Source organism: Coptis chinensis, chromosome 7 (assembly GCF_015680905.1).
Source record: "Coptis chinensis isolate HL-2020 chromosome 7, ASM1568090v1, whole genome shotgun sequence".
Taxonomy (NCBI): domain Eukaryota; kingdom Viridiplantae; phylum Streptophyta; class Magnoliopsida; order Ranunculales; family Ranunculaceae; genus Coptis; species Coptis chinensis.
This window is the reverse complement of record NC_141462.1, coordinates 35447713-35519801: the sequence shown is the minus strand read 5'-3', so window position 1 is coordinate 35519801 and position 72089 is coordinate 35447713. Positions and strand designations below refer to the sequence as shown.

Here is a 72089-nt window from a genome sequence, read left to right as displayed (position 1 = left end):
GTTCATTTCTAAGAGGGTTTCACTTTAATCCAGTTCTTGTTTGATTTAGTAAGATGATTGTGGCGTTGGGAGAGGAGTCACCTTTTGGGGAGTTGTAGGTGGTCAATTGCTACAAGTCACTACATACTCCTGCCATCACAGGTATCTCATCTACACAGGTACACATCTTTCACTGATTTCAAAGACAAAGATCAGAATTTTGTTGGCGTCTTTCAACGGTATGTACCTGAGTTGTGGTTCGGCTGGATTATGATTGTTCTTGGAGTTCTTTTTTGCTTTTGGACAAGTTTTTGTGTAAGAGGTTTCTGGTTCATAGGTCGTCTGACCAACTCCATAGCTATGATGATGACTATGAATTGTCGCAGGATGGATACCAATTCGACGATTCAAATAATAAAGGATCTCGTTTGTGAACATCAGCCAGATGTATTGTGTTTTTCAGAGACAAAGACGGATGAGAGGAGAATGGAAGTGGTAAGGAAAGAGCTGAAGTATCAAGGTAATTTCATTTTACCAGCAGAAGGTACTAGAGGAGGGCTTACTATACTATGGAAGGAAGGCATGCATACAATTGGAAGTGCTGGCGCAACTCAAAATCATATCACAAGTAAAGTTACCAACTTTGGTTATGATGGTGATTGGTATTTTACTCTTGTATTTGGTGAGCCTGCTTCATGTAGAAGAAAGAAAGTTTGGGATGAAATCAGGGATTTTGCTCCATGTATCCCTGGTCCTTGGATGTTATTCGGGGACTTCAATGTTATTTCTAGCTTGAATGAGAAATCTGGTGGTCATAGTGTCTTGAATAAAAGTATGCATGATTTTAATGATTTTATAAGTGACTTGGGATTGATTGACTTAGGTTTTAGGGGTCCTAACTTTATCTGGTCTAATAATAGGTCTTTTAATAATCATATTTTTGAAAGACTTGATCGTGCACTTGCTTTTGGTTCTTGGTTTGCTACTTTCCCCAGGCTAGTGTAAAAATAATTCCCAATGTGTCTTCAAATCATTATTTGATTGGCTTTAATTATTTGTTTGAGTAATGTGGAACCATCATATCCCCTAATAAACCTTTAAGGTTTTGTGAGATGTGGTTGAGATATGAGACTTGTAAAGAGGTTATTCAAAATGCATGGTGCTTTGTAGACAGGAAAGATTATTGGAGGGATGGTGTCACAAAGAATATGAGAGTTACAAGAGATAAGCTACAAGACTAGAACAAGAAAATCTTTGGGAATGTTTTTTTCAGAAATTAGAAGAGTCAAGAAGTAGTTAGAAAAAATAATGACTGGAGAAATAAACGAGTGGAAATATAATAAGATAATGGAACTAAGAGCAAGGCAAGGCCCAAGGAACTATATTAACTATAAAAGATAGTTTATGGAGGCAAAAGTCGAGAAATAATTGGATAAAAGACTACGTTAGAAACACAAAATATTTTCATTTGTCTACAATATATAGAATAAGGAAAAATAACTTAACATAAGTAAATTGAAAGATGATGAAGGTGTATGGAAATAGGGGAGAGAGAATGTCGGGGAGACAATCAATGAGTTCTTTTCAGAACTTTTCACTACAAGTAAACCCTGAACCCAACAATGAAATTCTCAATTTGTTTAAACTATAATTACAATAGAGAGAATAATATCTTAATTGCAACACTTTCTGCTGGTGAGATTTGGGATGTTGTAAAGAAGATGGGAGCCCTAAAAGCACCTGGTCCAGATGGATTTCAGGGTGTTTTTTTTCCAGAGCTGTTGGGAGATAGTTGGAGAGATTGCTATTGATACTGTGAAGAATTTTTTTATGTTTGGAATTCTTGAACCCAATTTAAATGAAACATTTATATCTCTCATACCAAAAATACCCAATCCATATCACATAGTTAAGTTTCGACCTATTAGTCTCTATAACTTCGTTTACAAGATTATTTCTAAACTTCTTGCTAACATACTCAAAACACATCTTCATAAGATTGTTGATAAGCGCTCAAAACTATAGTTTAAACTAGGGGTGGGCAATGGGCCGGGTCGGGCTAGTCCGGCCCTAAACATTTAAAGCCCTTCAAATATTAGGGCCGGGTCGGCCCGGCCCTAAAGTCAGCATAGGGTCGGGTCGGGCCAGGTCACAAGTCTAAACCTCAAGCCCTTACCCTACCCTAAGCCCTCTTTAAAGGCTTTAGGGCCGGGCCTATATATTTTCTTTTTTTTTTACTACATGGGTTTAAAACTCATTTATATTACAAAATGTACAATAATCTACAAACTCAAAGTCCAACCAATCTAGTAATAATCTGTATAAGTCCAAAAATTTAAAATCGCCAAGATCCACAATCTAATGAACTCAAGTACATCGAGAGTTCGAATTTGTTCTTCCTTGTACTCAAACCTCACTAAAATTACATTTTAAATTGAAATACATAGACAAATAATTATATTATCATTTTAAATGAAGAAGTAATAGATATAAAAAGAAACATAATAGTTTTTGTTAGGGTCATGGAAGTTGTTAAACTATTTGTAATATCATAAATTATTTCTATAATAGATTCAAACAAATATAATATTACCTTTCTTCTAATTTAAAAGTGATTCAAGCTTTGTATATGGAAATGAAAATATTGGCTTTTGAACAAGTGATGGAGAAAGGTTTGAGATTACAAATGTCATTTTTCTGACAAAGGTTGTTTTTTGGTTTCTATGTTACAAATGTCTGCTCTGTATTTTGCTTTAATGGTGTGGAAGGAAATCTTTAGTTTTAGACTTGGCTTGGATGTGAATAAAAATATAATTTATAAGAAATAAGTGAGAAAAGAAATTGAGAATAATAAGTTATGGACTTTGACTTGATGATCAAAGGAATAAAGTCTTATTTTTTATTAGGCTAGTGCTCATTGTTCTTCATGGCTGTTAAGTTGACAAGTTTTTGTTATATAAGACAAGTTATTGGAAGTACCCTTGGGTGTAAGTGATAAATTACAAAGAACAATGTTATTTTAATTGAAAATATTTAACAAAGAGTTGGACAATTATGGTATGTGTATTTATAGTGAAAGTGTGAAACAGGGCCGGTTAGGGCTTGGTTAGGGTCGGGCTAATGAGGGATGAATTAGGGTCGGGCCTATGTTTTAGAATCTTAGCCCTAGCCCCCGCCCTCTAGAAGGCATTAGTAGCCAAAGACAAGACTACCCTAAACTCTGTGAGGGCTTTAGTTGTGAGGGCTTTATAGGGCTTAGGGTCGGGTCGGTCAGGGCCGGGTTAGGGTCATTAGGGCCAAATTCCCACCCCTGGTTTAAACCCCCTTAATAGTATTCTACTTAGGCCAATTATGTTATTAATAACATGAGTTTATTACTATTTACTTGTTTTTATGTATTTCAAGTTTTGGAGTTGAATAAGTGTTGAAATGATGTCAATTGAGCACGAAAAGAAGCTAAATTGATTGCAAGGTGAGAATCATGAAGAAAGGCCAAGATTTATGAAGAAAAAGTCCTCAAAAGCCCAAGTCAAGTGACTCAAGTGAAAGTCAACTCGAAATAGAAAACTGCTGAAAAGTCAACATAACTTAAAATGGGCATATCTTTGGATTTAGAGCTCTGATTGAGGCCTATTTTATATCCAAATAACTTTCTCTGAAATAGCTTTCTAATGGTTCAAGCCTCGACCCATTTGGAGCAGTACAAGTCATCGAAGTGGGTGCACCAGTAAAACACTACAGATTTGGCTTAAGTTAAATTCTATGTATTGGACCCTAGTGTGATTTTAAAACCCATGAGCCTATAGAGAAATAGAATTTCGAGCACGACATGTAAAACCCTACTTGTTCTCTATAAAAGTAGAGGTTAACTTCAAGTCTAAGTATCAATTAATTAGTTTACTTTTTAGGGTTAGAATTAGAGTTTATATCCTCCATTAAAATACTTTCAAGTTATTATTCAATTCAATTTCTTCTTTGCATTATGTCTTCTTCTTATTCTTTTATTCATGATAGTCCCATGAATCAAAGCTAAATCTCCATTAGAGAGGGTTTGAATGAAGTTTTGATGAGGACTTGATATATTAATGTAGAGTAGTTGTTATAGAGGTTCAAGCCTAGATTTCTCTATTTAGAAATAAGTAAAATTAATTTAGACTAGAAGATAGTTAATTCGCCATGAGAATGGGAACAAACTTCCTCTCATTCTAATTAGACTAGAGATATCATAAGTAATTAGGAAACATTAAAGGCCTAACCTTTATGTTTGAACCTTGTGTGAAAAATAAAGATTAGGGTTTTGCAACAATTTTATGTTAGCATGTTAGGAAAACATCAAAGTGGATTTCAATCTCTCTCTAATTTTCTCTATTTGATTCACATATTTTATTTCTTAGATAAAATAGTTTAAGTTTTAATCAATAGCATAATCATAGTTTAATTCATCTCTCAACATATTATTACTCCTACCTTGTTCCTCTTGATTTAAATAGTTGAATTCTAATTAGTCTTGTTAATTTAAGAGTGGATATGAACTTTTACTAGATCTATATTACTTGATAGTATAGATAGAGAGAGAGAGAGAGAGTAGAGTATTGATTTAATAACGTGTTTATTAGATTAGGTATTAGTGTTTATGCATTAATATTGTGCTTACCAAATTCGTGGTTATCAAATAGCGCCGCTGCCATCTTAAATATATTAAGACAAGGATTTTATTGTTTGCATCAAAGGGACAATCCCCCATTCTCAACCCACCCACCCTTTTAATTTTTCATTATTGTTTTTCGTGTTTTTGTTACTTTTTAACTTGATATTCTTACTGTTGATTTTTTTCAGACAGCCGGTTGGGGCATACGACTAATGAAAAGTTGTCCAGACGTCTGTGAAAATCATCCTTGAAAGTATATATTAGAAAAAAGTCAGCTGAAATTTAAAATGTTTCAACATCCAAGTATCCAACAATCATAAGAAAAACGTTTTGAGATAATTTCTTTTGAGAAATTCGTTTACCACTAGGTTTGATCAAAACATATGTATTGATATTAGAGATTCGTTTACTCTTAATAAGCGGTCACCTATAAATTTGAAAGATTTAAAAGAAATTGAAATAAAAGTCTCTTCATATATATAAATATATATATATTGGAACAAGGATATTTTTTCCACTGCCTAACAGTCTAACTTTCACTAGGTTCACGTACTTCAACATATTGCAGATTTTGGACCGCAACAAGAATTGGTACATTGACGATCATATCGTAATTTGGAACAAACCTTTTAATTTTTCAAAATGTTGCCTAGAGTTACTGGCTGGTTCTTCAAAATATGGATAAAAGGGTTGTACTTAAAGGCAATATGGATAAAAGGGAACGTAAGGTGTAGATAATTTGACTATTACCGCTTATGAATGAATGATAACCTATTGCCTTATTGGTCCTATAGTCTGGGGTAAATTCTCCCATCGGGCCATTGTCGTATTGGGATAATGTCATTTTGTTCCTAATCTGGCAGCAACTCAGTGTAAAAAGTTATTTACATTATTCCACTAACTGCTGACAAAATGTATTGTGTTACAATTTGTCTCCGAATTGGAAATACATTGAAATTATCATGGGCGAATTAGAAATTTACCCAAAAAATTAAGAATGATCCATATTGGTGAAAAGAAATACAACGTGCATTCCAATATATATACTTCGACCAGTTTGCATAACAGATGTCATCCTACTACAACACACTTAGACTTGGCAATAAACAATGTTGGGTGCTTTTTATGAATTGTTAAGTGTACTCTTAATCATAGATTCATAGGTTTTGACATGAAATTGGTAGTGTGGTGCGTGGGTGGTTGAGTGATGTGTCCTATGCTTTTGAAAGCGTGAAGCTATTTTTCCCCTCCAAGGCTCCAATAATAGGGCGTGTGGACAATGTGAACATAGAAAAGAATAAAGGGAGTATAAGCTAACTGAGGGTGTGAGTTGACTCCACCTAGTTGGTTGCATGATTCTGTAACTCCTCTGTTTAAAGTTTAAGTATGAATGAAAGTTTCCGATAAAAAAAAAAAACAGAGGGTGTGAATTGAAACCATGGCTTCTAAATTGAAGTCAAAAATGGACAGAGTACGTGCTTATCTACTTTTGATTTATAACTTTGTTTCTTTGAAATTGCATGGACACGAGTCAACTCCACTACAACCACTATCACCACCATTATCACTACTGGTCTACTTTACTCCATGAGGAGAACCTACTAGAAAAAAGTAGCCAATGGTCAGAGACTTAAACCTATAAATATGTGGTCGTCTTTGATGTTTAGTTGCATTGCTTTCTTACAAAATTCATAGGGAATAATACAGTTAAAACATTTGAATTGTGAACATGGCGAGCTCAAGAGTGTTAGCCTTTGCATTGTTGGTATTGATACTTGTTGACCTTTCCCTTGCTGCTAGGCCTATTGGCAAAACTTTGGGTAATGGTGGAGGTGGAGGTGGAGGTGGAGGAGGGGGTGGAGGAGGCGGCAAAGGTGGTGGTTCCGGATATGGGTCTGGAAGCGGGTCTGGATATGGCTCTGGAATAGCTGGTGGTGGCCGAGGTGGTGGTGGTGGTGGGGGGGGAGGAGGTGGTGGCGGTGGATCCAGATCCGGATCAGGGTCAGGATCAGGATACGGGTCTGGGTATGGTTCAGGGAGTGGTAAGGGTGGTGGTGGCGGTGGAGGCGGCGGCGGCGGCGGCGGAGGTGGGGGTGGGGGTGGGGGTTCAGGCCAAGGCTCAGGATATGGAAGTGGTTCAGGTTATGGATCCGGCTATGGTGGTGGGAATGATGGTGACGGTGAACCATGAGTCAGTAGTATCTATGTTGAGTCAGTATTTATGTAGTCCGTATTGTTGTAATAATCTACACCGAATAAGCTTATCACCAATATTTTATACTACGATTGTATATAGATTGAAAATGTAACAATAAACATTGGCTTCTCTGTGCTTTACTTGCATATATATTCAGGTATCAGTTAAATTACTGACTGAATGATTTTGAAAATATTGATTTGAAACAGAACAAGTGTTCCTGCTTACATTTTAAAATCCTTGGGACTGAAAAAGCAAACTTTCATCTGGCATATACAGGTAAGAAATTGCTAATTGGAGACAATGCAAGGCATATATCAATGACAAAACAATTGAACGTCATCATTACTTAAGAACCTTCACTCCAGAAACTATCGTGAGGTTGCAAGTGTGAACTCTCTCTCCCCCAGAAAACGTTTGAGGTGCTTGTGAATTGACCAGAGACAATTAACTTGTGTTGTGTTAGAAAATGTTAATAATCGATGTATGTGTGTCTGCAAATAAAATGGATCTCCTTTGCACATTGGAGCAAACAGTCTCCTGAGCACCTTAATCGAGAACCAAGTTCCACTACATGCAGAGTTTTGTAGCAAGATTAAAGATTGACAACACTTACGAGCTATTATAGTAGACTGACAGTTCAAAATAGAGTAAGGATTGACAACGCTTTGAACTTATTGTAGTAAGACTTCTCAGTAAATCCAGATTCAAACGCAACAAAATTTGAGAATACCAGAGGAAGAGCAGAAGAAACTCTTGCTACATAGTTATGCTATAATGATCAATTCCACCTTATGCAGTTAACGGTGCTAACTAAGCACTGGAGCCTGGTGGTGAGCCTAGGGGCTAGGTAATGGGCTTAGATGACACTAGGTGTGTGCCTAAAAGGTCTTACGCGTGAGGCGCTTGGGGCGAGCCTTTCACTGTGTTCCTGCGTAGTGTCCACACTGCAAGAGCTTGTATCAATCAGAAATGAAGAATATGTTCTGAAGATATACCAGCTTCTTTTCCAATGCAGTGGTCTTTTGAAATTGTTTCATCGAAAAAGCCTTTACCTCATCTAGTTCTTGCCTTAACTACAACAAGACATCAAAAAAAATTACCATCACCATAATGAGCAATCAGTCAACTGAGAAAGGAAAAAAAAAAGTAATATTTGGCGAATCAAATGTATCAAGAGTATCCACAATCTTAATACCTGATTTATTATGGACTGGGTATCGGATGAATTAAAGAAGACATCTTCAAACTTGTCAAGCGCTGAAGGTTGTGCTGGAGCAGGTCCATTCGCTGAATATGCGTTGCCCGTCCAGCAAAGAAAAGCATCTTCAATGTATTCCTTGTGATTCAACTTTTCCCTGTGAAAAACCAGTTCTTGCAGCTTGCAGTGAATGCATTCCTCTTCATGTTCTATTGATTCTTTATCTGATTGGGTTTTTGATATCTGCTTTACTTCCAGGTTTTCTTCAACCCAGTTGCCTTCACTTCTTTTATTCGGATCAGAGTTTTCTTTAAAAAGAGAGGCCCATGTGCCTGTAGAACCACGCAATTCAGCTGGTGTTCTAAATTTCATTTTGGAAAATTCAGTTTCGTGTCTGCTATCAAAATTAGGAACCACTGCATTAAGAGGTCTCAGCATAGGTGCCATAGGATCAGAGTTGTCTTTGGAAAGGGAAACCAATTTGGGTGTAGAATGGGGCAATTCAGCTGGAAATTTAAATTTCTTATTGAAGTGTTGATCTTCATGTCGTTTGTGTGGACTAGGAACCGCTTCTTGAAGAGGTTTCACAGTACGTGCTTTAAAGGACAAGGCAGTAGAGGAGCTAGTTATGGCTGAGATTTCAAACAGTGAAACTAGTTGGGCAGTCTGTGTGAGGTTAAGCTCAAAACGGAAATGGCCCTTCTGGCCTTCCTTGTAGTAGTTCTTACTTAGAATTTGGCTGTACTGCTCCTCGGACAGGAACTGGCACTGCTTCCTAATACGAACACGTACCTTGGCAAGGCAAATATTATAAAGTAAGAAAACAGCAATCCTTTCTTCACGGGAAAACAGTATACATGGACAGAGAGCTAAGGAAGGCTAGGGAAACTTCCACTTTGATACCTGCGCAGGATATGGAGTTCTATCAGAACCATTTTCCGTCCATCCATATGGGTTTATATCCATCCTGCCATGGCTAGCAGCCTCATAAATGCCATGCAAATTTCTATCACTATAGTTGAATAAGAATAATGGCAACCCTGGCTCAATATTTTTTACATATGAAAAATGTATAGCCGGTAACCCTGCAAAACAAAAATTGAAAAGTTGACAAAGACTCGAAATGCTTGAGCCAAACAACAGAACAATTTCAAAAATTAAATAAGACAAAGCTTTCTTTCTTTTTTGTAACTAATAAGACAAAGTGTTTCAATGTAACCAAATACAAAAGACGGAAGAATTTGAAAAAAAAAAAAAAAAAATGTTCTGGAAGGAATATACTCGTATTTGCGCATTCTAATGGTAACTATGCTGAACTTGGATAAATAGACACGAAGAAAAATGATTTCCAAATTATTTCTAATAATCTAATAATGATATTGTCATATAATATCGATTTTGTCTCAAATTATCATATTGTAAAACATACAAGGCAGACAATTAGCTACATTATTTCCGAACAAAATTAGCAAATAATTGGTGACATCTCAAATACTCAATAACTTTGATGTCAGCCAGCTGTATCTGAAAGTATATTTCTAAGTTCAGTCAATGAAGTGTATATATTAGTAACCATCAGAAATTGCAAAACAAATTTCATGAAAAGATAGAAAATGGTACTATTTGGAACGATCTAGCAAATAGCGATTCTAGGCCAAGGAGAGGGCAGAGGCTGGCCACCACCTAGCGCCTAGGCACCTCCTAGTGTTCTAAAATCATACATGATTTAGTAGAGTCAGCAGGCAAATCAAGTTCCATAACAGATTATTGATGTCAATAAAAGCATATAATCCCAATCTTTTCAACGTATACAACTGAGATCTTCACAAAATCACTTGTAATAACACTGAAAGACCACTTGCAAAGTAAACAGTTGCCATGAGAAAGTAAATCGGTCACAAAATAAAGTTGCAGAAGACTTCAGATAAAAAAGCACAGCATACGGAGAATTTAATGAAGACTACGAGATATTCCTTCAAGCCTCTCACATTAAGATAATTTATATATATCAAAAGGTATGAGCATCTCCTAAAAGGATGTTCCAATTATGGATTTGTTTTCAACTAAGAGAACAGAGAAATCTTCATAACATCTGGCTCCCTGGCAACTAATCTCCATTAAGAAAGTTGTATTCTATCTAGACATTCCAATGAATCTGAATACAACCTTAGTTACTGTATCTGTTGTTAAAATAAATTGCAAGATAATGGAGTATATAGCACTATCCGATTATTTTCTATGAAGAATGTCCTTGGCTTTTGTAATCTCAGACCGTATTAAAATTCAACTTATGGGAGTTGTCCTTATACTTGTTACATTTATGACTTTTTCAGTATCACTGTTATAATGCATATATATAAGTCCGGTTAGAAGAAGGATAAAAAGAGATAAAGGGGTGTAGAGACCAAGTAGGAATGTTGTCAGTTGTCACTACCATAATACGAAATTAAACAAAGATACTAACCGAAGATCTGGTTTGTAAGGCACTCATTGATAGTGTAGTGCGTACAGCCGAAGATAACGCCACCAAGATCCTTCTTCTTCAAATTCCATGCAGGTGCACTGCTATTAACAGTAGGTGGATGTTTAATCGCTTCACCCAAGGTATGTGTCTCTGTTTTCCTTCCAGCTCCCATTCTGTTATTAAACTAAAAGCAATATATAGCACAACATCTTTAATAATCGCATTAACAAGGATGACAACTACCACACAAAATATTAGTACAACACCAAAGAAATAATATAAATTCAAACACAGATGAAAATTTCCAGAAAGCTTATACTCTTTACTGTTAATGTAATGCATTGTACTGAATAATAGGGTTTCGAGAAATTTAAAGTATTGATCACAATCACTCCAAAGTCATGTTCATAGAAAACAAATCAATCTAACATATTTTAATTAGATTCGCCCATCATATTTCATGTAAATTTATACAAACCAACAAACAGAAAAAAATAAAGAAATATAAACCTGTATTTTCAAAAGAAAATTTGCATTCATTATTAGATACATAAAAATATGTCAACTATTCAAATCACAAATGCATCACTACTAATAAACATCTAAATCTTTTTAGAAGAAACAAATATAAATCACATATCATAATCATCATCAATGAATAACTTACAAAAACAATAATGTATTTAGATATATCTTACAATCATATCATATCATAATCATTATTAGATATCATGCATTTAATCAATGAGAACAAAGAAAAAAACTAATAAATAGAGCACAGCATGTAATGATCAAATAATGGTCAGTCTAAAGTCTAAACTAAACTCGTGATGAAAAGAGAAATGAAGTGCATGAATAAAAAAAAATGTAAACGAGAAGAGTAAAAAGAGACTTCTCACTCTAAGCAACAGGTGATCTTCCAGAAAGAGAGAGAGAAATGAGTAGCAGCCTAACGGACGACTGCGTTCTAAATTTTAAAGTACAACTGACTGGCAGACTGACAGTTTGAAAGTTGAATAGCCGCACGTGTAGTGGGATCTAATCAAATAATCTAGTATGGTCTTTAGTTAGATAGACTCGGTGGAGGAACATGCATGTTACTCAAGACTCAAGTCATATAATCTACAGTAGGTTGTTGTTGGACACTTGGACTTATGTGTGTCCAAGGCAACATCACTTTTTTCTCTTTTATACATGTGCAATTAATTACAAGCATGTTCTGAAAGTAAAATGTAAGGTGAACATTAGTCAAGTATGCAGAGTCGATATTAGCATTGTTCCACGTTGATTCAATAAATTACAAGCAAATTCTTTCTAAATGATATATGATGCCACCTCTCCGGGCTCTCACTATTTTCCCTTGCCTTGTACAGTTGTACCTCTACCTGTTTATTTTAATTTCCATACTCATCCATCTTTATATATATATACCTTGTGAGAGCACAGTACAATACACATTTCATCTAAACCAATCAAAATGAAACTCATCATGGCAAGACAAGTTGGAACCAGCCTCCTTCTTCTGTATATGTTGATAATTCCAGGTTTAGTATACATTTGCTCACCCATTTTTTCTTGTTTTAAGTTAAATCAACACCTACAGATCATGTTATTAATAAATTTTGTTAGTTCATATGATCATGTGATGTTATAGCATTATTTTGCATGAAATTTTCATCTATATAGACTTTAAAATTGCATGCTATGATGCCATAACTAATTGATTCAGCAGTCAGCAGTTGTGAACAACAAAAATTTCGTACCAGCAATGTATGTGCTTCTGTCCATAAGGTTTTGCTGATGTAGTGGTGATCACGTAATTTGAATTTCAGGACAATCAACCCTCAGACTCTGGTATTATAACAACTGCAGTGGCTCAGTGTGGCATGGTGTTGGGGATTACACCAATACCAATCGGTTCCCCCACTACACAGATAACTTGTATGAACACACTTCAACTCCAGATAAATCTCAAATATCACAAACTACCTATACTAACATGCCCAACTCGCTAAAACAACTATTAACAAATGATAATAATGTAAAAAAGTTAGAAAAGCAACAAACCACAACACAAAGATTTACCGTGGTTCGCCAATGATGCCTACTTCCACAAGAGCCGGTTCTTAATAAAGTAGGAAGGAAGATTACAATCTCTCCTTACGGTCTCTCACCTTACTAGATCACTCTTATCTCTTTCTGTGGTTGTCTCTCTCAGAAAGGTTATCTCTCTTTTGTTTTAGTGCGGATTCCAATCCTTCCGACTTTGTTTGGTTCGTAGGGTTAGTTTTTCCAAAACCTTGATTTTGGTTTTATCTCCAAAACCAAATTCGCTGCATCTAGCAAGGCCCACAAAATTTATGCGAGCGCTGGCGCTCGCCTTTTGAGCGAAGTCGCTACCAAGACTGAGATCGAGCGCTGGGCCACTTTGAGCTGGTCGCCTCTATGTTATTGGAGCTCGAAGCGAAGTCGCGCTTCTATCGAGAAATCGACTCGGTTTCTCTCCTCATGTGAGGGATAACTCCAACAATCTCCCCTCCCTTAACGGTGAGGGGCTACCTCCATGCAATTGCCAAATCAACGAGGGAGTGTCGCGCCATTCCGCAATAGCACAACAAACATCAAACTTACCTTCGGTAAGACTTTGGTCATCATATCCCACCCGTTCTTTGTCGGTATGGATCTTCTCGATACACAAATGCTTGTCTTCGAAAGTACTTCTCTAATCCAATGATAACGCATATGTATGTGCTTGGATCTAGAATGAAAACTCGGATTCTTGCTCAAGTGGATGGGCGCCTCGACCGTCACATAGAACTACAAAATGAAGAACCTCTTCATCCATAGCAACTCTTTTACAACACTCGGTGGTGCAATATACTTGGCCAGAAGTGGAGAGGGCAACACACTTTTGCAACTTAGATTGCCGGAAACCGCTCCCCGCAAAAGTAACCCCGGATAACCGGAGGTGGACTTCATCGAGTCAACATCACCGCCATGTCCGCATCGGTGTAGCCTTCAAGTAAGGGCTTACTTCCACCAAAGCACAAACATGATTTGGAAGTGCCTTTGAGATATCTCAATATCCACTTAACACCTTCCCAATGTTCTTTACCCGATTTGATGTAAATCGCTTACCACCCAAATGGCGAAAAGCAATATCCGGCCTAGTACACACCATGGCATACATCAAACCGCCCATCGTTCTGGATGCATAAGGAATCTTTTCCATCCGACTCGCTCATGCTCACCCTTAGGACACATCTCTTTTTGGTCATGCTGAAAACCGGGCCACCAAGCGGATTAACCGATCGGGTCAGGCTTTTGATCCATGTTGAATCTCTTCAACACCTTTCTCAATGTAGCTTTCTGAGAAAGCCACAACTTTCCACTCTTTTCGCATCACGAGTGATCCGTGATCCCAAGTATCTGCTTTGCTTGACCCAAATCCTTCATCTCAAAGGACTTACTCAAGTCTTTCTTCAAATTTTGATATCTTGTTGATGTTTGGGGCCAACTATCAACATATCATCCACATACAAAGAATAGCACTATGAAATCCCCATATGGAAATCTCTCGAACAAACGCGACAATGATCGGAAGCGGACTTCTTTGTATCCTTGCTTCACCATAAAGGAGTCAAACTTTATGTACCATCGCGTCTCGGTGCTTGCTTCAACCCATACAAGCTCTTTATTAGCTTGCATACTAGGTGCTCCTTGCCTTTGACCTCAAACCCTCTCGTTGGTCCATGTAGACATCTTCTTCAAGGTCTCCATGAAGAAAAGCCGCCTCTTAACATCTAGCTGCTTTCAACCTCTAGGTTCATACTTGCGGCCATACCCAATACCACCCGGGATAGAAGTCATCTTCACTACTGAGAGAGAAAATCTCATCAAAGTCAATCCCTTTCCTTTGACCGAATCCCCTTCACAACAAGGCGAGCTTTGTGCCTTGGGTGAGGATTGTTCTCCTCATGCTTGACTTTGTATATCCACTTATTCTTGAGAACTTTTCTCCCCTGTGGGTTTCTCAACTAACTCATAAGTGTGATTCTTATGCAAAGAATCCATCTCGCCATGCATGGCCTTCAACCACTTTTCTTTGTGCGTACCTTCAAGTGCCTCTTGATAGTACATAGGTTCTCCACCATCCGATAGTAGCACGCATTTATGTGGTGGATACTGAAGCTAGTCTCTCTGTCGGACCTCCTTGCCCCATTTTGCCGGTGCCTCGTGAGGATGCACTTCGCTGCTCTCGGTGGTGGTTCATGCATCTCATCTCGCATCTTCTATACCAATAGGTTCTATCCCATCATGAGCAATAGATTCTCATCATGAGCTTCAAACTCATGGTTCTCTGCATTCTCAATGCCTTTCGCGACGTTCCACGGTAGGAACTTCGGTTCTCAATCAACAAGATCATTGGTGAAAGCCACGAAGCTTCTCACCCTCCTCAAAGTCCGCTATGGTTTGGTCTTCTAAGAACACAACATCTCGACCGGATTACCTTCTTGTTAATCGGATCATAGAGTTTGTAACCAAACTTTTCATCTCCATAACCCGGAAAAATGCACCGATTGGCTTTGTCATCAAGCTTGATCTCTCATCCTTCGGAATATGCACAAATGCCCCGCACCCAAATACCCTCAAGTATCCATAATCAACAACATCTGCCGACCATACTCTCTCGGATAATCACTATTCGAGGCTTTGCCGGTGACAAAGTTGATCACATGCACTACGGTCAGACGCATTGCTTCTAGCTTCTAGGTAGCTTAGAGTGAGATAGCATGCATCTTATCCCTCTACAATGGTGCGGTTCATTCTCTCGCTATTCCATTCTCATTGCGGTGTCTTGGGAACGGTCCGCTCATGACTTAATCCCATGACTCGCAATACTCTTCAAATGGCCCAATGTACTTTCCCCCATTATCCGGCTTAATACACTTCAACAACTTCCCAGTCTCTCTTTCCACCATGCCGTGGAATTTCTCAAACACGCCAAGTACTTCATCCTTGGTCTTCGGACTATAGGCCATATATCTTTCTTGACGATCATCAATGAATGTCAAGAAGTACGACGGCTCCCCGGTGGGACTTCACTCTCATAGGACCACATAAGTCCAGTGTGCACTAAGGACGTTGTCCTTTTCGTGGAGACGGAATCTTTGGAAAGACACCTCGTGTTGCTTTCCTACCAAACAATGAGTACATGTACTTAAATGTGTACCTTTAATGTCCGGCATGGCCTTTTGCTTAGCAAGAACTTCCATCCCTTTTATGCCCATGTGACCACGATCTCTTGTGCCACGTTCGGATGAAGTTTCTTCTTCACAAGATTAAACTTCGCTTTACACAAACTTTGTGGTTTTTTGTAAAGAGAGCAAGTTTTCTTTCCTTCCGCCGCTACAATGGAACCTCCGGGTCGGGTTTCCATACCCCGTTACCAAACGAGTTTACAAAGCCATCATCATCTAATTTCCCAATTTTAAATTAGGCTTAGCCGTATGTCGGGGACATGTCTTACATCCTTGAGTGTCAAGGTGTAGCCGACATTGGTTTGTACATGAACATCTCCAATGCCTATAATCTTCGAGACGCCATCGTTACCCATTCTCACTTCACCATATTCACCACAACCGTAGGTAGTGAAGAATCCCCGCGGCGCGATGTGACGGATAGGATGCTCCCAGATCTATCACCCACTCAGATATCGACATGAGGTACTAAGACAAAGACACACCACAATCGACCACAATTCCCACTAGGGTCGCCGAGCTGTGTTTCCGTTCTCCGCACCATGTCTTCATGTACACGGTTATTCTTCTCATCCCTCTTGATTCGCACTCATATCCTGAAGTGGCCTTTGGTGGCACAATAGTAACATTGCCTCTCCGCCTTTAGGAGTTCTAGCTTCACCCCTAGATTTATACGCCATCACCTCTAGAGCGAGATGGTTTTCGCCCGACCTCTCCCCGTTTCTCGCGTGAAAAGGACCTCGAAGTTAGAAGAGCGCTTCTTGCACTCCTTCTAGTCTCCTCATTCAACAAAGACGTGGTAGCCATCTCCATGGTAACAATTCCATCCTTGGTCGCTCCATGTAGAAACCGCTAATGTCTCCCAACTTTCGGGTAGAGAGCCTAATAGAAACAAAGCCTCAACTTCGTCTCCCAAATTGATCTTCATCAAATGCATCCGATTGATGATATTCTCAGACTTCATTAAGATCTTTCGGACATTGAAGAACCTTCTTGGTACTTCGTGGTTGCGCAAACTTCTTAACGACTAGCACTTTGTTTCCACCCCGACTTCCTCTCATAAAGGTCTTCGAAGTTTCTTCCATGACCAAGGTCGTAGTCTTGGGCCACATGGTGAAAGACATTAATGCCGTCAATCCACCGTCGAATGTATCCAATCGCTTTTACGTCAAGCTTTTTCCACTCAAATTTCATCATCTTTTCTCGGTTTTACTCCCTCATTCTCAATGGGAAGTGCCAAGTCCTTGCAAGATAGCAAGTCTTCCATCTTGGCTTTCCGGATGGTGTAGTTCTTCCTATTCGGACTCATCATAACGAAAGTGTTCACGGAATGGTCCATCTCTACAAGTTATTTAACCTCAAATCTTCTCGTGAATTTGGCCAAACACCTTCCCGACAAAGATTCGGATAACACCCCAGCTATTCTAACCAAGGCTCGATACCACTTGTTGGGGATTACACCAATACCAATCGGTTCCCCACTACACGGATAACTTGTATGAACACACTTCAACTCCGGATAAATCTCAAATATCACAAACTACCTATACTAACATGCCCAACTCGCTAAACAACTATTAACAAATGATAATAATGTAAAGCAAGAAAAGCAACAAACCACAACACAAAGATTTACCGTGGTTCGCCAATGATGCCTACTTCCACAAGAGCCGGTTCTTAATAAAGTAGGAAGGAAGATTACAATCTCTCCTTACGGTCTCTCACCTTACTAGATCTCTTTATCTCTTTACTGAGGTTGTCTCTCTCAGAAAAGGTTATCTCTTTTGTTTTAGTCCGGATTCCAATCCTTCCGAATTTGTTTGGTTCTTTTAGGTTAGTTTTTTTCCAAAACCTTGATTTTTGGTTTTATCTCCAAAACCAAATTCGCTGGGATCTTTGTAGCAAGGCCCACAAAATTTATATGAAAGCGCTGGCGCTTCCTTTGAGCGAAGTCGCTACCGAAGACTGGAGATCTGGCGCTCACCACTTTGAGCTGGTCGCCCTATGTTCTTCGAGCTCGAATACGAAGTCGCTTCTATCAGGAGCTGGCTGCCTCGACTTGCGATGCCGAATTGCCGTTTGTCCGCTCGGTTTCTCTCCTCATGTGAGGGATAACTCCAACACATGGTGCCAACCCAGCCATAGGGGAACAAATGGTAGAATTTGCACCAGGAACGAATGGATACTTCGAGGCACCAGCTCAATGGACGGGATCAATGTGGTTTAGAACTGGATGCAGTCTTCAAAGCCTACAATTTATATGTGAAACAGGTGACTGTGGGGACGACCATGAAGTGCCATGCGATGGTGGCCAACCTGTGTACCCAGTAACACTTGTTAATCTCGCGATCAATGGGCTGTCAGTTAGATATGAAGTGAGCTTGATTCATGGTTTTAATGTACCGGTGACCATTCAGTCAGATGGCGCTTGTTCGTCGCCCATTGGGTGTTCCCATGACCTGAACAAAGAGTGTCCAACGAAATTGATGGCCAAGAACTCAAAGGGGATCACAGTTGCATGTAGGAATGCTTGTGATGCACTGAAAGATCCATCATATTGCTGCACTGGGGCCACTGGGGCATGCCAACCTAACAAGTATTCAGAGGTTTTCAAGAAGTTCTGTCCTCTTGCCCATGTCTACCCAAGAGAAGATAATCCTCCTATTTACGAGTGTTCAGCTTCTAAAAACTACACAATAGTTATGTGCCCTGCACCATAATGAAAGGGCTTAGCTTGAGGCCCTCATACTCACAAGATTATGTATATGTATAACATATCAGATGCCAGATTACATGAATTATAATGCACTTTTATATGGTTTCGATCTGTTATAAATAAATTGATAGAAATTTCGATCAGCTTATAAATGATGGTTATCTTTTTCATTATATTGTCACGTTCTACAAGTCTGTATCATAGACTCATAGCTTGTTGATGATGCAAAGTTATCCAAAAGAGAGAGAGAGAGAGAGAGGTGTTAGTGTCTGCAGGGGATTAGTTCAATCTGAGCCGGCCTGTTAGGCGTGCGCCTTCATTGTTAAGGATAATTTTAGTGATTGAAAATAGATAGTTTTCAATGACAAATTAACCATTTAAGGGTACTTGTATTGAAGTCAAAAGCGAAAGAGTTACATCTAGAACAAAAGAATACAAAGAATGCTGAAAATAGAAGGCATGCTATGGTCATGCCCTCATTACAACTGAATCAAAAGTGGGGAACCTGTAGTAGGTGAAATCTTGGCTTTCTATCCTGCTGGCGAAGTCAGGTTTGTAATTCCACCATTGTTTGCATCCTTTGGGAGGGGCTGCTTTTTTCCTTGCACACGCTTCCGCACAGAAGTTAGCCTCTCTCCATATAGAAGTGCATGTTAATCCAGTCTGCCTTGTTCTTGATCTTGTATCATGCTTGTTTGAGTTTCAGTGCACTTCATCGTTTTGAAAACTTTGACTGCAGATCTTGAGCTAGTCCGACTCTGTCCACATTCTCCTCCAGCCTAGTTCAATTGCCTTCTCACGGCCATGCAGGTCGGATTGCACAGCATTCTGGGATGTAGAATTAGTTAAAGACCAATTCCCCAATCAGAGTACCTACTATATTGCCTGAACGATCTCTGAATGGTGGTCGTTGGCTTCTTACAAAAGACTAGATTACGTACGTTGGCATAGCCATTTTACAATTTTGGCTAATTATGTTATTACTTGGTCCCTTGCATAGTTCAGCTCAGTCCAAACTCTTTACGTGGATGACATGTTGATAGATATATAAGAGTTTCTTAAGTAAATTATTTCTTTTTTTATTGTATTAATATCATCTTTGATAGTGAATTATGTACCGGAAGCACTTGCAGAAGCACAACCAAAGTGCAGCGTAGGGTAATGGAGCAGGTGAAAGTCATCATCTTGGTGGTAAAACCGCTTTTCCTAAGAATTATAGAGGATGAGCAAATGCTAATAAGTTCTTAAAAACAGTCGAATGATATCTTCCCGACTTTGCTTCTGCCTTGGCTCTTATGCCCGTGTCTACCCAAGATAAGATGACCCTCCTATTTTTGAATGTTCATATTGTAAAAACTACACCATATTTATGTGCACTGCAGTCCTGCACCAAGACCACAGGGCTAGCTTGAGGCCCTCATACTGAAGATTTTTAGATTATATACATGTAATAGACTTTTGTATGGTTCTAATATAAAATCATATGAAAGAAATTTCAGATTATTGTAAATGAGATCAGGGATAATCTCAGTATATGCAATAATATTATTCGTTATTCTATACCAACATAGACCAAATTAAAATTGGTGTGCTTAATACAAAAGAACAGATGAGTGCAGATTTTGTAAGTGGATGCAATTTGGATCAGTAATAAGAGTTCCACCAGTGAAGTTTTAGTTTTTGCTTGGATTCTGGTCATCTTTGATAGTGAATAATGTGCTGGAACAACTTAGATGAACTTCCACGTTATACCAAAGCCAACGACAAAAAGATGCAGAAATGCAGTGTTCCACTGTTCCACATTACCCGTCCAAAATAAGAGCACTGAACGCGTACCAAGAAGTTAGGCTCCTCTAGGTATTAGACAAATAGGGTTAGAGTATATATGGTCATTGCATGTTAATAATTAATATCACAAAGTCAAGTCATATCTGCAAACAAGCTTTCCGCAACCCACAAATTGTTGGAAAGCAATTCGCAACTGTTAAAGCCACAATGGATAAAAACACCAAGCTTGAAGGTCTTTCTTTGAACCATTTCTCAATTTGTGATGCTTGAAGGTCTTATTCTGGAAGTATCTGCTCACTGTCTACATCACCTTCTTCCTCAACTTTGGGCTTTGATGGACCTTGGCCTGCACCAGGAGGTTGCTTCTTCAGTTCTTGATTCCACTCACAATATCATCGATCTCCAGAAGCATACAGGAAGCCTCTTTGGCTGTTTTAAAAGTTTGTGCCTTGACATTATATGCATCCCAGATCTGAAAATTACCATTAACATACCGTACTCATTATAACAGATTTTAACCTGTGCGTGTGTGTGAAAGAGAGAATAAGATGTGCTGTCATACGCTATTTTCTTTCATATCTGTGATGGCACCAGTGCTACCATCAATACCAATCCATGGGTTCTCGCCATTAGCATGCTGCAACAAGTAGATTAACATTACAGCAGGGATTAAGGATTCATAATCTGGCACATCATTATGCACTCAAGAGTTAAGACCCAAGTTCATATGGAAAAAAGGTGCAAACTCCTACCTGTCCTTGCGAAGCAGTCATAGTTCGGATGACATTGACTCCACAATTTTGTGCGAGAGTCCGTGGTATTGCTTCAAATGCTATTGCTGCAGCTTCATATGGCCATTGTTGGATGAATCAAAGAAAAAGTTATTAGAGGAAATGGGAAAATAAAATTTTAAACATTTCAGTCCTGAGTCAAATCAAACAAGGGAGGCAGAACAAAGCATCTTCATAAGTGAGGTGAACTATACTATAGCTTTGTAACAATACCCTCCGCAATGAACAAGAACCAGCTAAGCGGAAGCAAGTTTTGCAATATGCAAGGGGGGCCATTTATGTTTCATCTTCAGAGTTAACATATACAATGTTTTGATACTTTTGGAAGTAAAAATCAATTGCTCAACTCCTGGTCGCAAACTCTCCAAACACACATTTAGTAAGTACATCAAACTAAATAGATAAAATCCATGTCAAACATTACTCTTCACCTTTTCAATTCCTTCAATAGCTGAACTTTTCTGCTTCAATGTTGCGGATACAGTCAACTCGGATGCACCTCCACCAGGAACAAGCTTTGGATACTTAATAATGTTTCGTGCTACTGACATCGCATCCTGTTTAACAAGTTTATCTTCTCTGAGTGATCAAATACAGTAATAAAAAGTTTTCTTTTTTTTAAAAAAAATCAATAGAACTTATGAAGGAAGGTACCTGAAGGTTTATTTCAACTTCATTCAGGAGGTCCTTGCTAGCCCCTCTTAAAAGAACAGTACAAGCTTTTGGGTCTTTGCACTCCACGATGAAGGGAAAGAACTCGTCTCCAATCTTCCTTACCTCGAAGAGTCCTGCTGTAGTCCCAATATCAGATTCCTGAAGCTCCTCAGGTCTGTTCACAAAAACTGCGCCACAGGCCTTAGCAATCCTGTTGTTATCAGTCTTCCTTAGCCTCCTGATAGCACTTACTCCAGCCTTGCTTAGGAAATGGCAGGCTAGATCACTAAGTTCCTTCTCTGTGATTACTAAGTCAGACTTGAACGTCAGGATCTGGGCACAAATGTTCTCAATGTACTCTTCTTCCATCGTAAGCATAACTCCCCTGGTGCACCACTTCCAAACATCAGAACAGGAATGTGCATAGACAACCAAACATATGATTAATCGGCTTGAAACATGACAGCTGGCAGTCAGTAGCTGATTATTGGTTTGAGTAAGAACAAATATAAATACAAGTCAGATCATGTCTCCCCCCTCCCTCTGGGCACTTATTTAACATCCTCAAAATTTTCCCAATAGCTTTTTACCCTATGAATAGCCAAAACTAGATAGCCATTCATTGCAAACTGTAAACATCTAAAGCCTGCATATCGACAGAATCATATCTTTATTTTAATTCATTTATTTCGAAGAAATTATGAGGCATTTATATCAACAATTTGACCCCCGGTCCAGTAGGGAATATAGATATTAAAATAGTAATGCAACTTTAAACAGTAGCCTCCTCAACAACACCTAGAGGCACACTGCAAAACAATTTCAATCTGCTACACAATAAAGGTTATAGACAAAATAGACTTACCAATCCTCTTCCTTCACCAACTCCGCATTTGTCTGATTTTCACCTTTTCTGTACTCAAGAGGGCAATCAAGAAGTATAACGCGTGGATTCACAATCTTTCGCCTCATTTTTCCAGGGGCAACAACATCTTTGTTGAACATAACTCCTTTCAAAACCCTAGAATCTTCTAATTGGTCACCAGGAACCTTTTCCACCTTTATGTATTTTTTTATGTCCACCTCCCGTACTCCTTGCCCAAGGTCTACACCCACAGTCTTAGTAGCTTCAATTGCTAAATCCTGCAAAATGCAATATAATAGCAAGGAACATATCTAAGAAAACATTATCATTGAAAGGGAAGGAAATATTAAAATAGCAAGACCTATTATCGAGTATAATAACAAATCTGCAAAAAAAATGATATACAAGTAATTTACCGCAATTAAATCTCCAAATTGACTAGTGAACTTAGTGCCAATGCAACTTTGAACCAGTCCCAACATCATGGAAACTGCCAAACCAGAACATCAGTATTACTTTTAGAAAATACATATACAGAAGCAGAGTCAAGGACAGAATCTCATAAACCCTGGTTTGTAGTAGGAAAAGAATGAATCCAACAAACCAAATACGCCAAAACTAAAAACTTTTTTTTTTTTTTTTTAAAATGACAAGCAAAAGCTTGCTTCTAAAGAGTAGAAACTTACGATCATTTACATCAATTGAAACAGCAATTTTGTCAAGCACACTAAGAGCATCCTCAAGTGTCGGTTGTAAGCTGCAAAAGCAGTAACAATGTAAGATAGATATCTTCTTAAATTAAAAGGTGAAGATTTCCTTAAGCATTACACATTACCTCGACAAATAACTGTACGGTGATAACTCTTGTTGATAAAAGCTTCGGCTACATGGAGCATCTCACCAGCTTTTTCAAATGGATATGAAAAAAGAAGAATCAGTGATCTTTAGCAGAATGTGAATAATTCATATTTCTGTAACCTAAAATAATCATAATATTACTAATAATATGAGTAATAATAATAATAAATTATTATATGCTACCACAATCACATGAGTCCACCTTCCCAATCACATGAATAATTTTACCAACAACTCCCCATTGTAAATATATATGAGATGAAAATAACTTAAATAATAAGATGAAAATAACTAAAGACTTCCAGCACATTATGAGGGTGCAAACACGAGATCCCTTACAAAGCCCAATGAAATAATATTAATCATTTTAAACCCAAGATAATTATAATGATATTAAACAAATCTCCTATATATAACAATATAGGACCATTTAATTGATGGATTGGAATCGCTCTTCATGCACATCCTGCAACTACAAAGACTAAATAGATATGTAGAACAACCAACATACCAAGTATAATTACGGATGTAGTACCATCTCCTACTTCTTCATCTTGTGTTCTGCTTAGCTAGTTAGTTCAATCATGGACTGCAATATTGAGCATTATATTAGAAAACAAGAAACAAAACTTTGCATGACTAAACAAACTATACATCTCTAACTGTACAAGACAACAATAAATTGCAGGAAGGATGGAAAGAATAAGAGGATGGGGCATAAAGATGTAATTACCTTGGCAGCTGGGTGGGCAACGTCCAACTCACGAAGTATTGCATTTCCATCGTTTGTCACAATGATAGCTAGTAAAAAGTAAAAAGTAAAAAGTAAAAACAAAAAGAAAGGAATGGCATGTAAGAATGCAATAAAGAGAGGTGTAGCATCGAACTGCGAAAATTTCTTTTTTAAGTGCTTCCACTACTTGAACCACACATATAAGAAGTCACGGATGCCGAATATTGCTTGCATCACTCCAGGACAGCCAACAAATTTACATAGTCAACAAATTGAACATACCTCCAGCAGCATCTTCAGCATGGAACGAGGACCCAAAGTAGTTCTTCGGATGATGTCAGCTACAGCCTGGAAAGCAAAGAAGAAAATGGTATATCAACTGAAGTAGTCTGATACTTATTTACATTTTGGCAAAAAAACAAGTCTCTCCTTTCAAAATTTAGAAATTCCACCAATAGAATCCTCAAAATGTTTGAAATGCATTGCATATGAATTCTTCTTTCTTAACATACAACTAAGATTCAAACTTCTTTCACAACTATGATTCCGACATAAAGCCACAATTAAATTCTCCCACAAGCCAACAAGATTATTATTATTATTATTTTTAAACATCCAAAGAAGAAAAGATTACTCCAGGAAAATAGAGCAATCACAAGTATACAAAAATCGGATGCCACCTTTGATGCTTGAATATTTGCATGCTGCACTTTACTCCCAGATTCCCGCTTCTGAGATTCATCTGCTCAAGCAATTTCATTATAAGAGCATCTAGGTGGTGGCAGTATACTCTTCAAATTTGAAGAAATTTTTAAGAGAATCTGGTCTAGGAGTTTAAAAAAAAAACCGTTTACCCATCATCCGGTCTTCACCCGCGACCCAAAAACAGACCCGCCCCGCTCCGCACCGTTTTTACGAGGTCGGGCTATGGGTATAGGTTCTATGCTCAAACCCGACCCGTCAAGCTGCCCGACCCGTACCGTGTCAAAAGTCGTTGACCCAACCCCGTTGACCCGCATAATTTCAAAACTCTAACTCTAATATTTTTGTATTTTGTTTATATTTTCTTTTAACTTTTGTAAAAATTTGGGAGATATGAACACAAACTTATGAGTTCAACATCAATTTCAAATATTCAAGTTTGAACATTGGACAAATATCAAAAGTTCAAATTCAACTTTCGAATTTTTGAGAAGATGAATCATTCATCCTTGTATTAATTTCTAATTCTTTTAGTTTATATTTTATTGTTTTGTACTATATATTCTTGCTCTCATCTTCATTTTATCACTTTATGGAAAATAATCAATTTACAAATAAATCGTGAGAAAGAAGTTTCAAATTTGCGAGATATGGTTTTGGATTCAAGTTCAAGTTTTTTATTTTTGTTTATTTTTATTAATTGATTCCATTTTTTTCTATATTGTGAATTGGAAATATATTACTTGCAAAATTAAAAAGTTTTTTTTACGTGAAATTGGGATAAAATGATAATTTCCACCTGACCCAGATGACCCGCCCCGTAAGCTGACCCAACAAGCCGGGTGATGGTACTAAAACATGACACTTCAACCCGCCCTGTCGGAGACCACTGGATTTGTATTTCCTAGACCCTCTCCGCCCCGCCCCATCACTATTTGACCCGTGGTTGACCCGCCCCGCCCCGTATTACACTCCTAATCTGGTCGCAAATTTCGACCAACTCTAGGTGGTCGTAAATATTTGATTGTAGACCCCACTAAACCGTACAACTTGATAATTGCATCACAGAAATGCTTCAACGCCTGGTTTCAGTTTGCTCGAAAATGTACAATTGATCGTCAAGTTGATCAGCCACCGTACCATAACCAAGAATACGCAAAGCTGCAGCCACCTTAATCAGATGATCTATATCAGGTTTACCAACATTGTTAAATTTAGGCTGAAAGTACTTAAAATGAGTCTGAATATTGTTGAAGATATGAAGAAATAAATATTTTTTCATACGAAAGTGCCGTTTGAAATCCTCCTTCGGAAAAATAGGACGATCGACAAAGTAGTTAGCCTTCAAGATTTCCAAAGTCAGGGCATAGTTTCTATGTTTCACTTTTTGACCCTTCTTTGAACCACCATGTAGTGCCTTCAGAGCATGTATTTGTGCTTGTGCAAGTACAACCAAGTGGTGCTTCATAAGGGAAATGGTGTTAACAAATTCTTCATCAAGACTATCTACCGAGTCTTTCGCTGGAAAAGATGAAGAAGAATATGACAATGAAGATGAAGATGAAGATCGAAGGGGAAAAATCTCATACACTTCATGATCCATTTTTTGGCAATGTGTGTGTGTTGTTGTTAAAGATTGATGTGAAATAGTTGAGTTGTTTGATAAAAATGTTTGAGTTGAGTGTATGTAAAATGAATAAAGAGATGAGTGTAGATATATGATGTAGAATTCCGGCCGTTTTTTTGCCCATTGGAGCATGCAACATTAGCAATGGCGCACGACATTAGGAGTGTCGCTCAACAGTACGACTGGCGCAGCATTGGTCAAAGTCAAAAAAAAAATTGAAGCGACACTACCAATGTCGCTCCGCATCCGCATCCAAATTGTCAATTTTGCGAACAAGCAGGTGGTGCGATCGGATTTGAGGCCACCTAGAGATGAAATTCCGATAAATTTCAAAGTTTTCCTTCAAATTTGAAGAATTTGACATGTTATACTACCACCTAAAGATGCTCTAAGTTGAAAGAAATAAAAGTATTATCTAACACTAGTTATATAGAGTTTCGCTCACATTTCACAACTAAGACTATAACACGATCTCTGTGTCACAAAGTATAACGTATTACGGACAGAGAGAGAGAGTGTGTGACTACAATTGTTTGCCAAATTTTTCCTCACAAAATTCTGTATCAAATACGGAATTTTGGTTTGAGTTGGCCAACTCAAACACAAACACTAGCTACATTCATTCATTAACTTTGATAATCATGGATTACTAAATAAAACAACTGTTTGCTCAAACATCACTACCAGTTTATAATTCATTTTCCAACTTAATATACTACTAGTACACATACCAGCATTACATAGTTGTTTGTGCTTTGTATACACCATTTACATGAACATATATAAATAAACAAAAACTGCACAACATTTGAATCTTGAAACCAACTATAGTAAATGTGATGTCTAAGAACACTTTCTCTCAAATGTTCTAAGATCACACAATCTTAATGAACAGAATGAATGAATGAACAGAATAAAAGAAGAAGATGAATTGAATCTATGTTTTATTGATTTGCGATAACAGTTTACAATTTCTCTCTCTCTCTAGTTCTCTTTTCTCTTTCTAATGGTTTTTCCTAATCATCAACTAATGAATCTTCTCTGGTTCTTCCAGTCTTTATATAGTATCCTGATTTAGCTTTGACCCATTCAATCCCTGACACGTGTCCCTTGTCCTCTTCCTCCTCTTTCCTGCTCAATACCTGCAAATGTTTAAACATAACCCCGAAATATACCGAAATATTCATCCTTATATCAATGTTTCAAGTTTTGAAATATCAATTATAATATCTTTAGGTATGATATTTACCCACTACATCGCCCCCTCTCAAAAATTTGAAATTTCACTCAAAAATTTAAATTTTTCGAGAAGCGGTTATATCAGTTTGGGCTTAAATATAAACTCGGTCCACATTGTCAGACAATTTTTTTAAAACAAACCGTTTATCTTTCCCACAACTTCCAAGTTTCTCTCATACGCTACGTACACCTTCTTCCAAAACGCGATTTTCTTTGCTGCACTCTTGCTTTCATATTCCTAGAAAGAAACTCAACTTTTGTAGGTATGTTTGTAATATCCTATGTTTTGTTAGTTTTGTTATACCATATTTTGTCATAACTCACACTAGTATTAACTCACACCCTTATAATTATCTCTAGGGTTTTTAAAGATTGTTGAAATTTGAATGTCGTAAGCTTGGCTATGTTCGTATTTACACTACTGTAAACAACACTATATAATGTTTGATAATGTTTAAAAGTTTATATCTTTACCATTTTAAGATTATTTACTTAGATATTGCTCATCGCACTGTTTTGCCTATCAGATATATCCATTGTTTATATCCGTATATCGAACTTTCTGATATAAGACTATTTATATCGCAATTTCTGATAACTATATTATTAATAATATGATATGTATATTAAATTTACCGTACTAAAAATATTTTTGTCCTCGCATCTTTGTTTATAGTCCTCCCAATGGCGAGTGAAGATATCCTCTCTGATGATATTATTAGTAGTGAAGGAACTCTTTCTGATGATAGACTTCGTAGTCATAATCGTGCCTCTACTTCTTCGAGGCCCTATCGACCCTAGACTTCTTGAGATTTATCTTATGTTGTAGAAGGGATTCCTTGTCATTCTTTTGAAACCACTGCCTCATAATCTGAGCATGAAACTGTTGAAGATGGTCAATGAAAACATGGACTCAGCCCTTTCTTCATCAAAAGACCCAATCTAGCGTTAGTTCAGACTGCTTATCAAATTCCCCCTTCTCTTTATCTGCAATACTATACTGGTACTCGGACTTTTACCAAATGTCAAAGTGGCACCAGACGAGCGATCATTGTCACTGTTGGTTAACTCACCACTGGATTGAGATTTCTTCTAACCAATCTCTATCGCGAAGTACTAAACCATATGAATATTTCCCCTGGTCAAGGAATGAGGAATTTCTGGAGGTTAATGTTTATCTGCAATTATTACAATAGCCACCTTCCCTCAGAAAAGTATGAAGTCGATAGGATCAGATTATCCGATATCCTCAGACACTATAAATTTGGTGAAAAACTTCCTGGATATTTTTACCCTATAAAACACAACAAATCAACCATCAAGGGTATTATCCGTAAAAACCGTAACAGCGACAAGGAATGGACCAAGTATCCCATCATTGTTTTGGGTGACTGGGAAAGTGTCGATCCTTGTCACAGCCCGAATTTCTAAACAATTAAAAAAAATAAATATTTGAAATATAAATATCTCAAACATTACTTGGTTCAATTGTCTAAAAACCCAGGCTAGAACGGGGTGGATACAACACATGTCAAAACCTAAAACCCACATCATAAACAATCTTAACCACAAATTCAATCTCCAAAAATTCTCTTTATTACTTTATACAAGTCTACCTTCTATAAAAAAATCATTAATATAACATTCTAAGAATAACAGGTCCCCAACATCGTATTCTCATGTCATATGAAAAGAAAACTACGTTATTACATCATTCCAATAAGAATCAGACCTAAAAGAAAACTAACGGACTGCTCCAGTCAAGAATCCCAAATCAAACGCCATGGTTCCACTGCCTTCCACCTATGTTCCCAAGAACACACCCACGTTGCCAAAACAAAGCAAACATGGGTTGAAAAATGGAATTTCTTTGGTATGAGTAGACTAATCACATATAACATTATCATACTTTAATTATCCAAACAATCACGTTATATCTTCCCATAACTTAACCATTCTCAGCTTGGAAGACAGGTAGTTCCGTCATTTCAACCGGCATAGTTTCTTCCCAAGCAAAACTTCCATTATATTAACTCATTCTAATAACTCGTTTTAATATCCAAACCATTGAATTAAAACTTACCGATATCTATGGCGTATAAGGTAGGGGATCAAGGCCCCTCAAGCACAAAATGTTATTAAGTCCTACCCTCCTGCAAAAGAAAGTTAGAACTTCTATATAACCTTTGTAGATATTATATTAGGCATTCAAAAGTAAACCCAAACACACTCGCACAATCCACTTAATTTCTTTTATTAATTAATCAATTACTTTTCTTATACACATATTTCACAGCCTATGTACCTTAGGTCATTCCTGCCACATTCAAGGAATACCCAACCCTACATTCCCGTACACTCAAGGAATACAACTAACCCGCAAGGCTTAATACCTTAGTTCCTCTCTAGGGTAGTCAAACAAACACGGTCATTCATTCATGGCACATTCATGAATACCGGGTCATTCATGACACATTCAATGAATACCCCTATATAACGCTAACGGGCCATTTATGGCACATTCAATAAATGCCCACCTAATATATGACATCAGCAGTCATAAAACAAAATTTCCAAAACTTGAGGTGGAGAGTTCTAAAAGAGTGCGGTAAATTTATTTACGCATTATTGAACTTTATTTTATATATCATTTTAGAGAACGAAATGAGTATCTTGATTCTCGATTTTTATTTACGCATTATTAATTTCAGGGATGTCTTAGTGTCATAACGTTGCATATCATAAAATACGGCAAAATCACATAGTAGTTAATACACATACACACGTATATATATAGGTCATAGCCTAAAGCCAAGTATGCTAATAGCCCTAGACCTATCCTAATAGACCGAATCATAATCCGAGGTAAAAGTAAACTTTTGGGTCAACTGGTCAAAGTCAACGTCGACCTGCCAAGGGTCAACAGCAGTCAACCAGTCCAAACTTATTTAACCCCAAAAGCCCACATCCTAAAGCCCAAAGTCTAATACAAAAATCCAAATTTGAAAATCTAAACTAAAACCCATAAGCCCACCCACAATTGGGCCCAAGCCCAAATCGTGAGTTACTGTTCATCTTCCTTCCTCACCAAAACCTCCACCAGCTCTAGCCACCACCGGCCAGCCATCACTCAAGATGAGTTGGTTATATCCAACCCACACTAGAATTTGGGTCGGCCCAAGCCCAACATCAAAAATGAATTTCGCTTGTTATCTTCTTCTTCCTCCACCAGCTCTAGCCACCACCGGCCAGCACAACCACCACTCGCCACCACTACTAAACCACACGGTTTTAATCCCTACTAAAAACCCAAACTACCTATACCACAAAATCGTGATTTCCTCTCTTCTCAAAATTCGCGTTTTTATCTGCCATTGATGCTCCTGTCAACATTCACAGCACTCAACACAATTCAACCACACCTAAACCACTCGGTTTCAATTCCCAATCAAAACCCAACCCTATTGTATTATCTACTTGATTTCCCCAACTCACAAAAACATCCGACGGCCATTAAAGCTCCTTCAGAGCTTCAACAGTATCGCTCGGCACCAAAGAGCAGTGTTCACTCAACACAAATCAACCCAACACCTTACTCGACATCCACCATGTTCAATTCATAACAAATTTCTAGGATTCTAATAAAAAAACAGTTGATTGTTCAATACGATGTCGACAAAAAAGTTCATTCTAAAGTTTGGCAGTATGTAAACTAAACAGAACGAACAAAAAGATAATGAGCAGTGGAATAAGTTTCGTAAAATGTTTAAATAGCAAACTAGAAACAAAACTATGAATTCAGTGAAAAGATAAAACTATCTACTCACCTGCAGCGCTCTCCGATTATCAGCCAGCTACAAAAAAAAACTTCATTTTCTTCTTTCAGAAAAATCCCATTTTTCTGTCTAAAACTCTCGCTGTGTTTTTCCCTAAAAATTCTACGTGAGAAAACTTCCCGAAAAACAAGGACAACCCTTATCTATTACTTACGGGACTTTTATCCTTAACTGATAGTTATCATCTATCCATTATCTATTTTCATTATTATTATTATTATTATTATTATTATTATTATTTTATACTAGGATACCAAAAGAAAAAGTCGGGGTGGTATAATATACACACCTTAAAAGGATCTCGTCCCGAGATTCAAGGTAGAGTGTAGATTAACCAAACAAACAGTACGTCAACCAATAAAAATGAGACATATGTGTATACGCAAGTATACACACCTTAAAAGGAATAAACATAATTAGTTTTCTTCAATTGCCAACACTTAATTAAAATCATTCTTTCACAGTTCAACACATTCATATCATCAATGACTTATACTATGTCCACTATCACATAGGATCAAACACCTACAATGTGATGCATGCACACTGACTCACACACCAACGATATGCAAGTATACACTGCTTCACACACCAACGATGCATACTAACTCTCTACCATTACATAGGATCAAACACCAACAATGTGTGATATGCACACTGGATCACACTCTAACGGTGTACATGTATACACTGGATCAAACTCCAACGATGCATACAGAGAGATGTTATGTATATTGGATCACACACCAACAATATACATAACTTGGACAATATATAAAAACTTTCAACTCCAACCTTTATCAAAAGGGTTTTCCTTATTCCTTGGGTACATTTCAAATTACTCAAATATGAAATTTTAAAATAACAATTTCTTATTTAGCCAATACTTACTTAAAATAGAAAACTCCGTTAGGAAAACAACACTATAACATGCTGAACAATTTCAATTATAAATTTCATAAGAGCTAACCGTTAAAACAACCAACATTTTATTTTTATAATCATACGATAAATTCTTACATGCTAAGTACCAATAAAGGAAACTAGCAAACAACAAATTCAAACATATCTAACATTAACCAGTGCAGTTCTTAGCATAGTGTCCCAGCTGTCCACATTTATAACACTTGCCTACTAGTCCATTGGGTTTAGAACATCTTCGAATAGTATGTCCAACCTCCCCGCAGTTCAAACAATTACCATCAAATCTCTTTAGCGAAGCACTCGCGTCCTTATTCACATGCTTATTGGTTTGCCTATTATATGGGTGATGCTGAATTTTTCTTTGCCCTTGACGTGGCTGACTAGAAATAAGGTGTAAGCTGGCTTGTTTTGGGGCATTCTCTTTAATCTTCTCATCTCTGGGTTTATTATCCAATTGTTCATATCTTAATGCCAAATCTAACACGCGATCGAAAGTTTCTGAATCAAAAGGTATCAAAATAACTCGATAGATATGACTCTAGTCCACGGATGAACTTCTGGTTCTTCTTTACTTGGGTATCCACTAGATAAGGAGCATACCTCGATAGTTCATTGAACTTAGTCACGCATCTGTAATGTTTTTTTCCCTCCTTGGGTCGGATTAAAGAATTCCTCGGTTAATTACTCTTAACAAATTAGGAACAAACCTTCCCTCAAATCTTACCTGGAAATCCTCCCAAGTCATAGTTTCCACATCCACATTATCCTTGATAGACCTCCACCAAAATAAAGCTGACCCCTCCAACTGGTGAGAAGCCAACTCCTACTTCTGCACCTCAGTGAGTTGCATCTTAGCAAACACGGACTCACACATAGTAACCCATTTCTCAGCATCAATGACCCCTTTCTCTCCCTTGAACTTCTGGCCTCCTAAAGTAACAAAATCCTTGTTTCTCCTAGCAAAAGGATCTCCTAGATTAGCATGTTGACCCCTCTGAATAGTTTGCACCAACTGAGTTAATATTGATCCCAAATCAGCAGATATGGTATTACTTCCAGTACCAATAACGTCATTGTCATCTCCAGCCATCACCTTAAAACAAAACGAACTTCTATTAGTACTCCAAACATCTTAAACACAAACACACCCAATTACCACATTCCGAGGATCACCTAGACTTTCACTATCTAGGCTAACCTAAGCTCTGATACCAAAATGTCACAGCCCGAATTTCTAAACAATTAAAAAAAATAAATATTTGAAATATAAATATCTCAAACATTACTTGGTTCAATTGTCTAAAAACCCAGGCTAGAACGGGGTGGATACAACACATGTCAAAACCTAAAACCCACATCATAAACAATCTTAACCACAAATTCAATCTCCAAAAATTCTCTTTATTACTTTATACAAGTCTACCTTCCATAAAAAATCATTAATATAACATTCTAAGAATAACAGGTCCCCAACATCGTATTCTCATGTCATATGAAAAGAAAACTACGTTATTACATCCTTCCAATAAGAATCAGACCTAAAAGAAAACTAACGGACTGTTCCAGTCAAGAATCCCAAATCAAACGCCATGGTTCCATTGCCTTCCACCTATGTTTCCAAGAACACACCCACGTTGCCAAAACAAAGCAAACATGGGTCAGCAAAATGGAATTTGCTGGTATGAGTAGACTAATCACATATAACATTATCATACTTTAATTATCCAAACAATCACGTTATATCTTCCCATAACTTAACCATTCTCAGCTTGGAAGACAGGTAGTTCCGTCATTTCAACCGGCATAGTTTCTTCCCAAGCAAAACTTCCATTATATTAACTCATTCTAATAACTCGTTTTAATATCCAAACCATTGAATTAAAACTTACCGATATCCATCGGCCAGTATAAGGGTAGATCAAGCGTCCCAAGACAAAATGTTATTAAGTCCTACCCTCCTGCAAAAGAAAGTTAGAACTTCTATATAACCTTTGTAGATATTATATTAGGCATTCAAAAGTAAACCCAAACACACTTGCACAATCCACTTAATTTCTCTTATTAATTAATCAATTACTTTTCTTATACACATATTTCACAACCTATGTACCTTAGGTCATTCCTGCCACATTCAAGGAATACCCAACCCTACATTCCCGTACACTCAAGGAATACAACTAACCCGCAAGGCAAATACCTTAGTTCCTCTCTAGGGTAGTCCAAACAATCTGGTCATTTATGGCACATTCAATGAATACCCGGGTCATTCATAGCACATTCAATGAATACCCATATATAACGCTAACGGGCCATTTATGGCACATTCAATAAATGCCCACCTAATATATGACATCAGCAGTCATAAAACAAAATTTCCAAAACTTGAGGCGTGGAGAGTTCTAAAAGAGTGCGGTAAATTTATTTACGCATTATTGAACTTTATTTTATATATCATTTTAGAGAACGAATGAGTATCTTGATTCCTGTATTTTTGATTTACGCATTATTAATTTCAGGGATGTCTTAGTGTCATAACGTTGCATATCATAAAATACGGCAAAATCACATAGTAGTTAATACACATACACACGTATATATAGAGGTCTTAGCCTAAAGCCAAGTATGCTAATAGCCCTAGACCTATCCTAATAGACCGAATCATAATCCGAGGTAAAAGTAAACTTTTGGGTCAACTGGTCAAAGTCAACATCAACCTGCCAAGGGTCAACAACAGTCAACCAGTCCAAACTTATTTAACCCCAAAAGCCCACAGCCTAAAGCTCAAAGTCTAATACAAAAATCCAAATTTGAAAATCTAAACTAAAACCCATAAGCCCACCCACAATTGGGCCCAAGCCCAAATCGTGAGTTACTGTTCATCTTCCTTCCTCACCAAAACCTCCACCAGCTCTAGCCACCACCGGCCAGCCATCACTCAAGATGAGTTGGTTATATCCAACCCACACTAGAATTTGGGTCGGCCCAAGCCCAACATCAAAAATGAATTTCGCTTGTTATCTTCTTCTTCCTCCACCAGCTCTAGCCACCACCGGCCAGCACAACCACCACTCGCCACCACTACTAAACCACACGGTTTTAATCCCTACTAAAGACCCAAACTACCTATACCACAAAATCGTGATTTCCTCTCTTCTCAAAATTCGCGTTTTTATCTGCCATTGATGCTCCTGTCAACATTCACAGCACTCAACACAATTCAACCCACACCTAAACCACTCGGTTTCAATTCCCAATCAAAACCCAACCCTATTGTACCATCTACTTGATTTCCCCAACTCACAAAAACATCCGACGGCCATTAAAGCTCCTTCAGAGCTTCAACAGTATCGCTCGGCACCAAAGAGCAGTGTTCACTCAACACAAATCAACCCAACACCTTACTCGACATCCACCATGTTCAATTCATAACAAATTTCTAGGATTCTAATAAAAAAACAGTTGATTGTTCAATACGATGTCGACAAAAAAGTTCATTTTAAAGTTTGGCAGTATGTAAACTAAACAGAACGAACAAAAAGATAATGAGCAGTGGAATAAGTTTCGTAAAATGTTTAAATAGCAAACTAGAAACAAAACTATGAATTCAGTGAAAAGATAAAACTATCTACTCACCGGTAGCTCTCCGATTATCGACCCCTACAAAAAAACTTCATTTTCTTCTTTCAGAAAAATCCCGTTTTTCTGTCTAAAACTCTCGCTGTGTTTTTCCCTAAAAACTCTACGTGAGAAAACTTCCCGAAAAACAAGGACAACCCTTATCTATTACTTACGGGACTTTTATCCTTAACTGATAGTTATCATCTATCCATTATCTATTTTCATTATTATTATTATTTATTATTATTATTATTATTATTATTATTTTTTTTTTATACTAGGAAAACAAAAGAAAAAGTCGGGGTGTTATAATCCTCCAGCAAATATCATTTACAACTACACTCGGACTCCCCTTCTTCATCTCTTGGTTCTCCTTTAGTAATATCGCATTTTGCTGTTCCACTTCCCTCAACCTTTTCAAAATTTCTTGAATTGAAGTGTCACCTTCCATGTTCTCCTCCTGGTATCGTGTTCCACTCTTTTGCTGTTTGTTTTCTTCCTTTGAGCCAGTATGATTCAAAGCTCATTGTATTAATCACTTTTCTTCACTCTTCTGTTCTTCAAACAAAGAACAAAACTATAGATTTTATATCAAAGAAGAAGAAAACTTTAAATTTTCTTGTTCTCGATACATAGACGATGACAATGTGATGTCTAAGAACACTTTTTCTTAAATGTTCTAAGATTACACAATCTTAATGAACAGAATAAATGAATGAATGAACATAATAAATGAAGAAGATGAATTGAATCTATGTTTTATTGATTTGCGATAACAGTTTACAATTTCTCTCTCTATTTCTTTCTTCTATTTTTAATGGTTTTTTCTAATCATCAACTAATAAATCTTCTCTGGCTCTTCCAGTCTTTATATAGTATTCTGATTTAGCTTTGACTCATTCAATTCTTGGCACGTGTCCCTTGTCCTCTTCCTCCTCTTTTCCCACTCAATACCTGCAAATGTTTAAATGTAACCCCGAAATATAGCGAAACATTCATCTTTATATCAATGTTTCAAGTTTTGAAATATCAGTTATAATATCTTTAGATACGATATTTGCCCACTACCGTAAGTACTTAAAACGAGTACTGGTGCATCCATCTTTAAAAATAAAACGAACGAGCATTTTTCAATTAGGGCATGGCTAATATGGGCCCCCAAGAAAGCCCATTAGTAGTACTGGATCTGGACTTTTAAAAATGGAACCCAATTGATATATCCAAGAGGAATTTATATGCGCTGCTAGTATCAAGTTTTTGCCACCACAAAGACCGTAGCCCTGTGCCATCTTGTTTCATATCTACGGACAAACACATGCCGAAAGAGTTGGTGAGCTGATATCCTAATAAGATTGATGAAGCACCGACACAAGCTATAACTAAACTTAACTAAACTAAACTAAACATTCTCTTCCAAACGTGTGCATCATATCATAGGAACTAGAAACGAACTTTATTTTCATGCAAAATCAAGAATATAGAAACCCAATAATTTTCCACCTATAAGTACTTACGTGGGCCGCGGGAAAACAAAATGTTGTTGCTGTTACGGAGACTTATTATATATGAACGAGTGAATGATTTTTTTCTTTCTCCTCAAAACAACAAAAACACCAACTCTTCTTCTTTTTTTTTTTTTTTTGTTTTAAGGGGCTTCCTCGAATCTCTAATACTTGAGTTTGGTCTGCAATGGAAACTCATTATATACCCAAGTTCTGTCAGCAAAAAAGAAGGAATGGCTATACTAAACCTCGTACTGACTTTTCTTCTTCTTCTCTTCTTCGTCGTCACTGTCAAGGTTTTCTCTCTCTCTCTACTTTGATCATTCATTCATACTAGTTTAATTATCTGCCAATTTAATTACTAGTTCTGGCATTGAATTGATTTATCCGATTCTGTTTAGTGTAGGCAATTTTTTTTTAGAGGTTATGGAATTTGAGAAAGTATTTTCGACAATTGAGGTTTTACAATATGTATTTAGAAGTTCAATTTTGATGTATTACTCTAAATTGCAACGATTTATATGGTTATAATTGCCAAGGAGAGAGATCACTTTTAGCAATTTGGTAAAAGAATTTCCTAGATTCCACCTGGTTTGATAATTTATGGTAATGCAGAGAAGAAGAACTTATGATATCTTTAAGAAAATCTTTTAGTGCCAGCTAAATTGAACGTTTGACATGACTTAATTTTCTCATTCCTTCGTACTGTTTATTCCATAGCTTAGTAATAGCAGACTTTGCTCCTTACCCATCTCATTTTCATGCCTAATACAGAATTGAGTTGAAAAATCGAGTTTTCATACTTTGTTTATCTCACCATCTTAATATATACTCTTCTTGTCATCGTTCTCTGTTTGTTGTGATACAAGGCTCTCTATGAATTTATGGTACAACTATGAAGTGCATAACTCACGCTTTGTTTACATGGATGATTTGATGCAGGAACTTCCAAGTTAGAAGTCTTGGGCAGCAATGATAATTACTCCAGTTTTTCTAGCACTAGCATGGTTAGAAGCTGTCAAGCTCCACTTTCTGTACATGAGGACATGCCGTTCATTGTGGTTCAGTGTCATGTGTCCGAGAATGAAGGAAAAGAAGTAGTTTCCTCAGATTCCGTGGAAGAGATGTCAACTGAAATTGAACCGCACCCTGAAGTGCTTCTAGATACTTCCATTAATAGGTTATTCTTTTATTTCAGAAGCTTTGTTAAGCTGTGAGATTGATCAGGAATCTAAACTTTTGATTACGACTAAACCAGTCTATTTAGTGCAGGAGTAGGATAGAAGATAAGAGTAGGGATGCAGCAGCATTGCTTTATAGTCCAAGCAAATCTACTTCACAAGTTACAGAATTTAGTGATGTTTGGGCAACACCCGGAACCATTGTGTGGGCTAGAACTGGTCGCGAGGTCTGGTGGCCTGCAGAGGTACACTATAGTTTTATTTAACTTGCTCTTTCTGATGTGAATATAGAATATGAATATATGCACATGTACTAGGAATAAGGAATCATTATGTTATTTTGGCTGGACCTAAGTATGATAATATGATACCATATGTGGTCAATGGAAGGAAACTGTGAGCTGTGTCAAACTAATGGGGAGAAGTACAATTCATGACATTTATTTGGAAGAAAATGTAGATTCTATTTCTTGTTGATCCAAAGGATTTGGGAAATCAGTAAAATGACTACATCCGTGTTTCTGTGAGAATTGAAAAATGGCATTTCTCTGTTGTAATATTTTCATTCAAGAAGGGTTTGTGGTATTGATTTTTTTTCTTTTCTTTCTCTTTTTTCTTAAAAATTTCTTCAGGTCTTAGAAGGAAGATCAGCCGCAGTTGCTACAAGTGATGAAGGTTTTGATGGACATATTTTGGTTCAATATTATGGAAATCATGAAATGTAAGTTTATGTCTCTATTTGCTTACAAGTATGTTATTGTCTTTACATTTCCAACTTCCAGGAACTATTATAGAAGCTAAAACTATGATGCGTGTATTTTCAGTGCTTGGGTTGATCCAGCCAGTGATCTTTCAGAATTTGACGAGGTTAGTAGAAAAAAACATACCTTGTCATTACTTAGAAATTATGTTACATGGACACGCCATATTTTAAAAATAATATGTTGGATATGTATCCACGTGTCAGTGTCAGACACACACAGACACATATTGTATGCGACATAGCTCAATTTTTGAAATTTCACTGTGTCAGACATTTTGTATCCGTGTGGGATACAGACACGCGTATTAGTGTCAATGTAACTTAGCTTATACACCTTGCATCCATGCATCCATCCTGTGACCACTGCAAGAGATACTTAATCGTCTGATATGACTTGTTACATGGTACACGTATGCTTGTTGCAATTTTGCAGACTTCAGTCTTTAAATAATCGTGTTGAATCTTCTTTTTATCATCAGGAACCCATTCCCCAGTCATTCTAGTCTTGTCTGAAATTTTGGCTTGATTTTCTTTTGTAACAGTGCTATGAAGAAAGGAGCTGCAATCCAATGGAATCTTTCCAAGATGCTCTTGAACAAGTATAAAACTCCTGCCTAGCTTGATTTTGCATATTTCATTTGATACTTCCTGCAATCAAATCAACTCAGATGCTATGTTGATTATTGTAATCCTAAGCTCCATCCTTATGTGGTAGTGATGCTTCTTTTTGTCACGTTGCAGGCCTTACATAGAAAGCAACATTTTATTTCTTGCACACAGCTGGATAGAAGTTGTGATAGGCTGGAGAGCTCAAGTCCGCAAGATCAGTCTGGTATGTTGTTTGACCCTCATCGGTTTGTCATATAATTGTTATTATCAACGAGTAAAGAGTAAAAGTACTAGTTACTTGGCCCGACTGTGAGCTGCTGCCTTTAATAAAGGTATTTCCGAAGGTTATGGAATTATAGGAAGGTGGTGAGCTGTAACGTTAGTCTTAGAAATGGTAAGTATAAAAAAATAGTGCTTGGTAATAGAAAGTGTTTGTTGCGAAAACTGCAATTTGGAATGTTTTTAGGGTTTGTGTGTCTGTAATTTTCCCACTGCCAGTCTTTCAGGCATAGAATTTTACTGTCACTACTATACCAATTTCCAAAGTTCTGGTCAAATTTGACTAATGTTCCATGAATTTTGAAATTTGTACCAAGATTACACACTGTTAACCTCTCAAAGTTCTACTAACTATTTCCAATCTCCTGTTTTTTTATTAATAATTAAAAATTAAAATAAATAAGTAAAAAATACCAAGCACGGCCTTCATACGTACAACAATACTGAAAGTTTTTGTACATGTCAGAAGAGAATAGAGAATCTTTGTGAGGCACTCACAAGTAAAATATGTTATAACTGATAAACCAAACAGTTGGTTGGTAAATTTGATTACCAAAAGCAATGTCTCCTTCCATAATATGGATTCCAAACATTCATGAAATGTGTGAATGAGGCGAACTACATATCCCTCGGTTGATTTGTGGACCATCTTTCCGGGGATTGTGAAAGATGCTCCACTAAAAATATTCTTGTTTTACCACGACTCAAATTCTCCCCAAAACTAGATCCTATGCTACTAGCTCAGAATAAATGAAATGCATGCATTGAGGTACAGTGGATGATAGTAGGAACTGAATCATTTGTCTAGTTTGTTAGGTTTTGTAATAGAAAGGGTTGTATTTCAGTCGGTGTTATGGGGACTTTCAATCTTTGATATAAATATTTTTATGTTATCTACTTTAAATATCTGACTTTGGCTTTTATAACTCTAGTTGCTCAATCAAATAAGTGGGTCGAGTCAAGTTCAAGCAGGGACGAAGTTGTTTACATAGATAGAGGAAGGGGTAAAAGGAAGCGAAAGCCAAAAGTTCATTTCGATGTGAGTTTCTGTTTTCATGTTTTTGGACTATTATATAGTTTGGCTTACTATTTATGAGATAAATTCGTGTACTCATCAAAATTCTTTTGTAGGAGGTTACTTTGTCAAACAAGTCAATGAAAAAGATGCGAAGAATTAGAATAATGCGGTTTCTGGGCCTCACAGCTCCCGTTGGGTCTCCTTTCTCTCTTACGGCTCATGAAAGAAACTGCGAACAAGTAATCTGAAGTTTTTCATTTCTTTATTTTCTGTTTTTCTTTGCCCTAGTTAATATTATTATGCCTCTTTGTATGTTTCTGAGGAGATAGTGGGGTATCTCAGTTTTTTATAATCTGTAATGAGAAAATATTTATATCAATAAGAAGTCCATCCGTCATCTTTATCGAGTTGCTTAGTAGTATTTCAATTTTCGATGTATTTGTTTGTTGGTGTTTTTTTATGTTGAAAATTGGAAACATATATATTTTTTAGGGTTAGGCAGACCGATTACCTGTATAAAATTCCAACATAAGTCTCACATTCCCAAATAATAACAAGTGTTCACAGAGAGGAGGAACAAAGTATGCTCAGTAGACACTAGACAGACTCTCAAGAAAGACTGCTGCCCTATTTATTTCCTTATGTTCATAGCAGCCACAACATTCAAGCAGTACCAAAGGTGGCTAATCTCTACCATTTAGTATCTGAATTGCCCTAAGAGAGTTTAAACACAATCATTTTAAGCTGGTTGATCATCTAACACCCTTTCATGGCACTTTGATGGATGTGCGATGACTATGGCACAGATGATTGTAGCAATCAAGGGATTCATCTTTCTCTGGTCCATGTTTTGGGAGTGGGCAGATACATCTTTCGGGGATATTATGTTCAGATGGGTTTCCTTGCTCGGCCTTGCATGATTGCATCCCTTTGTTTTAGTTTTCTCTAGTAGTCAGTAGTTTTCTTTTTTTCTAGTATCGATATTGTATCTGTCTTTTGCTTTATTGTATCTGAGTGAGATATCTCATCCTACAAAGCTGTTTTTGATTATATACACACACACACACACACACACACCACATTTTACCGATCAAAAAAAAAAAATCTGACACCCTTTCAGTCCCATCCATACTGTCTTTAGCTCTTGAAATAACATTGCTCTGCTTCCACCACCACCACCTCTGTATGCCAACCGAGCTTCACCTTTTTGATCGCTGAAAGTACCTCCATTGCCAAATCTGGTATTGGACATAGCTTTATCTCTATTCGGTTTAACCACTTCAATAGGGGGAGTTGTCAAAGTTAGAAAGTTATTGTGGAAGTAGGCAAAGATTACTGGGAATCAGCTAGGGGTTTAGGCAGACCCCAACTTGTATTACTTTGAAAATCTTTGCATTACAGTTCCTTTGGCATCCTCTTCTACTACATCTAGTTGTGTTTAGTTTACAGAAAATGGATAAAATGTAAGAGTTTTATGTTTGGAGGAGAATTTTCTTTTCCTCTTTTGTAATGGCAGGAAGTTGATAAACAAACTAAATTGAGTTAAACGAAGGAAACATATTTCTAGAAAATGAGACTGTCATTTCCATTAGAATCGGTTTCCACAACCCAAACAAAGCATATATGCAACATAAACTTATTAGGAGGCCTACATCACAATTGGGAAATTGACATAATGAACCTGAGAAATAGCTGTACCTTATAAAAAACATCCTCTTATAATGAGATGGGTTGTTTAAACTATATTTTAGCATTTCTTTTGAGTGGCATTGCACCTTCTGATGACTAAGTAGCAGTGTGTATCGTGAGCTTATAAAGCTAGATGCAGCGACAGAGTGCCAAAGTTTTGTCAATCTTGTACATTGCTCTGATGGCAACTGTGAAATCTCTCCTGGTCTGTGGGGATATTGTACATTCCATTCTGTTAATAGGAACATGAGCTATCACTGCTAGTTAGGAAGGGTGCGTGTGAAATTTGGGTTGGTCCTCCATATGGTCGCAAAGTCTGTAGATATGGATGCCTTCTAGGTTACATGGACACGCCATATTTTGAAAAAAATCTGTGTCGGATACGTATCCACGTGTCCGTGTCGGACACATATTGTATTTAATTTACCTTGAATTTCTGATTTACCATCTAATTTAATAAATTTATAATTATTAAAAAATTAATTAATTATTCCTATCTGTGTCCCCGTGTCGATCTTCAACTGCTCGCCGTATCCGTGTCGGGGCCCGTGTCATTGTAACCTAGGATGCCTTATATGATTTATTTAGTTCCCTAATGAAATAGTCATCTTTTGGCCAAAAAAGAAGGAAAGAGAAAATGGTGAATACTACAACGTCCTGTGTCAAAAAGTGTTTATTGTGGTGTAAGGACCAGATCTCCAAGCTCTGATCATATCCTTGATGCAGATGGCCGTAGCTGACAGGGTCAAACACAAAAGCATAAAGCTTGGGAACTGATTTGTTTCTTGGCCGTGCCTATGGTGTAGTTGCTAGATCTTTTAATTCTATTAGAAGCTAGCTGACAGTGATTTTGGTGGATTTTTAAGGTTTACTCTTTTGATGTTTAAGTTGGAGCTCTCAACAGCTGGATATATGTCACAGTTGAAAGGATGGGATACGTGAAGATGGACTTTGGAGGTATGTAATTCATAAACTGCAAGCTAAATATTACTAAAATGCAAATTCGATGAACTAGAACAAATACAGTATGTTACTGCTCTTTCAGACCCTCAATTTATTCCCAAAAAGGATTGTCTCGTATGGGATTGTTTAAAATTTGAGGGAGGCTTTCACTAATTAAATGGGGGTCTCAAAGGTTCACTTGAAGCCTCTTAGCTACCATCTTTGTCAAAACACTACAAGGCATATGTAGGCGATGAAGACGTGATTGTCTTTGCAAAGATGAGCAACACAAAATGTGGTACGACACTAACATCATTATAAGAGAATGGAGCAAACATAAGGCTACAGCATATGGAATTGCTTCAACCTTGGGGGACTATTGAATGTCAGAAAAGGGACTAAAAGTGCGTCAGATGAAACTCCACTAATATGCATCAGATGAATTCTCATGAACATGCATCTGATGAAACTTCGTAGTACCAAAATAGCTCAACACAGGATTTGCAAGTTCTGTTATGGAACATGACAGGCTATGTTGAAATCGGCTTAGGTGCGTGTGGTGCACTCCTTTATAGTGCTGAAGACAGTTTTAAGGTGCGGACAGAGGTCAGCTTTGTTCTCTTCCTAAATAAAGAGCAACGTGAACTAGTGGACATTGCTATAGTGAGACGTTAGCACCCTTCTCTGCGAGCTCATTGTCACTGCATCGTCATTGTTGTTCACTTGTCTACAACTTTCTCTTGTAAGGGTGCCTCATTCTGGTATCTCGTAAATAGCAGAGGAACGAATGGTTTTAATTTCCTCATTTGATTAGGTAATTTAACAAATTGGATGCAAAAGAATATTTTAGCCAAATACATACATTCACAACAACAAAATTGCCAGAAAAAGACATTTCAGGTGCGTCGATTTTCATGAAACACATGTAAATTAATGATGTCATACATAGTTATTGTCTAGATCACCAAAGTTTGGCACTTCTATAATTAATAAAAGTATAAAACAACGATGAATGTGTGTCTGGGGCTTTTAGAATGAAAGTGCCGGCAAAGTTCTTTTTTTTTTTAAGATTAACTTATCCCCAATATTTAGATACATTTACATCATGTCCTATGTATTCGATAACATTGTGCAGTGGTTCTTATTGAATTTAAACAATATATAATTACGTCTTAAGTGTGAAAAAGAGAGGGAGGTGTGAAAAAAACAGATATGGCTAAAGCTGTTGCTGAAACATTTCCCATGAATGGTGGAGAAGGTGTTCACAGTTACACTCAGAATTCCTCTCATCAGGTAGTCTTGTGTAGCATGAGAAAAGTCTGTCTTTGTCACAATTGTTTTGAAGTATATTTTTGGTTTTTCTCATTTTAATTGATTGTTGTGATCATATTTCTTCATGTAGAGAGATGGACTGAATAGCAGTAAGGCCGTAATAGATGAAGCCATAGCTGAAAAACTAGATATTACAAGTTTTTCTACTTCAGATCCATTTACCATTGCAGACTTCGGTTGTTCCACTGGACCTAATACATTTGTGGTGGTACAGAATGTAGTGGACGCCATAAAGCTAAAGTACCAAAAGTGTCCCAGCCTCAGCAGGCATATTCCAGAATTCCAAGTTTATTTCAATGATCACATTGATAACGATTTCAACACGCTATTTAAGTCCATCCCTCTTGAGAAAAAATACTTCGCAGCTGGTGTACCAGGTTCATTCTATGGCCGGTTGTTTCCTAAGGCTTCTCTTCATTTTGTACACTCCTCGTATGCACTCCAATGGCTCTCTACGGTACCATCCGAATTGTTGGACAAAAACTCTCCTGCACGGAATAAGGGTAGGGTCACTTATGGAAATGCACCAGATGAAGTTGTAAAAGCTTTTAAAGCTCAATTTGAGAAGGACATGAGTTCATTCTTGAATGCGAGAGCCGAAGAAGTTATCCCTGGAGGATTGATGGCACTACTACTTGTAGCTACACCAGATGAGATTCCTTCTCCCAAGTCCATTTTCATTGGACTTTTCGATCTCATGGGATCTTGTCTCATGGATATGGCCAAGATTGTAAGTAACGTTCACTTCCATCTCTTACGTGTTATTGTTGTTAAATCTATAACTCACAACTCTAGCAGCAGAAAGGATCAAGCAATGTGCCTAGCTAAAACTGATTGATCAAATGCAGGGAATACTAAGCGAAGCGGAAATAGACTCGTTCAACTTACCTGTGTACAGCACAACTCGCAAAGAGATGGAAGAACTAGTAGAGATAAATGGTGGTTTCACCATTGAGGACATGGAGCAATTGATTCATATGGCACCTGATGCTGAGAAATGTTCTAAGCACTTGAGAGCCGGCATGGAGAATGTTTTTAAGGAACACTTTGGAAGTGATATCATGGATGAATTATTTGACCGTTTCACCAAGAAAATTGAAGAGTCATTGATCCTCTCTGAAGGCTCTCTTACACCAAATGAATTGTTTGTCATTCTCAAGCGAAAAGTCAGTAATTAGAAAATAAATGCCCATTTTTATCTCACTTGTACTGTATTCTCTTTTTCTTTACAATCAGCACTTGTGTCAATTGTGAGTGAATAATAGTATTTGTGAAAAGCCAAATTAAAGTTGGTTTGAGTCTATAAACTTGACTGTGCTCTTTTTTGAACGGAGCTTAATTAGGGTTAAGAGACACCAACGGCCCAACCTATATTAAAATCTGAAATAAACCTTGCCTGCTTTGTCCTCTTGGACAATTTTCTTGAGATACTCATCAAGAGGAGGTATATAGTACAAACACTCATGACCTCTACCTAGACTAGCTAAGTAACCTGCTGCGTTGTTACACTCCCTACAGACATGGCTAAAACTTACATGCAAAAGCATTTCAGCAATCTCTAATTAGATATATCATGCCGTTATATGAACTCCAATTATACGAACTCCAAAAAACAATAAATTATAAGTTGATTTTTTGTGGAGATGTTCTCCCCACAATATAGATCATTCTTAGAAAAAATCAACACGTTTGAAGATGTCTTGATGTATCAAATTTTGCTTAAAATATTATAAGTGAAGTTCATATAACGGGCAGGAAAAATAAAAGGTAAAAGATTAAAAAGAAGGAAAGGGAATTATTAATGTGATTGCTAATTAGTCTTTCTATAAAAAAAAAGAATAGAAAGTTTTTAAATGAGCATCTATCAATTGATTGATTTGGATTTTCGAAATAAAATAAAAATAAAATAGAATTGAATTAATTCAAGCCTATCAAATAGATCAGATCCAAAAAATTAGAAAAAAAAAAAAGAACTTTTCACTCTATTCAAAAAATAATAATAAAAGAAAAAAGAAAAAAATTAGAAAGAGAATATGGGGTTCAATTATACATTATCTCTTCATCAATAGGTCTTAAATCTCCTTTTTATTCAACTTAACAAAAACTCCAATTTTCTTCTCCTCTTAATTCAACCAATCACAAACTCTAACTTGCTCCTCCTTTTTAGATCAATAAGATTAGTAGAAGATGACGAAATTTTAACTCTATGAGTCTAAAAGAATATAGCTAAATGAGTATGTCTTGAGGCTTTTGAAGTGTAAAATGGTGAAGAAAAAGAGAAATTGAAGAGTAATTGTCAATTTTGTTAGAATAAAAAGTCTGTAAATTTCGTGATATGTGTAAAATATCGGCATATCGTGAATATATTACGATTTTTGAAGATATATCGTTGATATTTATATTTAAAGTCTATAAATTTCATAATGTGTAAAATATCGGTATATCGTGAATATATCACGATTTTTTAGGATATATCGTCGATATTTACACTTGAGTCATTTGAATGTATCATTCACATATTTTGGATATTATCGTATTTTTTTTTGAAATCTCAATAAATATCGTGATATATCGTAAAATATCGTGATATTTTGTATCAGCAACAACATCAAAGGGTTGCCTTCAAAGCACAAGATAAACGAAGATGACTAGAAGGGGTATACTTTTCACTGTGTGAAATGGTATACGCAACACATGGTCTACCAAAACCTTGTCAACGAGTGACACTGTAATGGGAAAGATGGGGATATCCGATCCTCATAAGGTACTTGTGGCGTGAGTGATGGTGGTGCTTCAAGCTGAGCAAGCAAAGGACGTGGTATACCAACCACCCGACATTCAAAACTCCCATCTTCCAATATCTTGGGAGGCCCTACTCATGATGACAACCTAGTAGGCGCATGAATCCCAAAACACACTAGCTACTTATCCATTTATTTATCACATTCCAAAAAAAAAATTCTAGCGATAAAATAAAATTTAGATCAGCTGTGACGCTGCATAAAGTAGTTTGGTTAAATTTAGCTGGGTATCACAATGAAAGGTTTGGATGTGACCCATTATGTAAGAACGTGCAAAGCCACTACCTCCATTAACACCATTGGTCAAAACAACGGAATGGACAATAAACAACTCATGTTCGCGGTGGCGCCATTAGGAGACAGTTGTAGTGGGTTCTGGCATGATCCGTAGGGCGTGGTAAGAGGTAAGTTAGCAAAAGCGGCGTTTTATGTTTATTTATTTATTTTTTGGTTGGGTTTTTTAAAGGAGGTGGCGTATGTTAATTGAGTGTTTTGTGGTGCTGCTAAGGTGGAAAGATCCTAATGGATTTGAAGTTATGGAGGTTGGGTTGGTGGTGGTGGTACTGGCTGTGGGAATGTGGAGAAGGTAGCTGAAGGCTAATGGAGGCGGTGGTGGTTAGGTGATTTTGAAGGTTATTGGTGCTGGAAGTGGTGGGGATAGGTGGCGGCGCGGTTAGAGATGGTTGTCCAAGGTGGTTGTTGGGGGTCTGTTTTTGGGGGAGATGGTGGTCGGGTGTTATGGTGGAGAATGGGTGAGGGTCTTATTTTGGTGGAGGCGAAGGTAAGAGATGGTGGTGGGATGGGGGAAAAGGTTGGTTGTTGATAGAGGATGGTGGTACTACGATAAGTGGTGGAGGAGATGGTGCAAGATTTCGGTGATGGAGGTGGTGCTGCCCGATGGTCCTGGAATTCAGAGTGGAGATGGTGTTGCACTGCACGGCGGTGAAGACGGTGGCAGCACGAGTGGTGCATAGAGTAGCGTCCAAGTTTTTTTTTTTTTTTTTGAAAATTAAATTGGGTCAACCGGTCAAAGCAGACCCCCACATGTATAAATCTAACGTAATAGAAGAGACTGATCTCGAAGTATTGTATTGTTAAGTGGTGGTTCAGATTTAATATGAGATAAGGTAATTTGTGAGCGAGATCAAATATATTGTGTTCTAACAAAATCTTTAGAGTTTAAGTAGGAAGCAAATCCTACTTATGATCCAAATTTAAGTAGGAAGCAAATCCTACTTATGATCCAAATAATCGTATTAGAAAACATCACAACAAATAATCGAATTATTAGAAATTTATAATATAATTCTTTACATGTCACATATCTTGAACGGATCACAAGATTTAGTATGAAATGCATGTATATTGCTTTTACTTCAGTAATTGAATGAAACTAACGCCTCAAAGGAATAGTGACGAAGTCACAGGTAATTTCTAGTATGTAAACAAATCATATCATAAAAGCATAAAGTCTTACAAGCTCCCTAGAGTATAATCTTTAAAGGGATCACAACAGAACAAACCAAATAAATAATACAATACCATCATATATAGATACAGGCCACTAATCACTTTTTGGATTTATGATAGTTGTTCTTTTTGTTCCCAGGATCTTTAGTCTTCCCCCTTCCTCTCTTATTATTATCTTCAGCACTCTGTGAAGTCCTAGAGTTACCAGCACCCATTGAGGTAACATGTCTAGTAGTTGTACTAATCGCTCATGTCCCATGGTGATTCTTGGCATATCCAAAATCTACTGGCGCGATATGATGATCATTAAAGAACTTTATTTCCTCATCAAAAAATTCATAACCCGAGTTACAATCTTGCAGTAACAACTAACAAACAATTTTCTCTTTCAATGTTATACTACCCTTGTGGTGTACTATGGAATTTAGTAGGATATGTTTCAAGAATCACTTTTTCAGAGTTAAAAGGAATCGTAGATGGAGTCTAATCTGGAAATGGTTCAGTACAAGCACCTCCAATAGACCCAAAATGATAAGGGTTGGAGTGGAGGCAACTGAACCAGAGGAGCGTGATGCATTATACCTATGATTTGCTCTAGATATTGGTGCACCACCAACTCCAAAAGCTTGGACAGAGGCATCACTTTGCTTAGCTCTATTATATTAGCAGAAACAACAAGGGAAGAACAAGTAGTCTCTAAAGGCTCATGAGTAGGATCGAGGGGGGGAGCCCAAGCTCATAAACCGATTAGTACAAACAAATGCATCAGAAATAGTAATTAGGGCGGGTGCTGAGGTAGTAGGCATATATTTCACCTATAAAATAAATTGCAATTTGAACCACAAAAATCAGAGCCTCTGTCGTACCACCTTTATTATAGACAACCATTTAAGATTGTGAGTTCTCCCCTATCTCTGCATTCTGATGTACTTCAGCTCCATGTAGACCTTTATTGTGTTCGTCCTTAATAACTGTTTCAATGATATGCCACTACCATTGGGTGTTATATATAGCCATATAGGCACCATGATCATTCCTTTCACAACTTGTGCCAGCACCTTCATCAGACTGTACAATGTTATGAAAGTTGGTTCTAGGGATATGATCCACGTACATCCTCCTAGATTTCAATAGTATTCATATCTATATACATAATCAAATGGCTTAATAATTTAGAAAATGATATCAAATGGCTTAATAATTTAGAAAATGATATGTACCATATCGTTATGTCTTTGGGAGAAGGTTCTCCTACCATTAGTACTACCAATAGTATTCATGGCCCTATTTGCCGCATTTTTCGCATTCCTTTCTTTTACTTTAGTTTGAAGCTCATAGTCGACAAAATCTACCCAAAGAGCTGGATTAATAGCAGGTGGGCAGTTTGCCTTAGCTGCTTCAATGTTTTCAGCTTTCTCCAAAAACTTTGACCTATATGTCGCTTTCTGTGTCCTAAGTTTTTGAGAATAATTTGTCTTGACCAACGGATGAGCTTCAAAGTTTTCGACATTAAATTCGAATTCCTCCTATCATGAGTACATTTGATAAGAAACAATATATTAAGACATAGCTGAATGGTAAAGTTGATTATTTAATTAACACATTAAATAAATAAATAAAAATAATTACGGTCAAGGCTTTCCAAATTGCATCCTTAAAGCCATCATCCACTAGTCTCCAATCCTTGGTGTTGATAGGGATATTAAGCCTCACTTCGTTCCCTATTGCAGTTTTGAACTTGCTTGCATTTTGTCCAACAATTTGGCCATTAGGCCATAACTCAACAAGCACTTTCCCGGAGGGACCCATTAATTGTGTCTTCTTGGATGACTGAGAAGTACATTGACTTGTGGGAGAAGAGGCATCTGATGCACTAGGGTGTGCAGTTGTACCACCTGATTCCATTATTTAAAAATAGCCTAACAATTTCCAACAACATTTGAAAATAAATTATTAAGGATTTCATAACACTTAAAATATAACATAACCAATTATTCAAAAAGAACGAAAAGAAATAAAAGAATATGCACTATCAAATTAACCATAATATCTAAAATTAATTTTCCAAACTACTAGAAAATCTTAAGATGATCATCAAAAAAGGAAGGTAGGCATTTGAACATATTTTCAAAATTATTGCACACTACAATCAACGATGTGGTTCTAACAGTGATCTCAAATGAGGTTGCTCTGCAAGAGTAGATTGGAAGTCTTATGGTTCTGGTGCTTCTAGCTTGTCCACTGCGCTAGTCATTCGCCTTGGTGAATGTATGACCACCCACCAATCAGGATATTTCAAATCCCTTGAATAGAACACTTGATGGGCTTCTTTGGCACAAATGGCTGGTTCATCTAACATTTTGTCGGAACTCTTGAGCCGATTAAAATTTACCACCACCAAGTTAGAGTCTGGGCATAGCTTACATCCATCGGTCTTATCTTCCACCCTAACCCAGTCACAATAAAACACCACTTCCTTGAAATTTGTGTAATTCACCTCTAGTATCTGTTTGATGACTCCATACCACCTAGCAGACGCATCGATAGGATTTTTATCTTTCTTACTTGATGTAAATGTAGTAATTGCACTCATGCAAACACCACAGTCTTGCGTAAGAACGGTTTCATCGTAAGACTCAGTAGAAAATACATAACCATTGATGCGATACTTTCGAAAAGTTTTAGCTTTGAACAATGGCCCTTTAGCAAAGAACCACAATTCAGATGAAGTGTCGCCATTCTCCAACAACTACAGAGAGAACATACCACAATTCAAAAAGTGAAAATAACATAAAAGCATAACTTACTATCCTAATTAACAAAGACCTTATTATATAACCGGTCGATAAAATCTGTTTTGTATCTCTACTTGTCTTTGCTATTCCTTTTCTGCTACCTCGAGAACTAGATTGCAAAGACTCACGATACTCACTACAATTTATTCAAAGAAGTTAGTATATATGTGTGAATTTATTAATAGGGAAGTAAACATTCATGCCAAAAACTAACACCTGTAGTGATCATCAAGTCCATCGACTTCCAAACGGAAAAGTAGCCATCTACGGATTTGTAAAAATTGCTCCTTGGACAAAATCACATCTTTATCTTCAAGCACAGAACCCTCATCGCTATATTCATCATTTTCATCTAGAAACACTTGACTAGTGGTTTTGTGATTCTTGGGCTGTGAATTTGGAATGTACTCCATTGCATACCTAACAAACTCTGAGACAAGATACGACTCTGCAATCGATCCTTCAACAAATCGTTTGCTACTGGGTATATCTTTGCACTCCTTCATTGACCTAATTAAGTGATAAACCCATGAATGCATTTATTAATTTTATTTAAAAGCAAGGAAAAAAAATTGGGATTGAAAGAAGAATTATTTACTGCTCAAACGGATACATCCAACGATCTCGAGCTGGTCCACACATCAATGCCTCATCAGCTAGATGCACAACAAGGTGAAAGCTAATATCAAAAAATGATGGTGGAAAGTACTTTTCCAACACGCACAACGCCTTTGCAACCATGTACTTGGCATCTTGGATTTCTTTCCGAATTACAACTTTCGAACACAAAAGGTTAAAAATAAGCTTATATCGATGAAGAGCTTTCCGCAGAAATCGGGATGAGTTGGAAAAGCATGTTGAAGTAGCGTGCAAAAGATATTGCATAATCACATGATAGTCGTGTAACTTCATTACAAGCAAACCGGGTGGATCAAGGCCGACAATGTTACTTTCGAGATTAGATGAAAACACCGGCGGAGCCTCAAAGTTTTCAAAATTTTAAGGAAATCCATCTTCTCTGCATTATCTAGGAAGAACGGTGCTGCAGGTTTAACTTGTTTCCCACTTGCAGGGTCAGTTTGCATCCACTGATGGGGTGTATGCCAAGTTCCCTCATATCTTCTCGTGCCTGGACTGTATCTTTCGATTTGTCTTTCTTATTAAGGATTATGTCTAGTATGTGCTCTGCAAGATTCTTTTCAATGTGCATCACATCAATAACATGACGAACTTTGTGATAGATCCAGTAAACAGGGAAAAACAATATGGACTTTGTCACACCCCGAATTTCGACAGAATTCGAAAAAACATTATTTGTTCCCGACTCTTCGATCTCCGAGGTGTGACGCACTCTCCACTTCCAAAAACCCATAAACAGTTTAAATATGCGGATAATTAAAAACCAATAAAAATTTTAACTTAAACAAAAGTCATCTCCATTACAAAAATTTACAAATGAAAATGCAAATAACCTTATCTCAACTAAAAATCTATTTCACCTCAAAGGAAAACAAGGCCTATCTTGAAATGCGATGCTAACGCAAACCACGAGTATCAACCAATCTTCTGCAACACTAAATCTGTCAAGACTTATCAACTGTGTTCATTTAATGAACACACCCGATAAGCAAACATGCAAATCGGGTCAGCATTATAAAAATGCTGGTGTGAGTAGCCCTAAAATACAACATATACTTATACCAAATATATACACAATCCATACGGCAGTTAGTTCCTCCACCGAGGCGCCTTCACTTTCAACGACTAATATAACATCCTTAAGTACAATACGTAAGGCAGGTAGTTCCTCCACTGAGGCGCCTTAACTTCCCACTAACCATATAACAAATCATACGCATAATAAATAAGGCATGTAGTTCCTCCATCGAGGCGCCTTAGGTTCTAACTAAACAAATAACCAACATATTACCATAATTATATTATTTAAGACTTTCTTTGCGTGTCCCTAAAATTCACGTCGTATCTATGTCTTACCTAGTTTCCCTGGCTACCACAATCGCTACCCAACGCCAAACATGTACATCCACATGCCTCCCCTTACATAATGAACCACTCCGTGTGTAACCACCCTGAGCGGGATACCGCACACCAGGTAAATCCTCACACAGAAGCCATTATGTAAGTAATGCCACTATTCGGCATAAAATATCGCGCGTCTCGTTCTATTTTGCGAACGGAATAATCAAGCCACTATTCAGCTACGCCAGAAGGGCCATTTAGATTCACTAAAACGCCAGAAGGGCCAATCATATCACATACGCCCGAAGGCCATTCAGATTCACTGAAACGCTAGAAGGGCCAATCAAATTGCACACGCCCACACAGGGCAGATCACATGAGTTGTGGTAGTCAGGTTCTAGGATTTTCGTTCCGTAATTTATTCAAGTGTCATACATCTATGACTCATAATAATTCCACTATATCACGTGCAGGTCAAATACCTTATTGCACTAAGCCACAATATTTAGAAAATATCTCAATTATATCTCATAACCACATTCATTCTTTCACGTGCCAATATATTATTGCACTACGCCACACTCCCGTGGGCAAATATTCACCAATACTATACTACCTCATAGTAGCATCTCACATATATATAATATTAGAGTGTTTATATAAATCTATGTCTCCAAAGCTCACAATATCAACGTCAAATCTTAATTAGATAATGACAACTAAATTTATATCAGCTTCCACAACATTTCAATATTTGATTTGTCCATACAATTTACAACATAGAATGTAGCACAATTAAACAGTCCACAGTCCACAATCAAGCCTATATATATATATATATATATATATATATATATATATATATATATGCTTTACACACTACTCACGTCAAACCTTAATTAGATAAGGACAAACAACGTTATATAATCTTGACAATATTTTATTACTACATTAGTCCATATAATCAAATATGTGAAAAACTGGAAAAAGTCAACGGTCAAAGGTCAAAAGTCAAAGTCAACACATCAAGGTCAAAGTCAAACTGTCATTGTCATTGTCAACGGCCAATGGTCAACGGTCAAAGTCCACGGTCAACTGTCAAAGTCAACGTTCAAAGTCAAACTGTCGTTTCCATGTTCGACAAGTTCAGGGTCATAGCCATGGTTCATGGCTAAGGGCAATGTGCATGGCTCATGGGCTCATGACCAAGGAAATGGTTCGGACCCAACTGGCCAAGCCCAAACCTTAAAACCCGGCCCCAAAAGTCTAAACCAACTTATTATTCAACCTGACCCAATTGGATCTATTTTAAGTCCTATGGACTGGCCCCAAGCAATATTAGAAACTGGCCCAAAACAGTTAAGTGGTTCGGTCCAAAAATTGAACTGAAACCGGCCCAAAAACTTAAAACAAAACCGGGCCCAACAACTAATGAAACTGGCCCATAGACTAAGCCAAATTGGTCTGGCCCAAACAAAACAAGCTAGGGCCCAAGAACTGAAACCGACCCAGGCCCAAGCCCAAGCCTTCATCTTCTCCAACTGCCACCACCGGATCGACCACCGTCGACCTCCACTCGACCACCCATTCCAAGCCCACAGTTTTGATCCCCGCGACAACCCCTAACACTTTACTAAAAGCTAAAACCCCAACTCTTAAACCCACCATCTTCTCCAAAACTAGATCTGGAACTAGTACCGCCGCCATTAACAGCTTGTTTCCAAGCTTTTCCCAAGCTTTAACAACACCCCTTAACACCCATCGAAACACTCAATCACCCAATCAAAACAAAAACCCAACATACAACATCAAGATCCAAAATCATAGACTGGCGATTTTATTTGGGCCGCCATTAACGGAGCTTCGACAGCTCGTCCAACCACCAACAACCAACCTCCAGCGCTCACTCAAACCCCCCTCATCCATTCATCAAACCCCCAACTTACAATACCAAAACAGTTCAAACACGAAAATAAATACACAAAAATCAAATTCCTCAGTTTCACAGTAATGGCAGCAATGGCGTTTTTTAAGGGGAGGAGGTTAGGGGCTCGCGCCTCCCTTCACCACCACCTAATGGTGTTGACAGTACTAACAATCTACTAAGGTTTTAAACATACATATTAAGAATACTCTTTGAAGAGAAAAATAGCAGAAAACGAAATATGAATAGAACAGTTTTTGGACGTACAGTTCACTGTGTCCATATACGGGAAAAAAAAAAAAAAAAAAAAAAACTACTCACCTCCTGTGTTATCGGCAACAGAAAATATCGAAGAAAAAAAAATGAGAGAACCAATCCCAGCTAGCTCGCGAAATTCCTCTGAGTCCGAGTCGTCGCGCTCCAATGCTCTAGCAAACGAGCCGCCTCCATTTTTATTATTTTATTTTTCTTAGAACCCTATTCTCCAGAACAATGTGTTTATATACTTGGGTCTGAAACCCAAGCCCAAAACAGACTCGGGCGCAAAAACCAGACCCGCATATCCCTAATCCAATCCAGCCGATTTTTAAATAAAATAAAATTAATAAATAAATAAATAAATAAATACTTATTTTTAAATACGGGCGTTACAGCTATACACATCTCAAAAGAATCTCGTCCCGAGATTCGGAAGTAAAGCTATACGAACAAATAACGTTGGTTATTAACTTAGAACCTATACAAGAATGTACGTAGATTAAACTTAAGCAATATAACATTTGTATTAATTATTTCTAAATAATACCCGAATATATATCCTCATGCCATTACAAAACCTATTATAGTTTAACTGTATATATTAAAACAAATTATTATTGTCACTTAAACGCAAGATAAATATATCATTTCTCATGAGCATGCAGTTTCTTAACACGTCGCAAACTCTACGAAAATTAATATTCTAGTTGACTAATCAATAATGTGAGGTAAGTTCATCCATGCATAAAACATTATGGAGTCTTTCATTATCATGCATAAAAGAAAATTAGTGTCCTGATACACTTAAAATAAAAAGGTCACTCATGTTATTGATACTACAATAAAACTTTATATTTACTTTAGTCATGCTCTCAGAAATATTAAATTTAAAACAACCCTTGAATCCTAATTCATGCTTGCAACTGGATCAAATATAGCACGTATCAAAATAATATTTCATATTCATCTATCAAAATCATATAGACTGAAACAAAACAATTAAGAATAAATACTCGACGCTCATTGATATTATTATTATTACTAATTATTTTAACCGGTGAAAAGATTCAAAAACTAATCTCCATATACAATGACAATTAACATAAGACTTGCTACCGTATAACACGAATTTTAAAATTTTTAGGATAATATAAACTCACTTCTAATATATCACCCATAACAAGTTACATTCTCACGGTAATATTTATGAACCATAAATCAAGGTATATATTTAAGAATACTCGAATATGCAAAAATCAATGTGAAACTAATTTAACAATATTAATCTATCATGTCATAATTTATCGGCACGAAGCACACTTATAAGACAAAATAAAAATCCGTTTGTTGATGAAATACGATCATCATTATATTAGGACATCCTCTACATAAATTCCAATATAGTTTAAAAATAACAATTATCACCATTATTGTAATTAATCATTAATAAAGTAACCCTAAGAAAACAACCTACACATGCATGTCTTCTTGGTAAAACAATATTAATCATCTCATACGCATGGTAATAGTTCCTCTATATACAATAATATAAAAACGTGTATACGCAAGTATACACATCTCAAAAAGAATACACGTGTATACGCAAGTATACACATCTCAAAAAGAATACACGTATATTTTATTTATTTATTTATTTATTTTCTTTCTATTTATAATTAATCACCTCTAACAAATTAATCTCTTATACTTCAAAATACTATTCATCCATTAAAGTGTACGAATAAGGCGAGATAGTTCCTCCAACACCGAGGCAATTAGTTCCTTACTTAGTACCTCACAAAGCCATCAGTTAATGCAACTCATTCAATATAGATTAAAATATCTTATTGTTTCTCAAACAATAACATAACACTTAAATACAAAGTTTACAGACAGGTTGTCATACTTAATCCATACTCCATGTGAAAATGATCACCAATCAACAAAACAACATTATAGCAGTACACATCATTTTGATCAAATCTATTAATAATTAACATATTACCCATATAACCACTCCTCATATGATAAGGAAAAATAAAAACATTTCATATGCACTCCACCAGAGTAACTAATATAGATATACACATTACACATATAAACAAATCAAGAAAAATATTGACCCTCTTTATTTATATATCTATTTCATTTTCTTTGTAAAAATAAAACAACTAGCGGAAATAGTTTTGAAAATAATACCTCTTAAACACTACCCATAAACCACGATCCGAGAATCACCTAGACTCACCTAAGTCTAAGCTAACCAAATGCTCCGATACCAAACTGTCACACCCCGAATTTCGACAGAATTCGAAAAAACATTATTTGTTCCCGACTCTTCGATCTCCGAGGTGTGACGCACTCTCCACTTCCAAAAACCCATAAACAGTTTAAATATGCGGATAATTAAAAACCAATAAAAATTTTAACTTAAACAAAAGTCATCTCCATTACAAAAATTTACAAATGAAAATGCAAATAACCTTATCTCAACTAAAAATCTATTTCACCTCAAAGGAAAACAAGGCCTATCTTGAAATGCGATGCTAACGCAAAACCACGAAAGCAAAGAACAATCTTCGCAACACTAAACTGTCAAGACTAATCAACTGTGTTCATTTAATGAACACACCGATAAGCAAACATGCAAATCGAGATTCACATTATAAAAATCTTTGGTGTGAGTAGCCCTAAAATATAACATATACTTATACCAAATATATACACAATCCATACGGCAGTTAGTTCCTCCACCGAGGCGCCTTAACTTTCAACGACTAATATAACATCCTTAAGTACAATACGTAAGGCAGGTAGTTCCTCCACTGAGGCGCCTTAACTTCCCACTAACCACAAAACAAATCATACGCATAATAAAAAGGCATTTAGTTCCTCCACGAGGCGCCTTAACTTCCCACTAACCACACAACAAATTATACGCATAATAAATAAGGCATGTAGTTCCTCCATCGAGGCGCCTTAGGTTCTAACTAAACAAATAACCAACATATTACCATAATTATATTATTTAAGACTTTCTTTGCGTGTCCCTAAAATTCACGTCATATCTATGTCTTACCTAGTTTTCCTGGCTACCACAATCGCTACCCAACGCCGAACATGTACATCCACATGCCTCCCCTTACATAATGAACCACTCCGTGCGTAACCACCCTGAGCGGGATGATGCACACCAGGTAAATCCTCACACGGAAGCCATTATGTAAGTAATGCCACTATTCGGCATAAAATATCACGCGTCTCGTTCTATTTTGCAAACAGAATAATCAAGCCACTATTATTCGCGCCGTAAGGGCCATTCAGATTCATCAAGAAACGAAGAAAGGGCCAATCATATCACATACGCCCGAAGGCCATTCAAATTCACTGAAACGCTAGAAGGGCCAATTAAATTGCACACGCCCACACAGGGCAGATCACATGAGTTGTGGTAGTCAGGTTCTAGGATTTTTGTTACATAATTTTTTCAAGTGTCATACATCTATGACTCATAATAATTTCACTATATCACGTGCAGGTCAAATACCTTATTGCACTAAGCCACAATATTTAGAAAATATCTCAATTATATCTCATAACCATTTTAATTCTTTCACGTGCCAATATATTATTGCACTACGCCACACTCCCGTGGGCAAATATTCACCAATATTATACTACCTCATAGTAGCATCCCACTTATATAATATTAGAGTGTTTATATAAATCTATGTCTCTAAAGCTATTGCATTCAATATATATATCCCAACATATTATATAATGTCACAATATCAACGTCAAATCTTAATTAGATAATGACAACTAAATTTATATCAGCTTCCACAACATTTCAATATTTGATTTGTCCATACAATTTACAACATAGAATGTAGCACAATTAAAACAAATCCACAATCAAGCCCAATATATATATATATATATATATATATATATATATATATATATATATATATATATATATATATGTTTTACACACTACTCACGTCAAAACTTAATTAGATAAGGACAAACAACGTTATATAATCTCAACAATATTTTATTACTACATTAGTCCATATAATCAAATATGTGAAAAACTGGAAAAAGTCAACGGTCAACGGTCAAAGTCAAGACATCATGGTCAAAGTCAACACATCATGGTCGAAGTTAAACTGGCATTGTGAAAGTCAACGGTCATATATATATATATATATATATATATATATATATATATATATGTTTTACACACTACTCACGTCAAAACTTAATTAGATAAGGACAAACAACGTTATATAATCTCGACAATATTTTATTACTACATTAGTCCATATAATCAAATATGTGAAAAACTGGAAAAAGTCAACGGTCAACGGTCAAAGTCAAGACATCATGGTCAAAGTCAACACATCATGGTCGAAGTTAAACTGGCATTGTGAAAGTCAACGGTCAATGGTCAACGGTCAAAGTCCACGGTCAACTGTCAAAGTCAACGGTCAAAGTCAAACTGTCATTTCCATGTTCGACAGGTTCAGGGTCATAGCCATGGTTCATGGCTAAGGGCAATGTGCATGGGTCATGGGCTCATGACTAAGGAAATGGTTCGGACCCAACTGGCCAAGCCCAAACCTTAAAACTCGGCCCCAAAAGTCTAAACCAACTTATTATTCAACCTGACCCAATTGGATATATTTTAAGTCCTATGGACTGGCCCCAAGCAATATTAGAAACTGGCCCAAAACAGTTAAGTGGTTCGGTCCAAAAATTGAACTGAAACCGGCCCAAAAACTTAAAACAAAATCGGTCCCAACAACTAATGAAATTGGCCCATAGACTAAGCCAAATTGGTCTGGCCCAAACAAAACAAGCTAGGGCCCAAGAACTGAAACCGACCCAGGCCCAACCCAAGCCTTCATCTTCTCCAACTGCCACCACCGGATCGACCACCGTCGACCTCCACTCGACCACCCATTCCAAGCCCACAGTTTTGATCCCCGCGACAACCCCTAACACTTTACTAAAAGCTATAACCCCAACTCTTAAACCCACCATCTTCTCCAAAACTAGATCTGGAACTAGTACCGCCGCCATTAACAGCTTGTTTCCAAGCTTTTCCCAAGCTTTAACAACACCCCTTAACACCCATCGAAACACTCAATCACCCAATCAAAACAAAAACCCAACATACAACATCAAGATCCAAAATCATAGACTGGCGATTTTATTTGGGGGCCGCCATTAACTGAGACTTCATTTCGTCCAACAACCAACAACAACCAACCTCCACCACTCAAAAGCCCCCTCATCCATTCATCAAACCCCCAACTTACAATACCAAAAACAGTTCAAACACTAAAATAAATACACAAAAATCAAATTCCTCGGGCCACAAGAATGGCAGCAATGGCGTTTTTACAGAGGAGGAGGTTAGGGGCTCGCGCCTCCCTTCACCACCACCTAATGGTGTTGACAGTACTAACAATCTACTAAGGTTTTAAACATACATATTAAGAATACTCTTTGAAGAGAAAAATAGCAGAAAACGAAATATGAAGCGAAGCGGTTTTGGGCGTAGAGTTCATTTGTGTCCATAAAAAAAAAAAAAAAAAAAAAACTACTCACCTCCTGTGTTATCGGCAACAGAAAATATCGAAGAAAAAAAAATGAGAGAACCAATCCCAGCTAGCTCGCGAAATTCCTCTGCGTCCGAGTCGTCGCGCTCCAATGCTCTAGCAAACGAGTCGCCTCCATTTGTATTATTTTATTTTTCTTAGAACCCTATTCTCCAGAACAATGTGTTTATATACTTGGGTCTGAAACCCAAGCCCAAAACAGACTCGGGCGCAAAAACCAGGCCCGCGTATCCCAAATCCAATCCAGCCGATTTTTAAATAAAATAAAATAAATTAATAATTAAATAAATAAATACGTATTTTAAAATACGGGCGTTACAGACTTTCTATACCATGCCGATGTAACTTCATTACCTTCATTGTCGTCAACCATAATTTGACCACCTCTCTTCCGCTTCTGACTAGGTTTATACTTCAGATAACTCAATGTTTGCAAAAGTACATCGCCATTTAATCATTGAGGAGGATTTCTACGCTCTTCTTTCTTGCTACCCACTAGTCCCAAGTACTTGCCGTTCCAGAACGGGTGATTACCTTTAAGGAATATACGGTAATCTAAGTATACATTTTTCCTACTAGACTTCAAATATATAGAAGAAGTATTGTAACGCCCGTATTTAAAATACGTATTTATTTATTAATTTAATATTTGATTGGATTGGATTTGGGATATGTGGGCCTGGTTTCTGGGCCCGAGTCTGCGTTGGGCTTGGGTTTCAAACCCAAGTATATAATCACATTGTTCTAGAGAATAGGGTTTTGGAGAGAATAAAAAATAATAAAAATGGAGGCAGAGATAGAAACTCGTTTGTTGGAGGGTGGAGCGCGACGATTCGGACTAGGAGGATTCGTGGAGCTTGGGATTAATGTGAGTAGAGTTTTATTATTTTTCACTGAAATTATAGACATTCACGGGACTATGTATGATAGTCTATTTAAAATTTGCTTATTCTGTCCAAAACATAAGTTCTGTGTAATTTTACAATCTCTGTCGAAACCATGAGGTTCTGTTTTTTTTATGGTAACAGTTAAACAAGATCTTCATGGATAAAAATAAAAATAATTTGAATACTAATGGACTCTATTTGTGTATATGCATACTGTGGATTGGGGGTTTAAATGGTTGAATGGGCGATTTTATTGGATTGATAGTTTTGGATTGGGTTGGGTGAACTGTCGAGTTGAATCCTGTGAAAATGTTGGTTTGTTTAGAATGGGATCTGTCGGTTGGTCATTGGTTGAATGACAACAATGGGATTGAGTCTTTAACTAAATCAGAAGAACTAGACCAGCGCAGACGATGCCGTGGAAGAACATTTTGTATCTTCTCGGCAATTCCAGCTGCTTTCTTGGTATCCATTTTCGGTTTATTGCTTTGTTTTATATGTGCCCCTTTGTTTTTAACAACTTAAATTTGGTCCTTCTAAGATTCATGTTGTGAAGATTACATGGGATGATTGGAAGACTGGATTTATTTGCGCTGCAATACCATGGATCCCACTTTCGATTTTGAATTCCTTGATTTCAGTTTGTAATTGTCTACTGATCTTTTTCCTAAAAAAGACGCATCAGCGACAACATTTTCTATTAGTGTTGGAGTAACGAACTTAGTTGGTTGTTGGGGGTTGGAGTACGGTGGTTGGGTTGTTGAAAGCTTTGTATTTATGACAATGGCGACGCGATTTGGTTGGAAGTCGCGCTGGTGCGCTGGTGAGAGGGAGAGGAACTCGATTTTTCCATGTATTAAAGATGTGGGGTTTTCATTTGGAGTCAAACCGCTAGGTTGAAATGGGCGGAGGAGTGGAGATTGTGGTGGCCGAAATTTGGGCTGGTGGTGGAGGAAGAAGCCTGGAGAAGATGAACAGTAGGTCGGTTTGGGCTTGGGCCTAATCGGTTGGGCCAAACACCTTATTTTATGTTGGGCCGGTTCTATTTCTTGCTGGGCCGAAATCTAATTTTAAGTGGTTGGGCCCGGTTTTCTTTTAAGTGGTTGGGCCATTTTTTCTATATCCTTTGTTTTGGGCCAGTTCTATTTGTTTAGTTTGGGCCAGTTTAATTTAAAGTTTTTGGGCCAGTTTCAGTTCAATTTTTGGACCGAACTACTTAACTGTTTTGGGCCAGTTTCTAATATTGTTTGGGGCCAGTCCATAGGATTTAGAATAGAGATCCAATGGGTCTTTCAACATGTAGACTTTTGGGTTCTAAGGTTTGGGTTTGGGCTTGGCCAGTTGGGTCCGAACCATTACCTTGGTCATGAGCCTATGAGCCATGCACTTTGCCCTTAGCCATGAACCATGGCTATGACCCTGAACCTGTTGAACATGGACAATGACGTGTTGACTTTGACTGTTGACCGTTGACTGTGGAATGTTGACTTTTTCCAGTTTTTCTCATATTTAAGAATATGGACAAATATAGTAATAAAATATTATCGAAAATTATATAACGTTGTTTGTCATTATCTAATTAAGATTTGACGTAAGTAGTGTGTAGAGCATATAAATATTGGCACGTAACTAGAAGAGAATTCTGATAATAAGAATTTGATATATATGTTTTTATGAGTATTAAACTACATACGGACTTAGATTCATGGACTTTAGTTTTGGGCTTTTTGACGGTTGATCAGTTTGACTTGACTTGTGATTTGGACTCAAATAATTATGCGTGATATTTGGATCTGAGTTGTTCCTTCTTTTAAAGTCGTTTCATTTTGATATTTGGTGGGATGGTCTTATATTTTGATTATTTATATACTATTTATATTGTGCACAAATAGAAATAATGCGTGCCTTTGATGGTGAATTGAGTTCACATAAATATATCGTGCAATGAATTGCTATTATGAGTTGCTACTGAAATGAATTGTAGTATGTATGAAGGCTTGAGATATTTCATAGGGTGTGGTGCAATATATTATTGGCATGCGAAATAATAAGTTTCGAGATTTGATATAGAAATACTTGGATATCGTGCAATGAATAGTATTGGCACGTGATAATGTGGATATTTCCCACGGGATTGTGGCGTAGTGTAATAATATATTGGCTCGCGAAATAATAAGTTGTTATGAGATGTATTGAGATAATTCAAAATATATTTGGCTTAGTGCAATAATGTATTTGACATGCACGTGATATAGTGAAATGATTATAAGATATTTATGTATGACACCTGAATAAATTACGTAACGAAAATCCTAGAACCTGACTACCACAAGTCATGTGATTTGCCCTGTGTGGGCGTATGTGATATGATTGGCCCTTGTGTAGGGTGTATATATATGAGATGTTGATTGACCCATGTGTTGGGCAATCGTAGCCGAATAGTGGCTTGATTATTCCGTTATAAAAAAGAAGAGACGCGTAGCGATATTTTATGCGAATAGTGGCGATATTTGGATAATGGCTTTCGTGTGGCGTTACGGTGTCGCGGCATCTCACTCAGGGTAGTTACGCACGGAGTGGTTCATTATGTAAGGGGAGGCATGTGGATGTACATGTTCGGCGTGCGGAAGCGATTGTGGTAGCCAGGGAAACTAGATAAGACATAGATACGACGTGATTTTAGGGACACGCAAAGAAAGCCTTAATTAATATAATTATGGTAATCTGTTGGTTAACTATATATCTTTAAATATATGATTGTATATGGCTTTGTAGAAGTGTGGGTCAAACTAATTACTTGGCCAGAGACGACCCACTCTGTAATTGAGCATGAAATGCGGTACGGATATAATATGCTTGGTTGGTTTTTGTTTAGTTAGAACCTAAGGCGCCTCGAGGGAGGAACTACCTGCCTTAATTATTATACTTAAGGATGTTATATTAGTCGTTGAAAGTTAAGGCGCATCGGTGGAGGAACTAACGGCCTTATAGTTTGTGTATATATATGTATAATTATATGTTGTATTTTAGGGCTACTCACACCAGTATTTTTATAATGCTGACCCGATTTGCATGTTTGCTTATCGGGTGTGTTCATTAAATGAACATAGTTGATAAGTCTTGACAGGTTTAGTGTTGAAGAAGATTGGTTCTTTGCTTGTGGTTTGCGTTAGCGTCACATTTCAAGATAGACTTTGTTTTCCTTTGAGGTGATATAGATTTTCAGTTGAGATAAGGTTATTTGCATTTTCATTTGTTAAGTTTTGTAATGAAGAGGACTTTTGTTTAAGTTAAAATTTTTATTGGTTTTTAATTATCCGCATATTTAAACTGTTTATGGGTTTTTGGGAGTTGAGAGTGCGTCACACCTCGGAGTTCGAAGAGTCGGGAACAAATATTGTTTTTGAATTTCCGAAATTCGGAAATGAATGATTTTTGGTATCAGAGCATTTGGTTAGCTTAGACTTAGGTGAGTCTAGGTGATTCTCGGATCGTGGTATATGGGTAGTGTTTAGGAAGTATTATTTTCAAAACTATTTCCGCTAGTCGTTTTACTTTTACAAAGAAAAAAAAAATACATAAATAAAGAGAGCCAATATTTTTCTTGATTTGTTTGTATGTGTAATGTGTATATTTATGTTAGTTACTCTGGTAGAGTGTATATGAAATGCTTTTATTTTTCCTTATCATATGAGTAGTGGTATATGTGTAATATGTTAATTATTCACGGATTTGATCAAAATGATGTGTGCTGTTGTAATATTGTTTTGTTGTTGGTGATCATTTTCACATGGAGTATGGATTAAGTATGACAACCTGGTTGTGAACTTTGTATTTGAGTGTTATGTTATTATTTAAGAAACAATGAGATATTTTTATCTATATTGAATGAGCTACTTTAACTGATGACTTTGTGACGTACTGAGTAAGGAACTAATTGTCTCGATATTGGAGGAACTATCTCGCCTCACTTGTATATTGTAATGGATGAATAATGTTCTCAAGTATAAGAGATTAATTTGTTAGATGTGATTAGATAGACATAGACCGAATAATAAATAAAATATACGTGTATTCTTTTTTGAGATGTGTATACTTGCGTATACACGTGTATTCTTTTTGAGATGTGTATACTTGCGTATACACGTTTTTATATTATTGTATATAGATGAACTATTACCGTGCGTATGTGATGATTAATATTGTTCTACCAAGAAAACATGCATGTGTAGGTTGTTTTCTTAAGGTCACGTTATTAATGATTAATTAAAATAATGGTGATAATTGTTATTTTTAAACTATATTTGAATTTATGTAGAGGATGTCTTAATATAATGATGATCGTATTTCAACAACAAACGGATTTTTATTTTGTCTTATAAGTATGTGTCGTGCCTATAAATTATGACATGATTGATCAATATTGTTAAATTAGTTTCACATTGATTTTTGCATATTTGAGTGTTCTTAAATATGTACCTTGATTTATGGTTCATAAATATTACCATGAGAATATAACTTGTTCTCGGTGATATATTAGAAGTGAGTTTATATTATTCTAAATTTTTTAGAATTCGTGTTATACGGTAGCAAGTCTTATGTTAATTGTCATTGTATATGGAGATTAATTTTTGAATCTTTTCACAATTTAAAATAATTAGTAATAATAATAATAGCAATGAGCGTCGAGTATTTATTCTTAATTGTTTTGTTTCAGTCTATATGATTTTGATAGATGAATATGAAAAATTATTTTTGGATACGTGCTATATTTGATCCAGTTGCAAGCATGAGTTAGGATTCAAGGGTTGTTTTAAATTTAATATTTTTGAGAGCATGACTAAAGTAAATATAAAGTTTTATTATAGTATCAATGACATGAGTGATTTTTATTTTTAGTGTATTAGGGCACAAATTTTTCTTTGGTGCATGATAATGAAAACTCCATAATGTTTTATGCAGGGATGAACTACCCCATATTATTGATTAGTGTAAGTAGAATATTATTTTTCGTAGAGGTTGATACTTGTCAAGAAACTACTTGCTAATGAGAAATGATATATTTGTCTTGTGTTTAAGTGACAGTAATAATTTGTTTTAATATAGACAGTTAAACTGTAATAGGTTTTGTAATGGCATGAGGACATATATTCTGGAATTATTTAAAATAATTAATATCAACGTTTTCTTGTTTAAGTTTAATCTCGGTACATTCTTGTATAGGTTCTAAGTTAATCACCAATGTTATTTGTTCGTATAGATTACTTTACTTCCGAATCTCGGGACGATATTCTTTTGAGATGTGTATAGCTGTAACGCCCGTATTTAAAATACGTATTTATTTATTAATTTAATTATTTATTTAATATTTGATTGGATTGGATTTGGGATATGTGGGCCTGGTTTCTGGGCCCGAGTCTGCGTCGGGCTTGAGTTTCAAACCCAAGTATATAATCACACTGTTCTAGAGAATAGGGTTTTGGAGAGAATAAAAAATAATAAAAATAGAGGCAGAGATAGAAACTAGTTTGCTGGAGGGTGGAGCGCGACGATTCGGACTAGGAGGATTCGTGGAGCTTGGGATTAATGTGAGTAGAGTTTTATTATTTTTCACTGAAATTATAGACATTCACGGGACTACATATGATAGTCTATTTAAAATTTGCTTATTCTGTCCAAAACATAAGTTCTGTGTAATTTTACAATCTCTGTCGAAACCATGAGGTTCTTTTTTTTTTTTTTATGGTAACAGTTGAACCAGATCTTCATGGATAAAAATAAAAATAATTTGAATACTAATGGACTCTATTTGTGTATATGGGTGAACTGTGGATTGGGGGTTTAAATGTTTGAATGGGTGATTTTATTGGATTGATAGTTTTGGATTGGGTTGGGAATCGGGTTGAATGAACTCCTCGTGAAAATGTTGGTTTGTTTAGAATGGGATCTGTCGGTTGGTCATTGGTTGAATGACAACGATGGGATAGAGTCTTTAACTAAATTAGAAGAACTAGACCAGCGCAGACGATGCTGTGGAAGAACATTTCGTATCTTCTCGGCAATTCCAGTTGCTTTCTTGGTATCCATTTTCGGTTTATTGCTTTGTTTTATATGCGCCCCTTTGTTTTTAACAACTTAAATTTGGTCCTTCTAAGATTCATGTTGTGAAGATTACATGGGATGATTGGAAGACTGGATTTATTCGCGCTGCAATACCATGGATCCCACTTTCGGTTTTGAATTCCTTGATTTCAGTTTGTAATTGTCTCATCGATCTTTTTTCCGAAAAAGACGATCGGCGCTTGACATTTTCTATTAGTGTTAGATAACGAACTTAGTTGGTTGTTGGGGGTTGGAGTACGGTGGTTGGGTTGTTGAAAGCTTTGTATTTATGACAATGGCGCTGTGATTTGTTGGAAGTCGCTACCGGTGCTATTTAGTGAGAGGGAGAGGAACTCGATTTTTCCATGTATTAAAGATGTGGGGTTTTCATTTGGAGTCAAACCGCTAGGTTGAAATGGGCGGAGGAGTGGAGATTGTGGTGGCCGAAATTTGGGCTGGTGGTGGAGGAAGAAGCCTGGAGAAGATGAACAGTAGGTCGGTTTGGGCTTGGGCCTAATCGGTTGGGCCAAAAACCTTATTTTATGTTGGGTTGGTTCTATTTTTTGCTGGGCCGAAATCTAATTTTAAGTGGTTGGGCCCGGTTTTCTTTTAAGTGGTTGGGCCATTTTTTCTATATGCTTTGTTTTGGGCCAGTTCTATTTGTTTAGTTTGGGCCAGTTTAATTTAAAGTTTTTGGGCCGGTTTCAGTTCAATTTTTGGACCGAACTACTTAACTGTTTTGGGCCAGTTTCTAATATTGTTTGGGGCCAGTCCATAGGATTTAGAATAGAGATCCAATGGGTCTTTCAACATGTAGACTTTTGGGTTCTAAGGTTTGGGTTTGGGCTTGGCCAGTTGGGTCCGAACCATTACCTTGGTCATGATCCCATGAGCCATGCACTTTGCCCTTAGCCATGAACCATGGCTATGACCCTGAACCTGTTGAACATGGACAATGACGTGTTGACTTTGACTGTTGACCGTTGACTGTTGATCGTTGACTGTGGAATGTTGACTTTTTCCAGTTTTTCTCATATTTAAGAATATGGACAAATATAGTAATAAAATATTGTTGAAAATTATATAACGCTGTTTGTCATTATCTAATTAAGATTTCACGTAAGTAGTGTGTAGAGCATATAAATATTGGCACGCAACTAGAAGGGAATTCTGATAATAAGAATTTGATATATATGTTTTTATGAGTATTAAACTACATACGGACTTAGATTCATGGACTTTAGTTTTGGGCTTTTTGACGGTTGATCAGTTTGACTTGACTTGTGATTTGGACTCAAATAATTATGCGTGATATTTGGATCTAAGTTGTTCCTTCCTTTAAAGTCGTTTCATTTTGATATTTGGTGGGATGGTCTTATATTTTGATTATTTATATACTATTTATATTGTGCACAAATAGAAATAATGCGTGCCTTTGATGGTGAATTGAGTTCACATAAATATATGGAATGAATACGTTACATGATTGATTGCTATTATGAGTTGCTACTGAAATGAATTGTAGTATGTATGAAGGCTTGAGATATTTCATAGGGTGTGGTGCAATATATTATTGGCACGCGAAATAATAAGTTTCGAGATTTGATATAGAAATACTTGGATATCGTGCAATGAATAGTATTGGCACGTGATAATGTGGATATTTCCCACGGGATTGTGGCATAGTGCAATAATATATTGGCACGTGAAATAATAAGTTGTTATGAGATGTATTGAGATAATTCTAAATATATTTGGCTTAGTGCAATAATGTATTTGACATGCACGTGATATAGTGAAATGATTATGAGATATTTATGTATGACACCTGAATAAATTACGTAACGAAAATCCTAGAACCTGACTACCACAAGTCATGTGATTTGCCCTGTGTGGGCGTATGTGATATGATTGGCCCTTGTGTAGGGTGTATATATATGAGATGTTGATTGACCCATGTGTTGGGCAATTGTAGCCGAATAATGGCTTGATTATTCCGTTCGCAAAATAGAACGAGATGCGCGATATTTTATGCCAAATAGTGGCAGTACTTGCATAATGGCTTTCGTGTGAGGGTTACCTGGTGTGCGGCATCCTACTCAGGGTAGTTACGTACGGAGTGGTTCATCATGTAAGGGGAGGCATGTGGATGTACATGTTCGGCGTTGGAAAGCGATTGTGGTAGCCAGGGAAACTAGGTAAGACATAGATACGACGTGATTTTAGGGACACGCAAAGAAAGCCTTAATTAATATAATTATGGTAATATGTTGGTTAACTATATATCTTTAAATATATGATTGTATATGGCTTTGCAGAAGTGTGGGTCAAACTAATTACTTGGGCAGAGACGACCCACTCTGTAATTGAGCATGAAATGCGGTACAGATATAATATGGTTGGTTGGTTTTTGTTTAGTTAGAACCTAAGGCGCCTCGAGAAAGGAACTACCTGCCTTAATTATTATACTTAAGGATGTTATATTAGTCGTTGAAAGTTAAGGCGCCTCGGTGGAGGAACTAACGGCCTTATAGATTGTGTATATATATGTATAATTATATGTTGTATTTTAGGGCTACTCACACCAGCATTTTTATAATGTTGACCCGATTTGCATGTTTGCTTATCGGGTGTGTTCATTAAATGAACATAGTTGATAAGTCTTGACAGGTTTAGTGTTGAAGAAGATTGGTTGCTGCTTGTGGTTTGCGTTAGTGTCACATTTCAAGATAGACTTTGTTTTCCTTTGAGGTGATATAGATTTTCAGTTGAGATAAGGTTATTTATATTTTCATTTGTTAATTTTTGTAATGAAGAGGACTTTTG

At 36.9% G+C, this 72089-nt stretch overlaps 5 protein-coding genes, 1 long non-coding RNA gene and 1 pseudogene across 11 annotated transcripts; 5 read left to right on the top strand and 2 right to left on the bottom strand.

Annotated features, from left to right (window-relative positions):
- Positions 1 to 366: 366 nt before the first annotated feature.
- LOC147487295 (uncharacterized) lies at positions 367 to 984 on the top strand. Its single transcript, XM_086574003.1, has one exon. It carries the CDS (start codon positions 367 to 369, stop codon positions 982 to 984), a length of 618 nt encoding a protein of 205 aa, XP_086430129.1.
- Positions 985 to 5973: 4989 nt separating this feature from the next.
- LOC147487294 (uncharacterized) lies at positions 5974 to 6974 on the top strand. The gene has a single exon (XM_086573096.1). It carries the CDS (start codon positions 6357 to 6359, stop codon positions 6816 to 6818), a length of 462 nt encoding a protein of 153 aa, XP_086429222.1. The 5' UTR covers positions 5974 to 6356; the 3' UTR covers positions 6819 to 6974.
- A 507-nt stretch (positions 6975 to 7481) lies between these two features.
- Positions 7482 to 11516, bottom strand: LOC147487293 (uncharacterized). Of its 3 annotated transcripts, none has more exons than XM_086573093.1 (5): positions 11389 to 11516; positions 10490 to 10673; positions 8929 to 9110; positions 8023 to 8817; positions 7482 to 7900 (listed from the first exon to the last, which is right to left on the bottom strand). In XM_086573093.1, the coding sequence occupies exons 2-5, from the start codon at positions 10659 to 10661 to the stop codon at positions 7787 to 7789; spliced, it is 1263 nt and encodes a 420-aa protein (XP_086429219.1). In that variant the 5' UTR covers positions 10662 to 10673; positions 11389 to 11516; the 3' UTR covers positions 7482 to 7786. The 3 variants fall into 3 exon arrangements, with proteins under 3 accessions (XP_086429219.1, XP_086429220.1, XP_086429221.1); XM_086573094.1 differs by having other exon boundaries at positions 11382 to 11474; XM_086573095.1 differs by lacking the exon at positions 11389 to 11516 and having other exon boundaries at positions 10490 to 11288.
- An 8824-nt stretch (positions 11517 to 20340) lies between these two features.
- LOC147487292 (T-complex protein 1 subunit gamma-like) lies at positions 20341 to 26460 on the bottom strand (annotated as a pseudogene). Its single transcript, XR_015202786.1, has 13 exons — positions 26242 to 26460; positions 25998 to 26076; positions 24156 to 24223; positions 23934 to 23991; positions 23400 to 23468; positions 23251 to 23321; positions 22981 to 23054; positions 22565 to 22842; positions 21700 to 22084; positions 21477 to 21602; positions 21007 to 21111; positions 20817 to 20891; positions 20341 to 20726 (listed from the first exon to the last, which is right to left on the bottom strand). The product of XR_015202786.1 is annotated as a T-complex protein 1 subunit gamma-like (transcript).
- Positions 26461 to 37496: 11036 nt separating this feature from the next.
- On the top strand, positions 37497 to 44225 carry LOC147487291 (uncharacterized). Of its 3 annotated transcripts, none has more exons than XM_086572017.1 (10): positions 37497 to 37899; positions 38546 to 38783; positions 38876 to 39029; positions 39417 to 39505; positions 39609 to 39651; positions 40090 to 40146; positions 40289 to 40379; positions 41368 to 41474; positions 41567 to 41692; positions 44031 to 44225. In XM_086572017.1, exons 1-10 carry the CDS (start codon positions 37791 to 37793, stop codon positions 44082 to 44084), a joined length of 1068 nt encoding a protein of 355 aa, XP_086428143.1. In that variant the 5' UTR covers positions 37497 to 37790; the 3' UTR covers positions 44085 to 44225. The 3 variants fall into 3 exon arrangements, with proteins under 3 accessions (XP_086428143.1, XP_086428144.1, XP_086428145.1); XM_086572018.1 differs by lacking the exon at positions 44031 to 44225 and adding an exon at positions 43869 to 43934; XM_086572019.1 differs by having other exon boundaries at positions 37498 to 37899; positions 44009 to 44044.
- Positions 44226 to 44958: 733 nt separating this feature from the next.
- On the top strand, positions 44959 to 46740 carry LOC147487290 (loganic acid O-methyltransferase-like). The gene is made up of 3 exons (XM_086572016.1): positions 44959 to 45377; positions 45487 to 46146; positions 46265 to 46740. Exons 1-3 carry the CDS (start codon positions 45297 to 45299, stop codon positions 46592 to 46594), a joined length of 1071 nt encoding a protein of 356 aa, XP_086428142.1. The 5' UTR covers positions 44959 to 45296; the 3' UTR covers positions 46595 to 46740.
- A 1328-nt stretch (positions 46741 to 48068) lies between these two features.
- On the top strand, positions 48069 to 49366 carry LOC147487289 (uncharacterized). Its single transcript, XR_015201863.1, has 2 exons — positions 48069 to 48621; positions 48726 to 49366. It is a non-coding gene; the product is annotated as an uncharacterized LOC147487289 (long non-coding RNA).
- Positions 49367 to 72089: the final 22723 nt, after the last annotated feature.

What these genes read in the sequence shown, in the direction of transcription:
- LOC147487295 (XM_086574003.1), top strand. Translation starts at nt 367, where the DNA reads ATGGATACCAATTCGACGATTCAAATAATAAAGGATCTCGTTTGTGAA.
- LOC147487291 (XM_086572017.1), top strand. Translation starts at nt 37,791, where the DNA reads ATGGAAACTCATTATATACCCAAGTTCTGTCAGCAAAAAAGAAGGAAT. An exon ending in TATTATGGAAATCATGAAAT is followed by an intron (nt 39,506 to 39,608) that starts GTAAGTTTATGT and finishes GTGTATTTTCAG; the next exon opens with TGCTTGGGTTGATCCAGCCA. An exon ending in TCCAAGATGCTCTTGAACAA is followed by an intron (nt 40,147 to 40,288) that starts GTATAAAACTCC and finishes GTCACGTTGCAG; the next exon opens with GCCTTACATAGAAAGCAACA.
- LOC147487293 (XM_086573093.1), bottom strand. Translation starts at nt 10,661, where the DNA reads ATGGGAGCTGGAAGGAAAACAGAGACACATACCTTGGGTGAAGCGATT. An exon ending in GAACTCCATATCCTGCGCAG is followed by an intron (nt 8,818 to 8,928) that starts GTATCAAAGTGG and finishes TGCCTTGCCAAG; the next exon opens with GTACGTGTTCGTATTAGGAA. An exon ending in CCCAGTCCATAATAAATCAG is followed by an intron (nt 7,901 to 8,022) that starts GTATTAAGATTG and finishes GTCTTGTTGTAG; the next exon opens with TTAAGGCAAGAACTAGATGA.
- LOC147487294 (XM_086573096.1), top strand. Translation starts at nt 6,357, where the DNA reads ATGGCGAGCTCAAGAGTGTTAGCCTTTGCATTGTTGGTATTGATACTT.
- LOC147487290 (XM_086572016.1), top strand. Translation starts at nt 45,297, where the DNA reads ATGGCTAAAGCTGTTGCTGAAACATTTCCCATGAATGGTGGAGAAGGT. An exon ending in CTCAGAATTCCTCTCATCAG is followed by an intron (nt 45,378 to 45,486) that starts GTAGTCTTGTGT and finishes TTCTTCATGTAG; the next exon opens with AGAGATGGACTGAATAGCAG. An exon ending in TCATGGATATGGCCAAGATT is followed by an intron (nt 46,147 to 46,264) that starts GTAAGTAACGTT and finishes GATCAAATGCAG; the next exon opens with GGAATACTAAGCGAAGCGGA.